The sequence below is a fragment of the Ictidomys tridecemlineatus genome, chromosome 8 (assembly GCF_052094955.1).
Source record: "Ictidomys tridecemlineatus isolate mIctTri1 chromosome 8, mIctTri1.hap1, whole genome shotgun sequence".
NCBI lineage: Eukaryota > Metazoa > Chordata > Mammalia > Rodentia > Sciuridae > Ictidomys > Ictidomys tridecemlineatus.
In genome coordinates, this window is record NC_135484.1 from 61,140,283 (window position 1) to 61,212,371 (window position 72,089).

General features: G+C 35.4%; 1 non-coding gene and 1 pseudogene across 1 annotated transcript; both read left to right on the forward strand.

Annotated features, from left to right (window-relative positions):
* Positions 1–19,089: 19,089 nt before the first annotated feature.
* Positions 19,090–21,747, forward strand: LOC101964321 (small ribosomal subunit protein uS2-like; annotated as a pseudogene).
* A 15,939-nt stretch (positions 21,748–37,686) lies between these two features.
* On the forward strand, positions 37,687–37,790 carry LOC120889345 (U6 spliceosomal RNA). Its single transcript, XR_005733258.1, has one exon. It is a non-coding gene; the product is annotated as a U6 spliceosomal RNA (small nuclear RNA).
* The last annotated feature ends 34,299 nt before the right edge of the window (positions 37,791–72,089 follow it).

The following is a 72,089-nucleotide window of genomic DNA, read 5'->3' on the forward strand; positions in this document are numbered from 1 at the left end:
GCTCTACTCTGCTTAATGAAAAAATATGTTCCAGTTCCCAGAAATGAACAAGAAAAAAAAAACCCTTAGAACTGGATCCAGCAAAAGGGTATATAAAGTAATTCAGTTTGAACTAAATTTAAAATTTGATCAAGACTGCGGAAGAACGGAGGCAATTTTATCTAGAAATGCCTCATTGTGTTCAGGCTTGGCCATTGGACATGAAATAGAGGAACTGGGCTAGATATTGCTTTGGCACAGAGCACTCTTCCTACCAGCAATCAGAGATTAGGAAAAGAGCAAGGACATCTATGTTCTCACCACTTTTATTTAACATAGTACTGGAGGTTCTAGAGAGTACAATTAGGCAAGAAACAAAAAATGTGGTATCCGGATAGGAAAGCAATAACTCAAACTGTCTTTATTTACCCGTAACATGACAACTATGAATAAAATTCTATAGAATCTTCGAGAAATATAATAGAACTAAGAAGTGAGTTTAGCAATTTACAGAATACAATGTAGTACATATAAGTACACTAGCAATGAACTATAACAAATTGGAAATTCTTAAAACACCATTCAACATTGCATCAGGAAAAAATGAGATACTCAGGGAAAAATTAGACAAAAGTTGCACATTCAAAACTACAAAACATCATTATTTAAATAAAGAAAATTTATATAAACAAAAGTAGTGTCCATGAATCGGGACCCTCAAAATTGTTACGATGCCATTTCCCACAAACTAAACTTACATATCAAACATAACCCTGTCAAAATTCTGGCAAATATTTTTTGTAAAATTTGACATGCTAAGTCTAAAATTCACATAAAATGCAAATGATGTAGAATAGCCAAAATAACTTTAAAAAATAAAAAGTTAGAAGATGTTTATTACCAGAGCTCCAGACTTAATATAAAACCATGTTAATCTCAAGTGCAATATTGGCATAAAAACATAGAAAAAGATAAATCAGAACAAATAAAGGGTCCAAAAATAGGCTCACACAAATGTAGTCAGTTAATTTTAAACAAAAATGCAACCCAGTTCAAGAATAAAAGGACAGTCTTTCAACAAATGGTCTTGGAATTTTGGGATGTTTGTATGTAAAATATAAACCTGCACCCATACCTCCCAACAGAAATAAAAATTAACTTCAAATGCCTAAATACACAGTCCAAAATGGTCAACCTTTACAAGAAAGCCAAAAAATAAAATTTTCATGGTGCTGAATTTAACAGATTTCTTAGACATACCAAAAACATGATCTATAAAAACACAAATTGATAACAGAACTTCATAAAAATTAAGAATCTTTGCTCTTTAAAACACTTTTTTAAGAGATGAAAGAGAAGATACAGACTAGGAGAAAATGTCTTAAAAGCAAAGATTTGATGAAGTACTTGTATCAGAGTATATTATTTAAATATATAAAACTAGTCAATAATAAAAAAGCAAACAAAAATAAAATATATAACCTATTTGAGCAGACATTCATCCAAAGAAGATATTCAGATGATAAATAAACTAGTTGTATATTAAAAACTTATCAATATCATTAATCATTGGGGAGCTACAAATTAAAATAATAATAGGAAATCTCTCTATACCCATGAAATGAGTTTAAAAATGTTTTAATAAATTGATAATACTTAATGCCAGCAAAGGTCTGCTCATGGGAACATAACATTGTACAATCTATTTGCAAAAGTTTGACAACTTCTTATCTAATTAAAAATGTACCAACCATATAGCCTAGCCATTTTTAGGTATTTATCCAAAGAAACTAAAAGCATATGTCCTTGAAAAACGTTGTACACTAATGTTCTTATCAGCTATGTCGTAAAAACAAAAACCTGACACAAGGTGAACATGTAAATTTTGGCATATCTACACAATGGAATACTAATAAGTAATAAAGTAGATAAACTACTAATATATACAGTAACATAGATGAATCTTACATATACTAAGGGAAATAATACAAACAGTATATTGTGTATAATTTCATTTATATAAAATTTTAGAAACTGTAAACTAATGTATTATGACAAATACCAGATCAGTGGTTGTCTGGATGTGGAGTAAGGAAATGGAAAGAAGGCCCAGGGAAGTGTAAGAGGGAAAAATTACAAGGAGAAAAATAAGGAAGCTTTGAGGAATTAATGAAAGATAGGTTTATTATTATGGATTTTGGTAATTGTTTCACAAATATAAACATATGTCAAAATTTATCAAATTATACACATTAACTATCATGTGTCAATTTTAAGTGATTTGGCTGTTTTTCTAAGGCTACATGAAACATTGCACTTAAAGATGAAAATTTACATGCATCTTCTTTAACACTCAAGGACAAAACAAGAATGCCTCGGGTCACTGCTGACACTATTAGAAGTCTTAAATAACTCTGTAAAGAATAAAAAGAAATAGAAAACACATGAAATGAATAAAAAAGACAAAAAATACATTTTCTGCATTTACCTCAGAGAAATAAAACATAATAGAATAAGCAGAGAAGGAAGATGACAAGGAAGGAAGGGAGGGAAGGAGGGAGAAACAGAGGGAAGGAGAGTTTTAGTCAGCTTTCTCACTGGTACGACTAAAGGACCCAACTAGAACAACTGTAGATGAGGAAAAGTTTATTTGAGGGCTCATAATTTCAGAGGTCTAAGTCCATAGAAGGCCAGCTCCACTCCTCAGGGCTTGAGGTGAGGAAAGAACAACATGGTGGAAGATTGTGGCAGAAGGAAACACTCAAAGGATGATCAGAAAGCAGAGAGTCAGTCTCCACTTGCCAGATACAAATATATATCCAAAGCCATGCCCCAATTCCCACCTCCTCCAGTCACACCCTATCACTTCAGTTACCTCTCCATTAATACCTCTCAGGGGATTAAATCACTGATTGGGTTAAGACTCTCACAACCCAATCATGTCTCCTCTGAACCTTCTTGTATTGTCTCACAGGTGAGCTTTTGGGGGACACCTAACATACAAACCATAACAGAGAGGGAGATAAAAGGAAGGAAGGAAGGAAGGAAGGAAGGAAGGAAGGAAGGAAGGAAGGAAGGAAGGAAGGAAGGAAGGAAGGAAGGAGAGAGAAAAACATGAAGGAAGGAAGGGAAAAAGAGAGAAAAGGATCCAGAACAAGTGGGTGTTGATTCCCATACACAAAATACACAAGCTTTGTATGAGAAACACTTAAAAATTCTGATAACATAGATGTTGTAAATAAAACTAGACTTTCTCTATGTATTAGAAGGCACTCAATAGTATAAAATGTTATTTCCCATATTAATCTATAAACCTATTGCAATTCCAATCAAAATTCCAGTTGGGTTTTAATTTAATCAATAAATATTATAGGGGCTGGGTTGTAGCTCAGTAGTACAGCACTCGTCCAGCAGGCGTGGTGACCTGGGTTCGATTCTCAGCACCACATAAAAAAAAAAAAATTAAAAAGGTGTTGTGTCCACCTACAACTAAAAAAAAAAAAATTTTTTTAAATAAATAAATAAATATTATAAAATTTTGTGGAATAAAATTCAATAAATGTATCAGGAATTTGAAAAATCTCCATGTGTCCCTTTGCAGGAGAGAGGATAAATGAGAGTGGATGCTCACCAGGGAGTACTACGTAGCCTTTTGAAACAAAGGATCTGATGTAAACATATAACAATACCATGAATCTTGAGTACATAGGTGCTGGAAGAAAAAGTAAGAAACAATGAGATCTATAATTTAATACATTATTAGAAAATTCTTGTTTTGGTGCATATATATGTGACCCCCTGCAAACACGTGGGTACATTTAAGTAGAGAGGGACTAGAAGTGGAAAGTGAAGGGGAGAGTGCAAAACAAATAAGAGGAAGATCATGTTCAAATCAAAAACAATAACCTGTCAATAACTGAATGGATGATTAACTCACCCTACTGCAATTGAGGGTCGACTAAATGTAAATAAAGTAGTCAATTAAGAAGGAAAAAGACTTTAATATTTGGAAAGTTCTGTCTTTGTTGTCGTGACTAAACCACTCAGGGTCATTCCAGGTGAACCGGGCTGCACAAAATAACCACACAAGAGACAGAGATATCTTTTTCTTTGGGTCCTGTGACGGCTCCTCTGACCTTAAGGGTCTGCAGAAAGAGAGAGAGAGTACGTGCTGAACCCTTTTATTGAGAAGCCATTCAAATGAGGCAAGAGGTCAGGTTTGGGGGGTTGAGTCTAGCTTCTTGATGTCTGCTGTCAGCAGGTTGATTGACATCTAGGAAGGCCACACTCACCCAACGGCAGAGCAAGAGGAGGGGACACACAAAGGGAGTTACCATGGAACATTCAATCCCAAACCAGGCAAAGGGACTAGTATTACAAGGGAATAGCTGAGTGTAGCTCAATCCATGGGTAGCGTGCCTACATCTGAAGACATGTCCTCAACTTCCTGGACCAGGACAACATGTAACCTATTAACTGGTCAAAGCTTCTCGCTTCAGGATGGAAGATGCGAATCATTCAGAGTGGCTCCCCACAGATTGTCACAAATTTAGTGCCATAAAATTACAACTCCTAGCCTGGGGTGTAGCTCAGTGGTAAAGGGCTTGCCTAACATGTTTGAGGCCCTGGGTTCATTACTCAGCATGGCGACATAAAAACTGTATCTAGTTCTCTAAAGATAAATTAATTCTTCTTGGATCTTTATTATATTAGTTTTCTATTGTTCCATGAGTTATGACAAACTCAGTGTCTTAAAACTGTACACATTTATTATATAACAGCTTCTGTGGATCAGGAGTTTTGGCAGAGCTTAGCTGATCCTCTGCTCAAGATCTTATAAGGCTATGATTCCAGTGTCAATCAGGCTGCATACTCATCTGGTGGCTGGACTTGGAAAGAATCTACTTATAAACTCATTCTGCTTGACAGAATTCATCTCTTTGTGGTAGTAAGACAGAGGTTTGTATTTTACATTTGGTTCTAGGAAGTGAACCTAGGGCCTTATGCATGTTGTGCATATGCTCTACCACTGAGTTACATGCCCAGCCCTTTTATTTTCTTGATGGTTTTCAGGAAAAGCCCACATAGCATGCATGTGTAAGTGCATACATGTGTGCACATGTACATGCACACACATACACACACACAGTAATGCAGTCATGGGAGTAACATCACATCTCTTTTGCATATTCTATTCATAAAAAGCAAAGTATAGGTCTCACACTCAAGGAAAGGACACGAACACGGAGTTCACTGTGAGCTCTGTCTGCTACATGCATGAACAATATTTATATAATAATATTACCATAAATACTGTTTATTAGATCTTCAATTTTAAAACAAACCTATGAAGTATAGAGTTAATAAGTTGATATATAGTTGGTAACAGCAGGAGAGATAGAAAATGTTAAAAGATGTATTTTAAAGTGGTTAACACATATAGTGTGTTATTTATGGTCATAAAAATAACCATTGGAAAATCTTTAAATAAAACATAACAATGGGAAAGAAGAGAATGCTTCTTCATGTTTTAATGACAATTCTTGAAAGAAGTGACAATCAGAAAATAAACTTTCTATGTGGCACAAAGCACTGGTGAGAGCAGGGGAGAAAAGGGCCTTTTAATTTTTCTTTAAACTCTTCTGTTATAATTAATTTCTTTTTACTATGGCATTGTTTTCATATTACTTTTAACATTGTATTAGAAACATGACATTTCAGGAATCAAGTGATGATAATATTTACATCATCAAATGTAAACACTAGGTGGAAACATAAAAGTCACAGACATCACCACTCACTTTTATAACCATGGAAACTAAGTCAGAGAAATTAAATTGTGTACTCTGAATCACTTGGCTGATTCTAGACATATCCTTTGGTAGAATCTTGATCTTTTGATTGTAAAACCATTCCCTATTCCTACATAACATATTCTCAAATATTTTTAATTGAAAGGCATGAAGCTGGTTTATGAGTTCCAGTTTGAGATCTAGCAACAATTTATTTGCAGCAAGTCATTCATTGATTTTCACTTTCCTGATGTTAAAATTCATGATCAGCTATAGTCTGTAATGTTCAACTTTTCCAAGTAGCAAAACTTATTTTTTGAATAAAATTCTGGAGTCTCATTTTTAGCAAAAGCTCAAAATGAAAGGAAAAACATCAAACCTGAATTTTTCTAGTTGAAGAGGGCAGGATGGTCACTTGAGGTTCTCCTCAGCCCTGACACACTCTCCTTGAGACGAGGAACTCTTTAGTCCATGTACATGCAAGCTGTTATCTAGGTTCTGATCTAGAGGTTCTGGGATGAGATTAAAATGTCTGCATTTCTAACAGGCCCCTAGAAGAGCTAATGTTGCTGGTCTAATCACTACCTTTTAATAAGTCACTTAATGATGTCAATTTCTCTTCTAATGCTTGTGTGGAATTATATCTTCCTTCCAGTATTTAACATCCTTTTTATGTGCCCCATTGACAACAGAGACCAATCACCAGGAGCACTGCAGGCTCCTGATTTACTACCCAAGTTGCTGACATAAACAGGCCAAATTTGTCGAAGTGCAAGAATGCAGTGATGGACACAGCCTCTGGGTATAATGAACAGGACTCCAGTCTCAATTTTCCTGCCTCATGGATGGGAGACTTTGGCAATTAACTTCATTTCTCTAAGTACCAGGTTCTCGTCTGTAAAATGGGGATAAGAAAAGCAACTGCCTTCTAGCTTGTTGTAAGGATTATAAGGGATATTATGCAGTAAGGCACTTAATAGTGCTTTGAATGTAAACAGCATCCAATGAAAGTCACGTAATAGAGGAACATGGAGACTATTTAAAGGATTTATTTATAAAATCTTAACTCTAATATACAATTACCTCTGCACAGAGAATCCTAATCTCTGGTTGGTAGACCCAAAAGCAAAGTTATAATGTACAAACCCAGAGCACACAAAGGACTAGGCAGCAGAAATAAACTGTTATGTGGAAACCAGGGCCTCACTATTTATAGTCTATCAGGAAGAAAGTATCATATCATTACAGCTACTCAATGTATTGCAGAAAGGATTGTTTCTTCAAATGTGTCTTTGTAAGAATGGGTGATAAACAAAATGCAGAGAAAGAGCAGGTTTTTAAATAAGGTATAACTAATTAAATCTTTCCTAAAACATTGATTGCATATCCTTAGATTTTCTGTCACTTTTTTCTGATAAAACTTATTAGTATAAGAATATATATGTATATATGTGTATATATACATATATATATAAAAAATATGTTTTACAATCATCCTCAAAAACCTTTTCTCCCTTACATCCAAAATTTTCCCTCTAATTTAATCTTTCCTCATTTTACCATATATACATTACTAAAAATAATGTTTTCCAAGATGCTTACTCTGTGCACAGAATTTTAGATGTGAGCAGAGTTATTTACAAATATAATAGAAATTCCCCTGGTTCTTTATGATTTCCTTTAAAGCTGCACTTCCGAGTGACACTGTGTCTAATTTATTGCATAAATCTATCACAAAGTATTTTCATATTAACCCGTAATAATTCTAGTGTTCCAGCCTCAGCCAAATGTGCTTTCAAAAAGCTTAGCTATGGATAGAGTTAATTCAGAAAACAATCAAAGACGTATTGTTAGTAGAATGTTAAACAACAAACAAACAAAAAAGCTTCACTGAATAACAACTAAAGACCATACATATGTTCAAAAATAATGGTCAGTTTATGAAAGGCATTATCTATAGCCGAAGAGCAACAAGGAAGGTAAGAAAGGAATTTGCTGAGCCTCACTGGATTTCTCAGACAATACTTAAGAAGGTGGGAGAAGAAGCTATGATGTTCCAATAAAATGTATTTTGTTTTCTTCTCATGTTTCTCATATTTCATTTTTATGAACTCCCAGACTGAAAGACATGAGAACTGATTTTTTTTTCCCTAATTTTACCTCTAATAGTTGTATGACCTTGGGCAAGACATCTAATTGCTCTCAACTTTGACCTATTCATTAAATAAAGCGATTGCCACAACAATTAATTCTTCTCCATGTATATAAAAGTTATGTCAATAAATTTTCTACATTTCTTTGGCACTTTTTGTAACTTTACCTTTCATAACTCCATAGTAACAATTTTAAATGAATAAATTGCATTTGAGAAGGAAGGATACATGTGTGAGGGAGAGCCTCAGGGTTCACGCTTGAGAGAATGCATTCATGTTTAAAATACAGTGAATATCCCTCTTGCTAAAACAAACCTAATGTTTGCCTTGATTCAAGTTGTGTATTTACTCTGTGACCTCCTGAAGGAGAAGGAACACAGCCTCAGGATGAAGCCGCACAGTGCGTGCTGTATTCTCACAGGCATTTAGGGTGTTATGGGGCATCATGCCCATTAGAATTGTTTCTTCCCTAAAGAATTACTCTTTCTTCTCTTCCATGACATTTTTTCTTATTTATTTCCCCAAAGGCACAGTCTTATATATGCCATGCACTCAATAAATGCTTATGGATCAAAATAGCCAAAGTGAAAATAGAGTGAAAGAAGCAGTTGCTCCTTCTAAAATTCTTCCTCTCCATTCAGTAACCTGCTCTCTTACACCAATGTTCCAGTGTCCATCATACCAATGAAGTCTGCACTTTCTCTGGTTCTCATCCTGGAAACCTCCTGCAGCTCCGCCACCTGCTTCCTGATAGAGTTAACCGACATGTCCCTCCCACACCAGATGGCTCCCTTCTCCTGCCTTTGCTTGGCAAGAATTTACAAACATATTTCCGTGTGTCCAATCTGGGACACATCCAAGGGTCGAGGCTGTGTGTGGGCATAAGAGGAGGCCCAAACAGTCTAACTGAACTTGGGAGATCTGTGTTTTAAGCCATTTTGCAGGTTTTTTTTTTTCTTTTTGCCTACAAATACTTTGTTCTAGAAACTTTCTTTCAAATTTTCTAATTCCACACAACAAGGCCAAGAGTTTCCTTGGCTCTAGATTTCATACTTGCCCTCACACATTTTTGCAACCGATCATCAATCCCAACCCCACTTTGATAATGAGACTAAGAGTGAAATATTTCCTTAGGGCAGCTGTAATTACAGGTTTGGTGGGGGAGTATGTGGAGAAGGTGAGCTTGCAAAGTGTTTGGAACCAAACTGGCAGATACTTTGTACAGGCTATGAAAGCAAGCATGACCACCCATATTCCAGAGATGCCTATCACCTCACTTCTTTTGATTTGAATTCTTCAAAAGTGAACAGTCTTCAAAATGAGGGAATAGACATTATAGGGTTGGAATGGAAGAGCTTTATTTCCTCTTGCTTCCTTTGTTATGAAAGAAGGAACCAAATCTTACTTCCACCTTAACTCTGCTGCTCACATTCTACAAACTAATGCACAAAATTAAGATTCTAAATGGAACATGGCACCCTCATAAAAATAGAAACAAGAATTCAATCTGTTACTCTTTGCTAGTCAACTTCATTCACAGAAAAATTAGTAATGTGGCTGGGCCAATAGGTTCAGTTTACTGGATCCATGGTCTAAGGGGGAAAAAAAAGCCCCAAAATAGTGAAACCTTACTTAGAGTATTTTCATAAACATGCCATGATGTTTATGCTTTTATAGGGTCTAATTTAACAACCTCAGAATAAACTGCTAATTTGTCTACAATCTTTGTGGAAGCCTTTCATAGCCAATACTTACATTCTGACAACTTTCCTCCTATGTCCAGTGAAGCTTCTTTGGTTGTTAAGTTGGTTAGGTAGTTGGTTATACTATATGGTTTTGATGGTCTTTGGATGCTTCTTGAAATTACCAGGGCTATTGCATATAAATTCAGCAAATATGAATTTATTTACCAGCATATTTTCCAATATAAAAAACAACCCTCCACCCACTTGAAGAAGGAAATGATAAAAATCAAGAAAGATGATGTCCTTGAATAATTTCCACTTCTATACACATTTTTCTCTCCTTGAAATAACAACCATGGAAAAGCGTTAAGCTCAATCAGTTTCTCAGGGCCAGAGGAAAGAAACCTTGAATAGCCATCATTTCCTTAAACATTCTCCTGATTCAAGGCAATCCTTCCATTGGAGTGAAGGACCATGTACCAGCACAGAGGGTTACGTCAGCACACTGCCAGGATGACTGACACTTGTAGCTGCATTGTTCTACCTACTTTTGCTGCTATCTGTCTCCACCATTCCTCAAAATGAACCAGCCCAGCATAGAGCTCTTCCTGGGGATCAAAAGTTGTGAAACTAAAGACCAAATGCTTGACGGAACAGAAAGTAATGAATATAAACATCACTTTCAATCACTTTGCCTGCTTTCAAAAGCACTGATGCATTCAATTTCATTATTTTCCTAAAGATACTTTCTCTGAATTGCTTTCAAGAAAACGGTTAAGAGAAGTCAGGGAAGGGTTGAAGAGAAGAGAGAAAGAGAAAACAGAGAACAAGGGTAAAGGCTGGTGTTCTGAATAGGCAGAGTGTTGGCTGTGTATAAAGTATGCTTTGAAAAAGTTTCCCCTGTCCCCCAAATGTTCTTATTCTACCAACTTACCAAACATTTAAAATGCCAAAACCAGAATTACATGAGTAAATTAAGATACTCCACTTTATTAAAATATAATTGCAAACCTATGGAACCTTAAATAGATGATTTAGAAAACTCATTCATAAAAATAGAGTTTAAAAAATGTTTTTAGTTGTAGATGGACACGATACCTTTATTTTATTTCTTTATTTTTAGGCAGTGCTTAGGATCAAACCCAATGAATTACATATGATAGACTACTGTTCTGCCACTGAGCTACAACCTCAGCCCCCATAAGAATAAATTTTGATAGAAGTAAAAGAAGAAGAACTGAGGATGGAAAGAAAAAAATAATTTTTCCTTAACATGCTACAAATAAATTGTTGCCATCTAACTCTGAGGATAGCATTAATTTTTTAGTTAACAAGAAATAAAATCACACATATTGTCAGCCATTCCCATTATTTTCCTTCTCTCATAGAGCAGTGGTAAAATGGGCAGACTCTGGCATCATGGTGCCTGCTTTGAAACCTAGCTCTATCATTTAAAATCTATGTAATTCTAGGCATTTCATGTAACACCTTCCAGTTTCAATTCCGTCATCTATAAAATGGGCATAATAACAATGCTCATGTATGTGAAGATTAAACACAGGCTGCACAAGTAAATGCTCAGTTCAGTGCCTGAAAAATTAGAAGTCTCCAAGAAGTATTTCTAATTATTATCAAATGAAATACTATGAAGAAATAGAGAAATTGCGTAAGTAAATTAGAAATTAAGAGGATTTTTTTAAAAAGATGTTGTTCTTCGGCACTAATACCCCCTAAAACTAAGCTTCAAGATACATTATGGTTTTCTAATCTAGACTAATAACCATTTATTGAGTAACTACTACATTTAAAACATTGTGCCATTTTCTACAGGCAATCACATTTAATCTAAGACAAAGTATCCTAGAGACAGGTTATTTCTTTCTAAGCAAGCAGATCATCATAATTTCTATTATTTATAAGTAAAAAGATTACTATTATTAACACAGTAATTTAACTTCCAGGAGTTTTCCTAAGGAAAAAAAATCAGACCTATACACAGAAATATATGTAGAATTTGTTTAGTGCATCATTACCAATAAGTGTCAAAACCATGAGAATAAAATCTGATTCCTAAGAATGTAGAATTGGCTGAAGAGACTGTTCACCCTTCTGATGAATTACCACTCAGGTATTTCATAAAACATGGCAGAGAAATATTTAAGGCTCTTAAAATTATTATAAACTATGAGTTAAAAAAGAAACTTACAAAGCATTACTTACAGAATTATTTCATTTGTATAAATAATCAAATGATACAAAGTACTAGCACAGAGCCTAAATCAAAACGTATTTGTTAAGCATATATAACTCTACAAATAAAGACAGCAAGGATGTTCAATACTGTCTTTGATTATAGAGGGGTAAAGAGACTTCGAGCATTTTTGACTGTTTTTATTTCTTTGAATTCCCAAACTTTATACAATGAACATTTATACTTTTGTGATTCAAAAGAAAGAAAAAAGACATCTTGGTCACCCCAGTAGATAAGCAATTCTAAAGAGTTCAACAATGGTGACAGCTTTTCTAGAAGACTCACCTACAAAACAGGTGAGTGGGGGCTTTAAAGTTGAGAGTAGAAGCAGAGCCTGAACAAACTAACGCCCTTCTCAGGACAGAGGGGCGCTACAGCTGTTATTACATAGTCAGACATGTTCCAGGAAGTAGCTGTACAAGTTCCAACCCATCTGGACACTCACTGATGTCAAAAAAATCAATGCTAATTCAGCTGCTTAAAGCAAATAGACATCCTCCATCATGTGGTTCCATGCCCCCTGTATGAGATCCCATATGACCAATTCCTTTCAGAATTTGGTACCAGAGGGAGCTTTGTCTTCCCTGAAGAAGCAGCATAATAAAGGCAGTGTAGCATAGCTCGGAGAGAGTGTGGGCTCTGAGTCAAAGTGCCCAGGCTTATCCTAAGCATTCTCAGCTGCTTGTTACCTTGGTGATCTTTGCGATTTACCCTCTTTAGCCTAGGTGTCCTCGTTTGGGAAATAAAAGTTATAGAAATAACTACTTTGTGGGCTTTAATAAGAACTAAATGAGATACAACATGTGTCATCGAAATCACTCATTGATATTAGCTATTTGTGTTATTGCTATAGGATAATGAGGCTTATATGACCCACAGTCTTTTCCTATTTGCATTGGCTTCCAGGGAGTCTTGAAAAAATTTAATCTTCAATTAGACTAACTTATCCCTCATGAATAGAGTATTTGCTTACTTTGCTTTTACAAGATTGTACTGTTCTATTTCTGTTTAGACCTTATAGTACATTTAACATTCATCACAAAGTGACTCAAATGATTTTCTGAAGGAGGTAACTCTTTTTAAAAAAATCTCGATTCCATTTCTTTTTCTAGCTACCACCCTATCTTGTCTCCTTCATACCTAAACCTCTTCTAAGTATTTCATCTGCTCACTGCTTACTTTCCTTTCTCTTCAACCCACATCCACTCACAGTTTGCCCTGTTTTGGCCCAATCATGCCAATTCAAGTGTTTCAGTAGGCATGATGGGCCACAACAGTGCACTCTGAGATCACTAATGACATCCAAGTAACTAGATGGGATAGATATTTCCAGTTCTCCTCCTAGATGACCACTCAGTACTTGGCCACCAACAGTACTTGTCATTTACCATGGATCATGCCTTCCTATTTGTACATCCTCTTTGCTTTGCTTCTATGATGCTCCTCAATTAGTTAAACTTCAGAAGTCCCTGGTTCTTCCTTCTCTCTTTACATACTCACTCCTCACTTTTCAGTCATTAAATATTGATATCTCTGAGTCTTGAACTTATTCCTTCTTCTCTTCATACCCTCTGCATCACACATTTTATAGATCTGCCTGGTGATTTTTATCTTTCCCATACTGTCACCCATCCAAAGATTCCCAACTGTTTACAGCTCCAGACCAATATATCCAGCTACTGAGCAGATTTCTCCACATAGGTGTCTCAAAGGCAATTTAAGTTGTATTCTCAAAAACCAAAGGATAATTCTTCCCCTAGTTCTTTGAATGGTTTCATGAATCAACAGAAGTGCCAAGGAATTCCTCTCTCCTACTCTACATCTTGGCTATAATAAGCCTTAAATAATTTACTTCTCTTTCCTCCCCTGCAAGGATCTGAGTAGAAGCAACTCTTGCTTAATACCTAGACCTAAACCTCTTACTCTTAGACATAGGCTTAATCTGAACCATGAGACCTTGATTTACCTTCCTCCACTTAAGGACTCCTTCTCATTTCACATTGCCCTCCCTCATATTTCATTTGCTTCAATTTCACTGGCCTCTTCCCACTTGCTTGGACTTAACACCAGATTCTTTCTCACCTCAAGGTTTTAAATATGCTGGTCCTTCTGGCTAGAACACAGTTGCACAATCTCCTCTTTTATGTTTTATTCTTCCCCATAATGATTTGATATGAAATGGTATTTCCTCAGGGAAATCTTCCCCATCTGCACAGGCCTGGGTCAGATCTTCAGCTACATATTCTTGTAGTCCTTCCAAGCACACTCCTTTCATAGCTCATTCTGTATTCGTGATTTTGTAAGCATGAAATTATTCTAAAAATGTCTTGGCTAAATACTATAACTTCATCAAGACAAGGACCATTTCTATTTTGCCTACTATTATTATTTCAAAGGCTCACAGAGTACAGGGTATCTAGGACATACTGAGTGAATGAACAGCATGCTTCACTCATCCACTTATCTCTAGTCCTGCCACTCTACTAAGTCAGACCTGCATTATCACATTTCTAGGATAACTGCAATAGCCTTTTAACTGTAATCCCCCTCCAAGTCTGTTCTCCCTTTAGCACACCTTACGGTTCACTTCCAGATTAATCTTTCAGACACACAGCTCTGATCATTTCATCCCCAGCTCAAGAACCTTCTCTGGTTTTCCACTGTCCACACAATAAAATCCATATTCCTCTTGGCCTCGACCTGACCTCTCCAATCTTACTTTCCTGCTAATCACAAAACCTGTTCTCTGGTCAAACTGAACTGTGTACAATACATGACACTTCTGTAATTATGTTGTTGTTTTTGTTTTGTTTTGTTTTTTTTGTCACAGGCTGGATTCTTTTCTCACAGCTTCCTCCACCTATAAGATTTTAATAATGCCTCCAACATTTCCACTTATTCAAACATATCCAAGATCTAATTCCTCTAAGAAGTTCTCCTGGATCTCTTCCAACTAGAAATCATCCCTCTTGCTTCTGATTTCCCATCCTTTCTTTAGTCTAAAAAAAGACTGTCATTTTCTACCAATTGTAAAGGTGTTTATTATGTGCATGCTCAACCAGCCTGCAAACTCTTTATAGAGATAAGACGGGAACACCCAATCAATGCCTTATACATTTGGAAGGACTGCAAGCAGATCCTCTGAATTTTTTACTTACGTGAATTATTTTAGTAAGATGCCCCATGGATTATTTCATAATTAGACTTCAGGAAAATCCATCAACATTGCCTCTCCTTTGAGGAAAAAAAGTTAGTTTTCATTGACCCAGTATGTAATTTTCTTTGTGCACTCACTTAAATTCTTCTAATCACTAAAGTGGCAAAAAAATAATACAAGAGAAAATTATACTTTTAGCCATTTCCTTCTCTTTTGATGGTAACTTCAGGAAAAGTCTGCTGCTACAGATCCTTTTGACAGAATATAATTATAGTCTATAGTTTTTATCTGTTTCTTGTTAATTCCATTTGGGGGCTCACGCTGGCAATTGAAATTCTCAGTCTTTCTTTTTGCCTGAGCTACAGCTTCCAGCTAGCTTGGACAGCTCACGCTGTGCAGCCAAGCCACCTCTCTCAATGGGCTGCTGCCTCCTCTTTTGAAGTAAGAAGGCACACCAGTGAGAGAAAGTGCCTTTCCTTGACAAATTTAAAGCATTTAAAGGCAGAAGGAGAGAAATACCCATCAGCATCACCATGTGGACTGTTGTCACAATTTTATCCTTAAAAACTCAGAATCAAGTGAACTCTAGGAAACTTCATTCAGATGAAGAGATCTCATAATTATGGCTTTAAATGTCTTTACCTTTAATGTATTTATACAAATATATTGTTAATTAGATATGATCCAAAAGTCCAATTTAGATGTCATATTGAATTATATATGAAGGATGTTTGAGAATATAGAATTCTGAGACAGAAAGTGATTTCATTTCCACCTCTCAGGGACCGGGGATGGTGTAAGGATAACAGAGTAGAAGCCAAAAACCTATGTTCTGGTTCCACCTGCTACTTATAGATCCTGAGCTCCTGATGTTCAAACTCAATGAGTTTCAGATTTATTTTTACTGGAAAAGAAAAACAATAATATCCAATCTACCTATCTCTAGATATGTGTGAGATTCAAATTAGAACAAATAAAATAATGTGCTTAAAAGGATGCTGTAAACTAAAAGCACATAATTTTAGTGAAATGTTTTCAGGTTGAGTCAATATATGACATGAAACTTAGATATTTCTAAAAATACTTACCAAAAGCCATATTTTACCTATTCCACCTTATAAAAGAAGAGTTTTGTTGTTGTTGTTTTGTTGTTTTGAAGTTTTATTCATCTAATTTGTTTTTTTTAATTTTCCTTTTTAGTTATATGTGACGATGGAGTATATTGTGACATGTTTATACAAACACAAGTACATGTTATTCTAATTAAGGTGCCAGTCTTTTGGTTGTACATGATGTATGTGTACACTGTGGTGTGCTCATATATATAGGAAAGTTACATCAGAGTCATTCCACTGTCTTTCCCCATTCCTCCATATATAACTGAGTATAGTTTCTCCTTCAATTTATTTATGTTTTCTTAGGTGAGTATGGCCACTACTTTGAGCCTTTCTCACAAGGACTAATCCTTCAAAGCTGAAGCAACATTTTTCCTTGACATGTTTTCCAAATTTTCAACATCTAATATAAACTGCTGAACATAGGAGTAGAGTAAGTCAACGGATTTCAGTGAGCTTAATGATAACAGTTCCTCTATCACACACCATCCCAACACCTACTTGCTTACCTTAGCATCATCAATTCAGCAGCAGTTATCTAGCATGAATATTGTGGGAGGTATTACATGTTCACTACAGAGAATACAAAGTTGTGTCTTATTCTGTTTTGGTTTTCCAGGAGTTTATACATATGGTAGAGGATATAACACATTCAGGCAATACTGGTCAATGTGAACAAAGAACAGAGAAACTTTCTGTACTATTCTATATTAAGAAAGTAACTTGACTTCATACTGTTTCAGAATTCTCACTTGGAAGAGTATTTTCACTTCTCTCAGGAATGGTCATGTACTTAAGTCTACAAGTCCTATACTATCAGTGTTTGTTCACTTTCTTCACATATTTAGCCAACATTATTCCATTCCAAGATCTGTATCTAATCAACACTCACCAGATTGTGAGTCTGATTCATAATCAAGCATGAGATGATGACGTTTATGTATTACCAAAATGTCCAACATCGCTAACTCTAAATGAAAATATAACCCAATATAGTATTCTGAAGTTTATTAGCATTTAAAAAATCTTACTTAAACTTCTATTTGGAAGATTATTTAGAAAAATTAAAGTCCAAAGAATTTCAGAGACTAGCTTGAGGTCCCACATTAATTAGTGTCTAATAAGTGACTCTCTCTCCTCCCAAGTTAGTATCTGTTCCAGCACATGTCAAAAGCAAATTTTATTCAAATAATATTCCAAATGTTTTTAAGTTTTTACAGATCATTTCTTTTATAATTCAAATCTCTTTTCTCTCAGAACTACACTAGACTACATCCTTTCCATAAATAATTGGTAGATTATTAGCCCATAGAAGTTAGTACCATGAATTGTATCCCAGTGTCTAATGAAATGACTGGACATAGAAGACATTTAGTTGTTTTTTAATATATCAAATAACAGTTGCAAGCAAATAGGCATTATTTCCAAATTATGCATGGCAGCTGAGAAAACTCATTCACTTTTTAATTAAATTTATTCGTCTTATAATGAGCTTAACATATCAAGAAGATGGAATTGATTACCTGGAGATAACAGTGATACCACTATGCTCAACTTATATTTTATTTTTTCACTTGTAGGATAGGAGTTTTATTTTGTTTGGATTTCACAGATTTCACAGCAACTTACTATCATGCCTGCGTTGATATCCTATGCTAATTAATAATAGATTCTAGAGATAAAATATCTTAATGTGATCTTTTAAAATGCTTTTTCCTGAGTAAATAAGTTGGTTGATTACATAAGTTATCTATATGAATAATCTAGAAGATCGTGAGTTCAGGAAAAAATAAGCATCATTTAATAAATTTTAAAACTTTTTAATTAGTATTGTTTATCAAGTTTGAGCCTGACTTCACAGTGAGATTTTAGGGTTTACTATGTTAATAAAGGAGAGGCAGAATTTTCTTCCTTCCTTGGTATTTTAATACTGCATTAAATTTGTCATAATTATTCAGACTCTCTTTATATATTTTCATCTTTCAATTACATATGACTATTACTGGTTTGAAAAATTAGCCTTCATTTAACTCCTGAAGTTTCCCTCAAAATCCATCATAATAGTTCTAAAGTATTATTGAATTCTTTTTTCCAGCAATATGCAAGAAGCACTTCACCTTTCGCCTGAATAAATTTCTTTGAAGTCAGTAAGAGAAATCAAATAGAAGTAACAAAAGAGAGTTAAAAGTTAAACTTTGAAAATGTCTGCAAATGAACATAAAAACAAAATTAGAACCAGTTGTGGTAGCAAACAGTCACAGTCCCAGCACTCAGGGGGCTGAGGCCTGGAGGATCACTTCACCCAGGAATTCAAGATTGGTCTAGGCAACATAGTGAGGCCCTGATTCAGAAGAAAAAAAAATGTTTTCAAAATTCTCTATGAACATTCATACACAAAAATGATTTTTAAAAACAATAAGATTAGAGACTAAGAAAACCTGACTTTTCACCTTCATAGCCACGTCAGTTTTAACACATGTATTAATGTACAATAATGTGGGTGTGGATATTATTTTATTTCTATTATGAAAGAACATAATGTTCTGAACACGGTCTGACTAATTGGTATATTCTAGAGCAACTGATCTCTTATTTGGATATAGGATTTCTCTATAACTTGTTAATTTCACATTTACCTCAAAGTTAAACCAATTAATATTTCTACATATCATTTTCTGATTGTGCAGTTGCTGTTAATTATGCACAATTTGTTCCAATAATCTAAAGGCAGCACTATGTAGGGCTATTCAGAACTCACAAAAAAGAAACAAAAACAGAGAAATGGGAAAAATGAGATAATGTGTAAACTGGCTGAATTATAAGTTTTAAAAAATGGTCAAGATGCTTATCTAAAGGTTTTTATAGTTTTAATGCAATTGATTAAAAAATCATATGAAATTATTACTAAATATTGTATGGTAGACAGATGATGTTCTCTAATGGTATAGCAAAAGTTCATGAATGGAAGGCTAAGTGTTATTTGTGTTGACAGGGATGATTAAAAAAAAGACACTTCCTAGTTAAAGCAAATATTAAAAGAACAGATCAAATTGATCAGTTTTATTTTTTCAAGCACAATGAAAATGAACAGTGAGCGTTTCTCTTTTCTTTTTTTTTTTTTTTTGGAGGATTACACTGGTCAGAGGGCTGCCATCAGTTCTTATTTACACAGGATTCTGCCATATCTTCTAGCATGAACGCTTTGATGTCAATGATTTCACAGCAACTTACTATGATCACATCATGAGTAATTGGCAATATCTTGATTTATATACTGTAAACTGAACAATGCTTATGGCACACCATAAAACATCTGGAACTGTATCATCCATTTTCTTGGGACAAAATCATTAAGGATGACACAATACGGACCATTTTATTCTTTAAAAAAAGATATATAATTTGACACCAATATTTGGATTAGTGAAAATATTCATGGTTCATCTGATATTTATACACAAACTTTCTTTAAGGGAAAGATTTTCATGACGTGATTGTTCTCAAAGCATATCAAACAAGTTATATTAACAGAGAGGCTGCATAGCATTTACTAGCAAGGCTAGCACTGGATTCCAGGTTGACTGTTTCTTATGCAGTATTCTATGCCACACTTCATGTATTTCTTCTTCAGTTATCTTATGAATAACTACCATATAAAAAATATAGCACTTCGTACTGTAAAGATAATGCAGAACTTGAACTCTGAACTTGAAGTTCTGTTTTTTTTAAAAAATAAGGCCATTCCTTATTAAATGTCCCAGTGTGGGCAAGACCCATGGCCCCTCTGAAACTTTCTTTCATTTACCATGAGGATAATGCCAATCTCACTGGGTTGTTTGGAGATATAAATTGGATGATGCAAGTTGGTAAGATGTCTGATATATGCTGGATGCCCAGTAATTGTGACAGATAAGGAGAAGAAACAGGAGAATAAAGAGAAAACAAGTAGAATAGTGAAGATATCATTATTTTGCTCCTCATTGCACCCCTCCACTATAACCACTGTCATTTTAGTCACTTTCCTATCTCCCTAATTCAAAATACAGCCACTATAGTATAGATGACATTGGCTGCTTATCCTGAATTACAGGGAGCTAGTGATTGTGTTTCTGTTCCAACCCTTTAATCTGTTTTTTTCATTGGGCTTCTTTACCTTGTTTATATACCTCCTCTCTCTGATACCAGCTCTTCCTGGATTCCATTAAGTTCTTTGACCCTGGTTTTGTTTTCTTCCATTCTTCCTTACCTTATGTGCTCTCTTCATTTTCCTATCTTCTATATGTAGTGTTTCCTTAAAGTTCTTTACTAGGAATTGATTTCTTCTTTCTTCCTATCCTCTTTCCCCATTATCTCATCCATTCTGGTAGTTTCAGCAGTTGAAACCTGTTCACATTATCCCAATAGCACCCTGTGCCCTAAGTCTGCATTTTTACCTGTTTAACATCTCACCCAAAGTTCCCTTCATTGGTCCGTGACTGGATAAGACAGCTCTCATTCATCCTTTACCCCGAGCTGTGCCCTTGGAGGCTGACTTGAGTGGATGACATTAACAGCTCTCTTGCTCTTTGTCTTTCAATTGTGGCTGGCCAATGGGGATTCCAAGCAAGAATGTTCCCATAGATTGTCTGCATCCCTCTACTAAACATTTATGCTTAAGCTTTCCATCCTCCCCCGGGGACAGGGCCCAAATGGCATTATTCTTGATTCCAAAATAACTCAAAAGGAAACTGATATATTGACCAAAGCCCCATGATGACCTGCAAATGAAGAAAGAAGCTGTCCTCAAATTCTCTGCAGTGGGAACCCACTTGGGTGGCAACAACCTTGATTTCCAGATGGAATAGTACATCTACCAAAGATAAAATGATACCATCTCACAAATCTGAAGAGGAACTGGGGTATGTTTCTGTGACAGCTTGTGCCATTGTTGCCATTGAAAAACCTGCTGATGCCAATATTATATTCATCAGGAATCCTAGCCTGTGGGTTATGTTGAAGTTTGATGCTGCCACCAGAGCCATTCCTTTTTCTGGCCATTTTACTCATGGAATCATTACTAACCAGATCCAGGCAGCCATTCTGGAAGTTGCAGCCTCTGGAGATTCTGATGCCAACACTAATCACCTGTCACTCACAGAGGCATCTTATGTCAACCTGCCTACCATTGCCCTATGTAGCAGATTCTCTTCTGTACTATGTGGATATTGCTATCCTGTGCAACAATGATGGGGCTCACTCCATGGTTCTGATGTGGTAGATACTGGCCTAAAAAAGTTTTGCACATGTGTGGCACCATCTCCCATGAACACTCATAGGGGGTCATGCCCCACCTATACTTCTACAGAGATGCTGAAGATATTGAAAAGGAAGAGCAGGCCACTTTTGAAAAAGCTGTGGCCAAGAAGGAATTCAGGGGTGAATGGACTTTGTCAGCTTGCTCCTGAGTTTATTGGTACTCAGTCTAAGATTACAGATGGTCTTCATGTGATCAAGTGTCCTTTTGTACACATTCAGCAGTTTCACTTTTGAGGACCCAAGTGGCCACTGAAGACTGGTCTGAAGCTCTCACTACTCAGGCCATTGAATGGGTAGGAACAACCACTAAGTGGTCTTAAGCTGTTCTTCTACAGATACACAAGCAAAATGGATATCACAGAGTCACAATAACAACAACAAAAAAACCAGCAGAATACTGGCATAAATACAGATACATGGACTAGTAGTATAAGAGGAAACATATAAAAATCCAAAAAGCTATCTGATACTTGGAAAAGGTGCCAAAAACATACCTTGGGAAAAAGACAGCCCCTTTAACAAATGGTTCTAGGAAAATTATATACATATGTAGAAGACTGAAATTAGATCCCTATCTCTCTACTTTTGTGGTTTGGATCTAGAATATTCCCCCAAATCTCTTTCAATGAAGACTTTTTATCTTTTTTTTCTTTTTTTTATTGGTTGTTCAAAACATTACAAAGATTGCAGAATCACATTGGTTACACATCCACATTTTTACATAATGCCATATTAGTAACTATTGTATTCTGTTACCTTTCCTGTCCTCTACTATCCCCCCTCCCCTCCCCTCCCATCTTCTCTCTCTACCCCATCTACTGTAATTCATTTCTCTCCTTGTTTTTTTTTCCCATTCCCCTCACAACCTCTTATATGTAATTTTGTATAACAATGAGGGTCTCCTTCCATTTCCATGCAATTTCCCTTTTCTCTCCCTTTCCCTCCCACCTCATGTCTGTTGAATGTTAATCTTTTCCTTCTGTTCTTCCTCCCTGCTCTGTTCTTAGTTGCTCTCATTATATCAAAGAAGATATTTGGCATTTGTTTTTTAGGGATTGGCTAGCTTCACTTAGCATAATCTGCTCTAATGCCATCCATTTCCCTGCAAATTCCATGATTTTGTCATTTTTTAGTGCTGCGTAGTACTCCATTGTGTATAAATGCCACATTTTCTTTATCCATTCATCTATTGAAGGGCATCTGGGTTGGTTCCACAGTCTAGCTATTGTTAATTGTGCTGCTATGAAGATCGATGTGGCAGTATCCCTGTAGTACGCTCTTTTAAGGTCTTCAGGGAATAGTTCGAGAAGGGCAATAGCTGGGTCAAATGGCGGTTCCATTCCCAGCTTTCCTAGAAATCTCCATACTGCTTTCCAAATTGGCCGCACCAATTTGCAGTCCCACCAGCAATGTACAAGAGTACCCTTTTCCCCACATCCTTGCCAGCACTTGTTGTTTGACTTCATAATGGCTGCCAATCTTTCTGGAGTGAGATGGTACCTTAGGGTGGTTTTGATTTGCATTTCTCTGACTGCTAGAGATGGTGAGCATTTTTTCATGTACTTGTTGATTGATTGTATGTCCTCCTCTGAGAAGTGTCTGTTCAGGTCTTTGGCCCATTTGTTGATTAGGTTATTTGTTTTCGTATTGTTTAATTTTTTGAGTTCTTTGTATACTCTGGATATTAGGGCTCTATCTGAAGTGTGAGGAATAAAAATTTGTTCCCATGATGTAGATTCCCTGTTTACCTCTCTTATTGTTTCTTTTGCTGAGAAAAAACTTTTTAGTTTAACTAAGTCCCATTTGTTGATTCTTGTTATTAACTCTCGTGCTACGGGTATCCTATTAAGGAATTTGGAGCCTGACCCCACAATATGTAGATCAGAGCCAACCTTTTCTTCTATCAGACGCATAGTCTCTGATTTGATATCAAGGTTCTTGATCCATTTTGAGTTAACTTTTGTGCATGGCTAGAGAATGGGATTCAGTTTCATTTTGTTGCATATGGATTTCCAGTTTTCCCAGCACCATTTGTTGAAGATGCTATCCTTCCTCCATTGCATGCTTTTAGCCCCTTTATCAAATATAAGATAATTGTAATTTTGTGGATTGGTTTCTGTGTCCTCTATTCTATATCATTAGTCTACCTGCCTGTTTTGGTACCAGTACCATGCTGTTTTTGTTACTATTGCTCTGTAGTACAGTTTGAAATCTGGTATCGCTACAGCTCCTGATTCACACTTCCTGCTTAGAATTGCTTTTGGTATTCTGGGTCTTTTATTTTTCCATATGAATTTCATGATTGCTTTATCTGTTTCTACAAGAAATGCCCTTGGGGTTTTGATTGGCATTGCATTGAACTTATAGAGAACTTTTGGTAATATCACCATTTTGATGATGTTAGTTCTGCCTATCCATGAACAGGGTATATTTTTCCATCTTCTAAGATCTTCTTCTATATCTCTCTTTAGGGTTCTGTAGTTTTCATTGTATAAATCTTTCACCTCTTTTGTTAGGTTGATTCCCAAGTATTTTTTTTTTTTTTTGAGGATATTGTGAATGGGGTAGTTTCCCTCATTTCCAGTTCGGAAGATTTGTCACTGATATACAGAAATGCCTTTGATTTATGCGTGTTGATTTTATATCCTGCCACTTTGCTGAATTCATTTATTAGCTCTAGTAGTTTCTTTGTAGACTCTTTTGTGTCTTCTAGATATGGGATCATATCACCCGCAAATAGTGATAATTTAAGTTCTTCTTTTCCTATCTTAATGCCTTTAATTTCTTTTGTCTGTCTAATTGCTCTGGCCAGTATTTCAAGAACTATATTGAATAGAAGTGGTGAGAGAGGGCATCCCTGTCTTGTTCCAGATTTTAGAGGGAATGCCTTCAGTTTTTTTCCAATTAGAATGATGCTAGCCTGAGGCTTAGCATATATAGCTTTTACAATGTTGAAGTAAGTTCCTGTTATCCCTAGTTTTTCTAATGTTTTGAACATAAAGGGATGCTGTACTTTGTCAAATACTTTTTCTGCATCTATCGAGATGATCATATGGTTCTTATCTTTAAGTCTATTGATTTGGTGAATAGCGTTTATTGATTTCTGTGTATTGAACCAGCCTTGCATCCCAGGGATGAATCCTACTTGATCATGGTGCACGATCTTTTTGATATGTTTTTGTATACAATTTGCCAGAATTTTATTGAGAATTTTTGCATCTAAATTCATTAGGGATATTGGTCTGTAGTTTTCTTTCTTTGAGGTGTCTTTATCTGGTTTGGGAATCAGGGTGATATTGGCCTCATAGAATGAATTTGGAAGTTCTCCCTCTTTTTCTATCTCCTGAAATAGATTCTGGAGTATTGGTATTAGTTCTTCTTTAAAGTTCTTGTAAAACTCTGCTGTATATCCATCCAGTCCTGGTCTTTTCTTGGTTGGTAGTCTTTGATGGCTTCTTCTATTTCCTCACTTGATATTGGTCTGTTTAGGTTGTTTATATCTTCCTGACTCAATCTGGGTAGTTCATATGTCTTAAGGAATTTATTGATGCCTTCACTATCTTTTATTTTATTAGAGTATAAGGTTTCAAAATAATTTCTAATTATCTTCTGTATTTCTGAATTGTCTGTTGTGATGTTGCCTTTTTCATCCCATAAGCTAGTAATTTGGGTTCTCTCTCTTCTTCTCTTTGTTAGCATGGCTAGTGGTCTATGAATCTTATTTTTTTTTCAAAGAACCAACTTTTAGTTTTGTCAATTTTTTCGATTGTTTTTTTTTTGTTTCAATTTCATTGATTGCAGCTCTAATTTTAATTATTTCTTGCCTTCTACTGTACTTGCTGCTGATTTGTTCTTCTTTTTCTAAGGCTTCGAGGTGTAGTGTGAGGTTATTTATTTGTTGGCTTTTCCTTCTTTTAAGGAATGAACTCCATGAAATGAATTTTCCTCTTAATACTGCTTTCATAGTGTCCCAGAGATCTCGATATGTTGTGTCTGAGTTTTCGTTTACCTCTAAGAATTTTTTAATTTCCTCTTTGATATCTTCTGTAACCCTTTGTTCATTCAGTAGCATATTGTTTAATCTCCATGTGATGTAGGATTTTTCCTTTCTCATTTTATTATTGATTTCCAATTTCATTCCATTATGATCAGATAAAATGCATGGTAGTATCTCAACTCCTTTGTAATTGCTAAGATTTGCCTTGTGACATAATATATGGTCTATTTTTGAGAAGGATCCATGTGCTGCAGAGAAGAAAGTGTATCTGCTTGATGTTGGGTGGTATATTCTGTATATATCAATTAAGTCTAAATTATTAATTGTATTATCGAGCTCTATGGTTTCTTTATTCAACTTTTGTTTGATCTGTCCAGTGGTGAGAGAGGTGTGTTAAAATCTCCCATGATTATTGTGTTGTGGTCTATTAGACTCTTGAACTTGAGAAGAGTTTGTTTGATGAACGTAGTTGCACCATTGTTTGGGGCATATATATTAATGATCATCAAGTCTTGTTGGTGTATAGTTCCCTTGAGCAGTATGTAGTGTCCTTGTTTATCCCTTTTGATTAACTTTGGCTTGAAGTCTATTTTATCTGATACAAGTATGGACACCCCTGCTTGCTTCCTGGGTCCGTATGAGTGATATGATTTTTCCCAACCTTTCACCTTCAGTCTGTGTATGTCTTTTCCTATGAGATGAGTCTCCTGTAGGCAGCATATTGTTGGATCTTTTTTTTAATCCATTCTACTAGCCTATATCTTTTGATTGGTGCATTTAAGCCATTAACATTTAGGGTTACTATTGAGAGATGGTTTGTATTTCCAGCCATATTTGGTTATGTATGTTACTTAACATGATTTGCTTTTCCTTTATGCTTAGCTTTTCCTTTACTGTACTACCTCCCGCTGTTGGTTTTCATTGTTATTTTTCATTTCCTCTTCCTGTAATGTTTTGCCAAGGATGTTTTGAAAAGCTGGTTTTCTAGCTGCAAATTCTTTTAACTTTTGTTTATTGTGGAAGATTTTTATTTCATCTTCAATCCTGAAGCTTAATTTTGCTGGATACATGATTCTTGGTTGGAACCCTTTTTCTTTCAGCATTTGAAATATGTTGTTCCAAGATCTTTTAGCTTTCAGAGTCTGTGTTAAAAGAACAGCAGTTATGCTGATTGGTTTACCCCTAAATGTAATCTGCTTCCTCTCTCTTGTGGCTTTTAAGATCCTCTCCTTATTTTGCATGTTGGGCATCTTCCTTATAGTGTGTCTTGGTGTGGATCTCTTATGATTTTGTACATTCGGTAGGCTTCTAGTATTTGGATTTCTTTTTCACTCTTTAAGTCTGGGAAGTTTTCTAGTATTATTTCATTGAATAGATTGCTCATTCCTTTGGTTTGGACCTCTATACCCTCTTGTATCCCAATAACTCTTAGGTTTGGTTTCTTGATGTTATCCCATAATTCTTGGATATTCTGCTCATGATTTCTTAAAATTCTCGCTGAGCTGTCTATGTTCTTTTCAAGTTGAAAAACTTTGTCTTCGTTGTCTGAAGTTCTTTCTTCTAAGTGTTCTACTCTGCTGGTTGTACTCTCATTTGAGTTTTTAATTTGGTTTATTGTTTCCTGCATTTCCAGGATTTCTGTTTGTTTGTTTTTTATATCCTCTATCTCCCTATAGAGTTGATCTTTTGCTTCTTGGATTTGTTTATGTAATTCATTGTCAAAGTGATTTTTCATTGTCTGAATTTGCTGTATGTTTTCCTTGAGACTCCAGATCATCTGAAGCATGTATATCCTGAACTCTTTGTCTGACATTCCATCAGCTGCAGATGTTACCTCATCTAATGTTGAATTGACCTGTATTGTTTTTGGTCCTTTCTTTCCTTGTCTTTTCATTCTGCTCATTATTCTTTCTAGCTTTGTGAAACTGTTGTGCTAATGTTTTACCCCTTATATATTTGTATTGTTCATGTATAGCTCCAAAATCCCTCTTTTTCGGAGAAAGACAATGTTAACAGTTCCCGATATCAACAGTACATTATCTAAGCATGTTTTCATTATTAATACATTTATAGTTAGATTCTAAGACTATAGATATTGGTTTTAATTATTACTTAAGAATATATTCATTAGTTTCATAAAAGGCATACCATATCTGGTGGCATATAGAAAACTTAATTTCAGACGAAGAATGTTATACTTAGAGGGAAAGGAGTGAGGGTATGAGGTTAAACTAACTTAGCACCTTTGGAGAACTCTAACTACTAGACTGGTAATTTAAGGAAGAATGATAGACTCAACCTCCTATCTGTATTTAGATAGTTACCCTATCTATAGATAGCAAAAGTTAGGAGATTGAAAGTGGGATAGAGAGAATACAAATGAAAAAAAGAAAAAAATAACAAGGAAGAAAAGAGAAATAAGAGAAGGAAAAGGAAAGTAAGATAGAAATAAAGAAAAAATGGGGAGAAGGTGGGGTATATGCAATTCCTCTATATTATATTACTTTGGTAATTCGGTTATTCATACACAGTTCTTGGTTTCACATATGCTGAAGTTGTGGAAGAGAGAGAAGAAAAGAGAGAAAGAAAGAGAAAAAAAAGTCTCTCAGAACACTGTTTTCCTTGCTTCTAGTAAGTAGGTGGCGTTGTCTATTACTAGCTTGAGCCTCTGTATTCAGGGTTGTGGGTATAACCAGTGTGAAAGGAAATGAGCTTCCACCCATATCTTCCCTACTCTAGTCTCTGAGGTAGAAACCAGGTGCCTGTACAGTTGTTGTTTTGCGTTGATAGCTACAACCCCCAAAAGCTTGTGGGAAATATTTTGAGTTATCACAGCTAAGGGTGGGGGAGTTGGAAACCGGGTACCTGCATCAGCCGTAGAACCGTGCTGGTAGCCACACCCCCTTTGATGGGTTTTAAGGATTGATGGGCTTCCTCCAGACTAGCACTCAGGGCAGGGCCGGACTTCCTCCTCCGGTCTGGCTTGGCGCCTGGCATCTTCCTCCTCTGGTCTGGCTTGGAGCCTGGCCTTCAATGAAGACTTGGTCCTCAATGCAGCAATGTCCAGAGGTGGAGATTTTGGGAAGTGACTGGATTATGGGAACTGTAAACTCATCAATGGATGACTGCATTTGACAGGTTAATAATCTAAATGGAGCACTGGGAGAAAGTGAAAACTGTAGGCGAGTGGGGCATGGGTAGAGGAAGTAAGTCACTGAGGACATGCATTTGTGGAACATGTCTTATCCCTGACGTGTGTGGTGCATGGTCGGTCTCAGTTTCTCTCTCTCTCTCTCTCTCTCTCTCTCTCTCTCTCTCTCTCTCTCTCTCTCACTTTCCTTGATTCCTGGCTGCCATGAGCTGAACAGCTATCTTTTACCAAGCCCTTCCACCATGATGTTCTGCCTCACCTCAGGGGCACAGCAGTGAAGCTGGCTGACCACGGACTGAAACCACAAGCCAAAATAAACTTTTCCTCCTCTGGGTAGTTCTTTGTCAGATATTTTGGTCACAGCAATAAAAAGCTAACACAGTCACCCTCTATAAAAATCAACTCAAAATTTAACAGAACAAATAAAGAAAGTGTGGCAGTTTTTATTTATTTTTTAAAGGAAATTCAAGTATTAATGTAGAACTAATCATTTCTGTAACTTAAGGGAAACACATGAAGCATATTTTGTATTATGTTGCTAGCTTAAAAATAAACTATAAAAATAAATGTAAGAACTGAAATTTTTAAATTGCTAAAAGAAGACACAAGGGACATAGTCACATGCAATAACTTACTGAATAGGCAAGTGGGACTGTATCAAATCAGAAAGCTTTTGCACAGCAAAGGAAACAATTCAGAGTGAAGAATACCCTATAGAATGGGAAAAAAAATCTTTGCCAGGTACTCTTCTGACAGAGTATTAACAGCTGGACTATATAAATAACTCAAGAAGCTTAACATCAAAACAAGAAAAAAAAACAACACCTATACAGCACAAATGTGCAAATAAAACAAAAAGACACTTCTCAAAAGAAGTATAAATGGTCAATAATTACATGAAAATATGTTCAACATTTTTAAGCATCAGAGAACAAATCCAAAGGAATTAAAGGTAGCACACTATCGAGATATCTGTATACCTATGGTTATTACCTCATGATTCATAATAACCAAGTAATCAAAGTGCCCTTTCATAGATAAATGGATAAAGAAAATATGATACACAGACCCACACACACTGGAGTATCATTCAGTCATAACTATAAAAGAAATCATGTGCTGTGAAGGAAAATAGAGCTATAGAACATAATGTTAGGTGAAAAAAAAGGCAAACATAGAAAAATAAGTATTGCAAGTTTTCTCTTATATGTAGAATCTAGGAGGAAGAAAAACAGCATGAATGTCATAGGGAGAAAAATAGAGAAGAGAAAGGGAGTGGAGAAAAGGGTAAAAGAGGGTAACAAAGGTGTTGATATGATCAAAGTATATTATTTTCATGTAAAACTATGCCACAAAGAAAACCATTATTCTGTATGATTAAAATGTGAAGAGGAAGAAGGAGAGGGAGGAGGAGGAAAAAAAGGAGTGAGGAAGGAGACAGAGATTATTCTGATTCATACAGGTATTTGATGGATTCAAGTCATACTTCTGCCCCAAACCATTAAAGACATAGGCATGGTGATGGTTCCTGTTCTTCCTAGTCCCACAGAGCTGCATTTTCTATTCCCTGTGGTTTTAACATCCTGTTTACACCTTTGAAAAGTAGTTCCTTTATTACTTTTCTCAATTACCATTGAGTATTCCACTTGCTTTCTGTCTGGGCCTTATGTGATGCTTCTTATATCTTTACTCTCCAATGAAACACGCTTTTTATTAATCCAGGCACTAGAGTACTAGAATAGTCTCACGATTCATCTTCTCCCTTCTCATCTCTCTCTAGACCAGTTTCTACTAGACCTCATTTTCTGAACCACAATACCAGATCTACTCTTCTTTCCTCAAACACTTTCAATGTTTTCCCATTTTCAAGTAAACGAAGTCTGAATATCAAATGTAATATTACAATCCTTCTGCACTAAAGTCATCATGTTATTCTAACTTTATTTCCCATCACTTTCCACAGTCCACCCTATGCTCCAGTTGAATAATCTTCCAAAACATATCTCACCTTCCCAGTCACAGCTTTGTTTATGCCCTGCTTCCTTTAGCACCATCACTCCCAACCAATCAACATCTCTCATGACCCCCTTAAATGCCATCTTTTCCATGAATTTTAATTACATTATCTAGGTTCTACTTTTCAAACTCTATATAAATTATTTTTACTTTTCTCATTTTTCAGTTGCCATTATTTGTTACCCTAGACCCAGTTTTGAATTACAAGCTTCTTGAAAATGAGACCTGTATCCTGTCCCATTTTTCAATTATATCCATCTTACACATTACTCATTAAATATATAATTTTCAGATGGAAAGTTAAAATTCTTATGATCTTATCACAGGTTATATACATATTTCTAAGCCTTTATGCTATTGGAAAAAAGTGATGGAAAATATTATCCTATACATTACATAAGTATGGCCTCTGGCATTTTTGACCCTGGATCTTGGTATCATATGTCTCTCTAGCAGTTGTATACACATGTCATCCTTTATGGTTATATTTGTAATCTTGCATTTTTGTATAGTCAAGGAGGGAATTTCTTCATTTATTTTATAACTTATGTTGTACATCCCATGCAGCAAAGAACCTGGTGACTTTGCTATGTTGGCTTTGGTCCTATGTGGATATCACATAGGACATTAAAGAAGGAGAGTTGTCACAAAGTCTAAACTAATGTCAGAAGTCCAAAGTGCCAACTGTAAAGATACAAAATGAAAAGGCAGGCTCTTCTGGCCTACTTGCTACTCTATGTATAGTAGGTCATTACAGCTCAGAATCCAGGACAGAGAAAGAATAGAACTTTCTGTCTTAAAAAAAAAAGAAAAAAAAGAAAAAGTTGTATACACAACTTAAATCTAGTATAGCTCTCTCATATTCATGTTAGCCTTGTTGCTCAAAGTCAGGTTTTTAGTGACTCATTTGCTATAACAAAACAGAATATTAAAAAGTGGTAAAGATAAAATAGTTTGTCTGCCTATTGGCATTCACATGTTTATTCAATTACTCATTAAGTAAGAATTTGAAGAATGCCTATAATATGCTAGGTATGAGAAAGTAGCAAATGATAAACAAATTAGGTAATAAAAATACAAAAGAAATGCTTCAGGGAATTTATAATCTAGTTCAGATCCTTCCTTAGGAAAAAAACTGGAAAGTCTATTTTCAACACTTTTATTCAACATAATATTAGAAGTCCTAGTCAAAGTAATCAGGCAATAGAAAGAAATAAAGGGCATTCATTGGGAAAAAAGGGAGTCAAATTTCCACTGTTTTCAGATGACATAATCTTATATATAAAACCCCCAAATAATTCAACAAAAAATAATATTAGAATAAATTATGTTAGCAAAATTGCAGAATACCAAATCAACATACAAAAAAATAAAAAAAAATCAACATCAATGCTATACACCAATAATAAATTATTTGAAATAGAAATCCCATTTACAATAAATATAATATACCTAGGAATAAATTCAGCCAAAGAGGTGAAAGATCTCTACAATGAAATCTATAAAAATGGAAAGACATCCTGTGTTGTTCATGGATTGGAAGACTTAACATTGATAAATGTCCATACTATATAAAATGATATACAGATTCAATGCAATCCCTATCAAAACAACAATGATATGATTCACAGAATTTGAAAAAAATCAACCTTAAAATCTATATTGAGCCACCAAAAAACACTGAATAATCAAACCAATCTCTGCAAAAATAACAAAGCAGGAGGCATTACATTATCTGACTTCAATATACATTACAAAGTTGTGATAATAAAAACATGGCATTAGCATAAAAACAGGTATATAGACCAATTAAACAGAATAGAGAACACAGAAGTAAACCAATGCTTCTATAACCAACTGATGTTATGGTTTAGAGGTGGTATCCCCCAAAGGTTAAGGTGTGAGACAATGAAAGAAGATTCAGAGGAGAAATGATTGGGTTATAGCCTTAACCTAATCAGTGAGCTAATCCCTGATGGGATTAACTAGCTGTTAACTGGAGGTAGGTGGGGTGTGGCTGGAGGAAGTGGTTCACTGTGGGGTGTAGCTATGGGGTATATATTTTGTATCTGGCAAGTGGAGTCTCTCTCTTTCTGCTTCTAATCATCATGTGAGCCACTTCCCTCTCCCATAGTCTTCCACCATTGTATTCTGCCTCACCTTAAGCCTCCTTTACGGTTGTTCTAGTTAGGTCTTGTATTAGTCAGTGTTCTCTAGAGGAACAGAATCAACAGGAAGAATAAATTATAAAAAGGGATTTATCACATTGGCTTACATGACCAGAACTTGGATAGTCCACAATGGCTGTCCGCAGGCTGGAGAACTAGAAGAACCAGTAGCTGCACAGTCCAAGGGCTAAAGCCCCAAGAGGGATCAATGGTGCTACCCTAGTATGAGACCGAAGGCTTGTGGACAATCACTGGCAGAGTCCACTTTGGAAGAGTGAAGAAGTGAAGAGTTGGATATCATGAACCAGTTCAAGAAGAAACAAGCTTGCAAGTGATCCTGCTTCCTTGTTCTTCCAACTTTTATTCCAACCAAGCCATCATCCTATTGGACAGTGCTGCCCACACTTAGGGAGGGTCTCCATTTCAGTTGGCTATCCCACATGCCAATCATTACTAGACACACTGTCATTGACACACATGTAAGCCTCTTAATCATTGGCTTCTCTTAATCCAATGAAGTTGACAATTCAAATTAACCACTATAGGTCCTTTACACTCAAGAGCAAGAAAGCTGACTAAAACACCTGGTTTTCAACAAAGACACTAAGAGCACACATTAAGAAAAGGACTGCCTTTGCAATAAATTGTACTGGGAATATAAGTATCTCCCAAAAGCTCATGTATATGAGACAATGCAAGAACATCCAGATGTGAAATGATTGGCTTATGAGAACCTAAACCTGATTAATGCATCAATCCACTGATAGGGATTAACCGTGTTACAGCTATAGGCAGATACAGTGTGGCTAGAGAAGCTGATTCTTTGGGGACATGCTTTTCGGGATTATATTTTGTCTCTGGTAAGTAGAGTTCTCTCTCTGCTTCCTTGTTACCATATTCTGAGCTGCTTTCCTCCACCACACCTTTCTGCCTTCATGCTCTCTGCCTTACCTTGGGCCCAGTCTATGGACTGAGACCTCTGAAACTGTGAGACCCATATAACTTCTCTTCCTCTAATCGTTCTTTTTACAAAAAATATTTTTATTAGCTATTGATGGATATTTATTTATTTATTCATTTATATGTGGTGCCGAGAATTGAACCCAGTGCCTCACACATGCTAGGCAAGTGTTCTACCACTGAGCTACAACCCCAGTCCCCTCTACTCATTCTTGTCAATATTTTGATTACAGTGACAAAAAAAGGTGACAGAACAAGTATATGAAAAATATTCAACATCACTATTCATTGGGAAAATGAAAATCAAAACCTAATGAGCTTTGATCTCATCCCACCAAGAATGGGTATTATTAAAAACAAAAAAAAAGATTAAAAAGTGTTGGTAAGGGTACAGAGAAAAGGGAACCCTTACACAGTTGGTGGGAATGTAAATTAGGACAGAGATTATGTAAAACATTATGTAGGTCCTCAAAAATTATAACAGAACTCCATATAATTTACCAATCCCATTAGTGTGTATATACTCAAAGGAAACAAAATCAGTGTGTCAGCAATATCTTCATTCCCATATTTATTGCAGACTATTCACAATAGCCAAGAAATGGAAATAGCCATAGTGTCTATCAACTGAAAAATTGGTAGAGAAAATGTGGTGCATATATACAATGAAATACTAGTCAGTCATTAAAATTAATGGAATCCTATCATTTGTGAAAGCATAGATAGAAATGGAGATTATTTATGTTAAGTAAAATAAGTAGGCACAAAAAGAAAGTGCCACATTATCTTATTTAAATGCAGAATCTAAAAATGTTGATCTCGTGGAAGTTAGAATAGAATGGTGATTATCAGAGGCAGGGGAAAGTAGGAGCAAGCATGGAGAAAGTTGATCAATGCTAAATTACAGTTAGGTAGGAGCAAAGTTCTGATGTGCTATAGAATAGTAGGGTAACTCTACATAGCAACAATGTACTCTATGTCTTACCAAAAAAAAAAAAAAAAAGCCTTACTAGAAGGAAGGATTTTGACATACAGAAATGATAAACATTTGAGGAGATAGATATATTTAACCTGATTTAAGCATTACAAAACATATATATGTATCAAAACAGCACTTAGTACCTCATAAATATGTACAATTTTTATTTTTTATGTATCAGTTAAAAATAAATTTTAAAAGTCTATGGAATTTCCAAGTATAGATAATAAAAAATGTGCATCAATTGGTGAAATGTTTCTGGAGATTAGAAAAAATAAATTTAAATTTTAAGAAAGAAAGAAGTCTAAAAAAGGGTTTTCCCTTATCTTTCCTTTGTTATAAAACCTAAATATTAAAGTATATGTGTAATATAAACATTTATAATATTACCTTTATAGCAGCTTCTTTATTCTATATAACTATTTGCCTCCATTACTCAGACCCATTTTGAACCTAACCTTTTAGTAATAAGAGATGACTGGACTTGCCTGAAATTGTTCACCTGGTGATGGAATGGCTGGAACCAGAACTTGCTGACATCATGCCTTTCCCTGTCTAATCAATTTGAGATATGCTCAGCAGTTATTTTTTTCTAATATCTTATATAGAATCCCACTGTACAAAATTAGACTCTAATTTCATATGATGATATAAAAACTATATCATCATATGAAATTAGAAAATGATGGATGAATTCCTTGGCAATTTCAATCTTAATTGTTAGGTGGGAAATACTTTGTTTTTCATCATCCTGAAACATCTCCATGGAGCCACTGTGCTCCCAGGAACTCCATTTGAAATCCTGTTCAATCACTAGTCCAGTTGCCCCTTTGATTGATTCAGTAATATTCTCCTGAATGGCAGTGCTCGCTCTTCTTCATGACTATAGAAAGTATTCATCAATACTTTCTTGGTGAAAAAAAAAATCACTATATATACCCTGGTAATGATATCAACTAAAGAATCCCACAGTGAATTTGTACGAAGCATCTTTAAAGGGGGAGTCCAGTGATTCAGAGGATGTGAATTCATATAACAGTAGTTGTTTGACCTGGTCCTCAGCAAGTATCCACAGTACATGGATTAGATGTCATAACAAAATTAATTACTTGGCTCTTATCCTCTAGGACACTAAAGAACAATTTAAAACCCAAGAATTTTCAAGTGGAGACCAGCTTTCCCTTACTTTTTCTGTTTTACACAGAAGCAATACAAAGCTTCCCTTTGCCAGGTGGACACCCGGAATGACTTAATTGAATATCAGGAGCAGTGACACCCCAGAGAGGGTTCTATTTCAGTTGAATGACCTTCAGTGACTTTCTGGCTACCTAAGGGCCAGACCTCAAACAGCAAAAGATTGTGTTTGTGCCTAGTTTCTGAGAATAACTTACATGAACTCTCAGTTTTGATCTAACCTAGAGAGTAATCATTCCTGTCTATGAAGTTTACAATGTCACCAAAAGCAGTTTAGTTTAAACTGCTGAGTTCAAAATTTCTGAAAGAAAGAAAGAAAGAAAGAAAGAAAGAAAGAAAGAAAGAAAGAAAGAAAGAAAGAAAGAAAGAAAGAAAGAAAGAAAAAGGAGAAATGATGTGCAGAAAAATAACTGCAATATACAAAATGAAAGAATTTTAAAAATAATTAACTGAGTTAAAAATGAATAGTGACACAATTCCATTTCTCAATATTACTTGGAAGGAGAATAATAAAATAATGTCTACTTGATATAAGAATAAATACAGCAAAGGAAACTTAATCAGTGAAATAAAGCACACTGCCTGAAAATGTCAACCAAAGCAGAAGAGCAGAAACTAGCTTGACATTTTATATCTAGCATGTGCTTTTTCCTAAATTCCTTTTCCTATGTGCTTTCATCAAACACTTGCAGAAAAGGACCAAGTCTACAACATGCTGTGCGAACAAGACAGAGAAAAGAATTAATAACCAGAAGCTAATAGTAATAACTGCATGGAAGGATAAGGGGTTTGGACAAAAAAATTATTTGACTACAGAAAACTTTTCCAAAGCTATTAATTCATTCTTTTTATCATTTTATAGGAACAAAGAACAAATTAAAACATAAGTATTGGTACTGATCTTTCATCATAAAGATCTGATCTAAGTCTGAAATTGCCTAAAGAACAGCTTAAGTCAAAATGAAATGAAAGAAGCAATATCATATCATTAGTGACAAAACTCAAAATGTCTTATTTGTTAAGTAGACGTGATCACAAATTAAGTTTGAAATTCTCTTCTAAACACTAAAGTCAGGATGGATGATGGTCTGCTTCCAATGTTCTTCTTATTTTTACGGTTGTATGAAGCCACGATTTAGAAATCATGTTAGCACATTTTTCAAACCTTGGCTAAAGTCTCTACTTTTGATATCAGACATGACTTCTGATGTGTGAATACAGGTTTTACAGATTGAACTTATTTATCACAAAAATTCTTGTTTAGATCTTAACCCCTATACCTTAAAATGTGTCCTTTAGAAATAGGGTTTTTGTAGATCTAATAATACAATAATACTGTATGTTATATTAATAGCATAGCAATAACATAATAATACTGTATTTGTACAATAATACAATAATATCAGACTAAGATGGTCCCCCAATTCAATATGATTAGTGTCCTTACAAAAAGAGGAAATTTGGGCACAGACATGAATAAGAGAAAACACCAGGTAAAGATGAGTTCTGTTGCCATAAGATTAGGGCCTAGGAAAAGGATCAACTTCAGATGGAAAGTAGCCTGCCAACACATCAGTCTTGAACTTCTAGACTCCAGAACTGTGATACAATGAATTTCCACTATTTAAGCCATTCACTTTGTGGCCCAAGAATACAGTGGTATTGTAAATACGTGATTAGATTAATAAATTAATATATTACTTGTTTACTGTTAGTCTCACTCCTCTGGTAGGAAAGTCATTAGAACTGGTAAGCTTATTTAAGAATATTAGTATCACTTTAAATTTGTAAGTGGTGCTTATTTTTGCAACACATGTAGAACAATTAGAACAATACAGAGATTAGTATAATTCTTGCACAAGGATGACATGCAAATTGGTGAAGCATTCTACATTTTTGGAACCACCAGATGACCCAGCTATTGTACTTTTTGATATTTATCCAAAAGAACTAAGCATACTATAGTAACTCATGCACACCTGAGTCTATAGCAGTGCAATTCACAAATAGCCAAGTTATGGGAACCAGACTTGATGCCTTTCAACAGATGAATGGATAAATAAAATGTGGTAAATACACACAACGGAATTTTATTCTGCCATAAAGAATAATGGAATGGTGTCATTTGCTGTAAATGGATGGAACTGGAGGGCTGGGGTTTTGGCTCAGTGGTAGAGTACTCACCTTGCACATACAAGACCCTGGGTTCGATTCTCAGAACCACATAAAAACGAATAAAATAAAGGCATTGTGTCCAACTACAACTAAAAAATAAATATTTTTAAAAAATAAATGGATGGAACTGGAGAACATAATGCTAAGTGAAATAAGCCAGACTCAGAAAGCCAAGGGTTGAATGTTTTTTTTCATAAGAAACACAGTGAGGAAAAATAGGAATTTAAAAAGAAAGGGTTCTCTGTGGAACCAACCCAGATGTCCTTCAATAGATGAATGGATAAAAAAAAATGTGGCATCTATACACAATGGAGTACGATGCAGCAATAAAAAATGACAAAATCATAGAATTTGCAGGGAAATGGATGGCACTAGAGCAGATTATGCTTAGTGAAGCTAGTCAATCCCTAAAAAACAAATACCAAATGTCTTCTTTGATATAATGAGAGCAACTATGAACAGAGCAAGGAGGAAGAGCAGGAAGAAAAGACTAACATTAAACAGAGTCATGAGATGGGAGGGAAAGGGAGAGAAAAGGGAAATTGCATGGAAATGAAGGGAGACCCTCATTGCTATACAAAATTACATATAAGAGGTTGTGAGGGGAATGGGAAAATAAACAAGGAGAGTAATGAATTACAGTAGATGGGGTAGAGAGAGAAGATGGGAGGGGAGGGGAGGGGGGATAGTAGGGGATAGGAAAGGTAGCACAATACAACAATTACTAATTGGGCATTATGTAAAATTGTGGATGTGTAACCGACGTGATTCTGCAATCTGCATTTGGGGTAAAATTGGGAGTTCATAATCCACTTCAATCTAATGTATGAAATATGATATGTCAAGAGCTTTGTAATGTTGTGAACAACCAATAAAAAAATAAAAAATTAAAAAAAAAGAAAGGGTTCTCATGAAAATAGAAGGTGATCAAGAGAGAAGGTGGAGGGAAGGTCATGGAGAAGAACTGGGGAACAAAATCTGCTAAATTATGCTATGTCCATGTATGAATATACCACTGTGTGTGTGTGTGTGTGTGTAATTATAAAGCACTAATTAAAACAATCAATTGGGAGTTCATAACCCACTTCAATCTAATGTATGAAATATGATATGTCAAGAGCTTTGTAATGTTGTGAACAACCAATAAAAAATAAAACAATCACAAAAATAATAACAATAAAAGAGAGATCTGTAGAGTGGACCAAGGATATCAAGCATGGAGGAAGAAAGGGAAAGGGAAGGTACTAGAGAATGACATTGATCAAATTATATGCATATATAGATATGACATAATGAGTTCCACTGTTATGTGTAATAATAATGTGCAAATTTAAAAAAAAAAACCTACAGGTGAAGAACAGCTCATGACTAAACCACTCAAGATCAAGTGAATTTTTGTTAGATTGGAATATTATTGGGAAATGGTTTTACACAACTCCTAAAATACTCTAAAATCAGAAAATATAAGCAACCAAGTCATTTTAACCCTTAACTACTAAGCAAACACATGCATTTTTCTTTTTGTAGAGAACGATACACCATTGGAGCACTGACTTTGCCACTTGAAGAATGAAATTTCAAAAGGAAAAACAGTTTCTGCAGTGCTTTTCCAGATCTTTGAGTAAAAATGGTGATTAAAAATTGTGCATACAAACCACTAAAGCTATGCTTCATAAATAAAATAGCAGAAGCAAAACAAATGGATGTAGATTCTCAGAATGGCAGATGGTGAGCATACAGAATAAAGCATGTCCAGTTTTATGGTCAACTTGAAATTATAAACCTTGAGAACCCTGTGGGTCTATAATTATATTGTTCAGATACAATAGATATAGCAGATAATATCCACTGAAAGAGATTTACTGAAAATCTGAACAAATAAGAAAATAACTTTACTTGCTTCTTATTAACAGTTCTTTAATAAATATTATTCCCTAAATATGAAATTCACTGGTATCATAAATGGAAGAAAAACTCTCATGAATTATATGTATGAAATATTTTGCTCTAAAAATGATACTTAGAACATTATGAAGATAAAAAGTAGGATAAGAAGTGTATTTTATGCTAAAATTTTTGCAACTTGATTTTTTATTTTATTGATCCATTTTTAATCTATAGATTTTATAATCTATTTACTTATTTTTTTAGTTTTATACAATTTACATATGTAATACAATTATGTACCAGTCTATAATCAGTTGAGTTCTAATAAATGCATAGAAATTTTAACCCTTACCAAAACAAACATGATAGATCCTTTCCCCATATAAACCCCTAGTGACTCTCCAAAGTATCACCCTCCCTCTCCTGTTACCTGGAAATCACTGATAGGATTCTGCCCTATTCTAGAATGTCATACAAATGAAATCATCCAATATATAACAATTTCAAACTGGCTTCTCTCACTTAACATAATTAATGTACTGGATCTATTCATGTCATTGCAAGTACCAATAGTCCATTTCATCTGATGTTTGAGTTGTATTCCATTTTCTGGATGCATAGCAACTTGTTTTTCTATCCACCAGCTGAAGGATACTTGGGTTGTTCCCAGTTTGGAAACAAATAAAACTGCTATAAACATTAGTGTACTTTTTTGCATTTTTCTCAAATAAAAATAACTAAGAATGAGAATGCTGAGCCTTATGGTAAACATATTTTGAACTTCATAATAAATCACTTACTGTCTTCCACAGAGGTTACCCTATTTTGAATTCCTAATCAGCAGTGCTCAAGAGTTCCAATTGCAGGATGGGGGTAGCTCAGTGATAGAATGTGCATGTGTTTAGCATGAAGGAGGCCCTGGATTCAATCCACATCACCAAAGAATAAAAAATTGCTCTGCATCCTTGATATCACTTAGTACTATCAGTTTTCATTCTGTATTTTAACCATTCTAGCAAGTGTGTACTGGTTACACATTAAAAATTTACTTTGCGTTAATAACAAATGATATTTCCAATTACCATATACGTTTATTTACCATTCAGATCTCTTTTTGGCAAAGTGTACATTCAAAGTTTTACTTGTTTTTTTTTTTCAGAGACACAAACAAAAGTTTGTGGACCATCTTCAGAGGGAGACACAGACTCTTTTAATCATTTTTAACATTAATTTGTATAATTTTGATCATTGTCTTTTGAGAATTCTTTTTACATTCAAGATACTAGCCTTTTATAAGGCATGTAAATACTGAAAATATTTCTCTGTGGCTTGTCTTTTGATTGAAAGTTGCCTGTGCCTAGAATGCAAATGAGGAAGTCTTGGGGATTACAGTTTTGGGAGCACTACCACCACCATCCTGAGTTTTACCTCCAGAAACCCCAGCAGATCCCCACAGTAACAAGACCCAGGATGGAAACAGGTACTAGCTCAGGAGGGCTTTATTGGACAGAGTAGCCTTTCATCTTTACATTGTCTAGGGTTTTTTTTTTCCATTTCTCAAATTTAGGATTATACTGTTTACTTTTGAATTTATAGTTTTTTCTTACATTTCAATGTACTAAATAATTGGAAAATTAACTATGTTAATTTGGTTGGCATTTATAAGCCAAACATCTATCATCAATTTTGATTAAAATATTTATGAGGTATAAAAAGAGAAATGGAAATATAAAGCACAATATGCATTAGAATTCATCAAACAACAAGACATTTTTAAGGGAGCTTATTAAATGTAAAATCAAAAATAACAACCTAATAATAATGATGGCTTATTAAAGAGTTGTTTGAATTCAATTGTTTGTCTCTGAAATGTTTTGTGTAGAGAAAAAGTAGAATTCAAAGTAGATTAGTTAAGATTAATATTAGATTCGGTAAATTCAAGAGCATATAAAAACTATATAAATAACAAATGAAAAACTAAAAGGGAAAATGCACTTTCACTGATAAAAGCATCTTTCAATAATGTAGCTTGAAAACATGGAAAGAGCTGGGACAAAAAGAATAGTACCACATGCTACAAAACTAATAAGGAAAACATATAAAAATGCACATCGAGTAGGTTGATTGATGGAAGAAATGCCTACATCTTTTCAAAGATGGAAAAAGGAACCAGGCAGAAAAATAACTTAAGTGCTGCTTGATTGTAGAATTCTTGAACAAGGTCGAGAAACACTGCAAAGAAGAATGTATAGGTCAAAATTGAGCAATGGGAAGTGAAAGAAAATAAGTATCAGGTATGATGAGCCCAGATTACAAATATAGAAATAAAATTAAAAATTTTAAACAAAAAAAAATGTAAAATATTTCAAAGGTAAGAAATATACCCAAAATGAGAATCTTAACCAACAATATGCTTTTAACACTGAAGACAAAATAAATTCCAATCATGCCAAGAAGATAAAATAGTGGGGTTTGAAGATATTACCATATCAATATAGTTGTAATTTAAGGGCTAGGAGTATAGCTCATTGGTAGAATACATGCCTACCATTTGCAAGGCCCTGAATTTGACCCCTAGCACACCCCCCTCCAAAAAAAATCCTAACTTGAAATGACACAGAAGGGATATAGCTCAATTGGTAGAAGCCTTGTCTCGAATGCACAAGGCCCTGGGTTCAATCCCCAGCACCACACACAAAATAAATAAATAAATAAATGAATAAATAAAAATAAAAAAAAGAAAAGAAAGAAAAAAATGACACAGAAAATCTCAAAAGCCAACTAAATACACAAATTAACCTACAATAGGTGACCACACATCTAGTTTCCAACATGGTTGTTTAAATCATGAGTTCTCTCATAATCTAACACGTCTGCTACCTCCCTGTGTTAATTTCTTTTATGGAAAATACCAAAGAAAGACCACAAAGTTAAAAGTTTAATTATTTCAAAACTGACTACAATAAACAAAAATGTAAAAAAAATTAAAAACAAAAAGAAAAGTAATATTTATCAAGTGCCTATTCTATATCTAAGCCATTGTCATTTAATCTTCACAGCAAAACTTCAAAGTCAATATTGTGGTTCATATTGTATAAATAAAGAAACTAAAGAAATTTGAGAAATCAACCCTTAGAATACCACTGTAAAAAGCCAGATAAATGAACTCAAATGTAGGTCTCTAAAAGCAAAGTACATGTTCTTTGCTTCCCTACTATCACTAAATCTAGTGATAACCTTAATGAAAATGTGGAAGTATAAATTCTAGGAATCTACATTATAAAATTAATTCAGCTTTGCAGAATGTTTGAAATTTTTAAAAATGATATGTTACAGTCTGTGAGTAAAGAAGATACCTGACTATTTAAGCAAGCTATTTAGGAACAAAATGCTAGACATTAGGTTTGAGGTAGACGCCTACCCTAAGTACCAAAGGACCCAAAGCTCCTCTAGGGTAGCAAAAAAAAAAAAAAAAACATATTAGCACCTGTTTTGCTTAACCAGCTCTATAAACCTCATGTTGAAATAGAGATTGGAATTCAATCTTTAATCATTTAAATCCATGAACATGTTATGGTGACTTCATTATCTTAATACTTTTAGAAATCATACAAAAGGGTTCTGGAATAATGGCACAAGGAACAGATATGCCTTGGTTTAGAAAACTAAAATAATAATAGCAGTTTTATACTTACACTGTGCTTACACTGTCACATGTACTGTTCTACACATATTACAAATAAAACTCATTTAATCTTCCCAACAATCGAATGAACAAGGTAATCTTATCAGTTATATTATATAACTGACATCCTGAGCCACTATATTGTACTGCCTTTCTGAGGTCCTTTGCTATCTTGGGCATACATGGGACCTCTGGATGCCTGGGAAATGCAGAAAGTTGAAAGTGATGGTCTAAAGGGTAAAGGAGTTGGGGAGAAGGGTCAGCAATGAGAGAGTGTGAAAAATAAACAAAACCTTCATGACTTTGCCTAGATCTTCACCAGTTCATTTTATATGATAGGAGAAGAAAAGAAAATGATACATACTTGATGTTTTATATAAGATCAATAGGGGAAAATAGGACATTTTAAAAAAGCTAAAAAGAAAAGGGGAAATTTCAGGGGAGAAAAGAATGATCATTCATCAGACAAAATAAACGTCGAACTAAAAAGGGAAGAAAAGAAATGGTGAGGAATGCATAAAAAATATTTTTATAAAAGAAAGAAGAAATTTGTATCTCTGTCAGCTTGGCTGCTATACAAACACTATAAACCAGGTAGCTGATAAGTAACAGAAATTTATTTCTCACAGTTCTAAAGGTTGGAAGACAGACTAGGGTACAGCATAGTCCCTTTCTGGTAAAGCTCTTCTTCCAGTTTGCAGGCTGCAACATGGTGGGAAAGGACTAGTGAGCTCTCAAGTTTCTCTTATATGGCACTAATTCCATTCAAAGAACTCAACCCTCATGACCTAATTGCCTCACAAAGGTCACACTTCCTAATACCATGACAAGGGAAGTTAGGATTTCAATATGTGAATTTCAAGAAGACAAAAATGTTCAGTTCACAGAATTTCTAAGTCAATAATAATGGCATTTAAAATAAAAAGGTATATGAGAAGAGATATACCTACCTACGTGTTTTGATTAAGAAACAAATAACTAGAGTCTTTCTGAAAATGCTAAAAAAAAATAATTCTTAAGATTTCATGGCTGGGCTGGGGATATGGCTCAAGCGGTAACGCGCTTGCCTGGCATGCGCGGGGTTTTGGGTTCGATCCTCAGCACCACATAAAATAAAATAAAGATGTTGTGTCCACCGAAAACTGAAAAATAAATATTAAAAACCCTCTCTCTCTCTCTCTCTCTCTCTCTCTCTCTCTCTCTCTCTCTCTCTCTCTCTCTCTTTTAAAAAAAAAAAAAAGATTTCAGGGCTAAGGTAGCCAAAAGTTGAACTTACAGTTTAAGCAAGTAATTTGTTAAGTTATATCCACTGAATTACAAGCTTCACTAGTTCCTTTTATTTAAACATCTTAATATTGATGAAGAAAGAGGACCTATACATTTGAATAGGTATAAATAAAAGGATTCATGGAACACAAAGCATCCTGAACCCCATCCTCGTCCTCATTCCTCTTGAGCTTCTCTCATAATCTGACACGTCTGTTCCCTCCTTGTCTGGTGGGCTTCTTCTCCGTTACTTAGAGCCATTCCCTACCTAGGAAGTGATCTTACAAATGGAGGTCAGTGTGGATAAAGTACCATCCCTCTCTGGCCCTTCTGCTTCAGTCCAGCCTGCCTGGAAGGTCAAATATATCATCAAATGATTCAGGGTTCTGCCTTGAAGAGCTGGGAGGAATTATGATTGTTTGCTCAGCCTATTATAAGAAACTTGGATGCAGGGATAGATAATACCAAAATGAAGTTGACATGCTAAAAAGTCCTTGTCAATTTCCAGTAAGAAATCCCACTGATCTTAGATTCAAAAATATATGCAGGATACAACACCTCTGACCATTTCCACTGTTAGCGTCCTGGTCTGAGTTACCATCATCACCTGATGGGATTACTGAAAAACCTCCTGATTTTTTTTTTATTTCTATCCTTAATTCCCTAACCCCACCCCGACAGATTACTGCCAATTTAGTAGCCAGATGGATTTTTAAAAAATATTATTCATACACTGCCACTTTCTTCCAAACCTTACAAAGCCTCTCAATTTCACATGGAGCAAAATACCTTAAAATAACCCATAAACCTCTATACAGCTCCCAGTTGGCCTCTGACCCTTTCTCCTACCACTCACCTTGTCAATTCATTCTCCACACTGGCCTCCCTGCTGGTATCTGAATTTGCCAAGCAAGGCAGAGCATTTGTGGTTACTCCTCCTTTTGTCTGGAGCTCTGTACCCTTGGATGTCAATATAATTGGTTTCCTTGCCTCTTTTAAGTCTTTGCTTGTCTTCTCCTTGAAGGCTGCTCTGATCAGACAGTTTAATTCTACAACCTATTTTTTTCTTCCCACCTGGCCCTCTGGACCCCTACTTACCTTTCTCTACTTATTTTGGCCATATCATATAATAATTTACTTAATATGCTTACTGTCCCTCATCTATGCAAGCCCCTAGGGATCTAGCCTCTTGTGCCAGCTATGAGTCCATCTATTTGCTCTCAGTTTTCTTGTGAACCTTCCTTTGCTCATTCTCTATCTAAGAGGCCCTGGTTCTTGCAGATGCATTCTCAGGTCAATCAAGAAGCCTTACTGAAATGGGCTGGTTGGTTAAGGATTATGTCTTTCAACCCCACTTTACATTGGCTCTCCAAAATCCTGATGTTTCCAGAAAGATCTTTAATACATTCAGTCTAGTAGGTTATCATTAATTGGAATAAAGAGGTTATTACTAATCTGAAGACTACCAAGAGTTAATGCCACTTTCATGCAGTTGAACATATCAGGCCATGTCTTTGGTATAGGGAAAAAAAACAAAGGTTTTGCTCAATTTGTGCTTAAATATTTGTTCTGCTTTGTATTGATTTTCTTGAAATTTTAACTATAATATTATATTCACTGGAAAGGACATACAAGTTGAAAATTATTGCAGTAAGTTACTAAAGCTAATTTATCTTCTCTTGATTATTTTCTATAACTATTCCCTGATGTTTCCTTCTGTCTTTTATGTTTTTTGGAGTAGGTCTGCAGTGTTTCAGAAACAGTCATGGTGAGCTAGCTGCATGCTAGCGTTCCAAAGTCTGTTTCCATATTTCCAACCGACAGTAGGCTATTTGTTCTTGGGTATATCCTGAGGCAATCTTGACACAGAAATGCAAAGTAATCACAGTTATCTGGAATCTTTGATTAAAATTTACAGTGATAGCCTTGGCAGCAGAAATATTCCTATACACCAACGTGTCATAAAATTTGTTTGGGGGACTGTGATTAGATAATGAATCTATAAAACCCTGCAAAAGTACCTTTAAATTTATTATAAAGGCTACCCTTCATTCAGTCTACCCATCAGTTGGGCAATTTATTAACATTATGCCTTTGATTTATCACTACTTCTGCTGATGCTATATTCTTATCATTCCCATTTTACAGAGAAAAAAGTGACACTCAGACTGAAATAGTTAAGATTGACAGAGGTGGGATGTCCATACATATCTTCTGATCCCCAAATTTATGTTGTTCCCATTAGAGTTCCTAATCTTGGGTTTTATAGAGAATAGAATGGAAAGAAATGGGAACACACAAATAACTAAAAATATTTATGATTCCCAGGTAAAATAACTTCATTTCAGAAGGGCATAAATATATTCATTTCAGGAGGATATTGAAGTATATTGAAGCCAATGATCCAGGTGGAGACTGGGTCAACTGAGAACACTGCCTGTTGTATTTTGTGCTGGTGGTGCCTACCTATAATATAATAATAATTTAATTATTTTTAAACTGGTAAGGATTAACTAATTTGACAGATATTTAGATGAAGAATGACTGATGAATCTAGGAAGAATACACAGGGAAAATTTTCCTATTATTAAGTAACAATAGGAGACTTCAGGATTTAATATGTGCCTCAGAGAAGCACATTCATGTAATATACATCACGACCTCCAAACTCTTCTCCAGCAACTATTTAGCTGAGGAAATTGAGACTTAAGTTTAAAATTTGCCCAAGATATAAAGTGTCAAGAGTTGAAAACTAAAATCCAAGTTTTCTTTTTTTGTTAACTAAAATTCACTATGTGCCTCCATCCTCATATACCGCTCAAGAAAATAACTGTAATTATTCAAATTATCATAGCACAAAATATTGTACACAGTTATACTGGAAGTCAGCTATAGAAAGTTGTAAAACACAGAACATTGATCTATTGGTTCTGTGATAATAATAATAATGTGTGTGTGTGTGTGTGTGTGTGTGTGTGTATCTCCACTTTGGAGAGAGATCTTATAACCATATCTCCAATGTAACACATCTTTTGGTGTACACAGCTTTAAGAAGTCTCCTCATATTGACTTATAGTGTGGCATATGACTGGCTTTGGCCAGTAGGACATGATCATATATGACACAGCATAAGCTTTGCATGTGAGGGCATATTGGAGCATGTTCTTTTGGAATACTTTTACCACCATAAAAGAAAACCAAGCTATCTTACTGGAGAAACTACATGGAGAAAAACCAAGACCCTTTGGGCAACAGCCCCAGATAACTCCCAGGCATTTAAATGGTACTGCTGTGTACCACCCAACTCCAGCTGAGCCACAAGTGACTGCAGATACAAGAGGGACTCCAGGAAAAGGCGACAGAAGAGCCAACAAGTACACACAGCCAAATCAAAGATTCTTCAGCACACAAATGGTTACTTTAATCCACTAGGTTTGGGGTAGCCTATTAATTAGCAAGAGATAATTGATACACTGACATTTTTCTACATACATACACGCACATGTGATGCATACATATACACACACACAATTCTCTGCCAACCTATTTTCACATATTACTTCTGTTCTTGGCACTGATAGAGAATGTTAAAATATGTACAGGCCATTATTTATCTGTTTTGTGTAGATTATTGATATTGCTGTCTTATTGTTTGCACTATTATTGAGCTTATGACAACTTCACCATGAATTTACTGCACTCTGGCATAAAACTACCTGAAAACTAAGATATAAACTAAGGTACTCCTTGACTTATGATGGGGTCATACCCCATCCCCTCATATTGAAGATATTATCAGTTGGAAAGCACTTAATATATTAGAAGTAGGACACACAGATGGGTGTTTTGTAGGCATGATGGTATGTGACAATACAAAACATGACAGCCAAAAACAAACCCCTTGGCAACACAGTATTTGTTGTTTCCCTCCATGATGACTCACCAGGAGCTGTGGTTGCTGCTGCCACCCAGCATCATGAAAGGGTCTTGCCCTGCATATCACTAGCCCAGGAAAAGAACACAATTCAAAATTCAAAGTATGAATCCTACCGAATGTGTATTACTTTTGCACCAAGATAAAATTAAAACATCCTAAGTCAAATCATATTATTCAGAGACAGTCTGTATTTCACTTAACTTTATACATACGAAAATTTGGCCCTTTTTTTTGCCTTTTTTACTAATTAAAAAATAAAAGCTACAGCAAGGTGGGGAATACTTTACCAGTGAACTGAGTAATATTTTATAATTCAAGAACATTGGCTTAAACTCAGCTTCAGGGACAGATAGAAAATATGGTAATATTCAAAAATATTCCCCTCACCTGCATTACTCATGGATGATTGAAAGAGCAACAAGATATTACATGTTTGGGTACAGTGCTTTACTCCCAGTGAAAATAAAAATTCTTGGGAAGGATAACTTAGCCTCATCATTCTTTAAGAACTCAATGTACCATATATTTCCTTGAGTATGGGTTTCCCAGGATATTAGGGAAAGTATGAGAAATATGTGAATTGAAAAGAAAATGATTAAGAAGAAAAAATGGGGTGGGAGACACATCTGATTCATCTCATCCTTCTTCTCAGGATCTAGGATCAAGCCGAGTTATGCTTTTGAAATCAGATGTGCTTTTAGGGAGGTAGGAGAGTACCGACCACATGATTCCCCACTACAAACAGCCATGTGGATGCTGTGAAACTTGGAAATCCTAACTCCCCCAATTTTTTATCTAACTACAGTTTTTGTTCCTGTCCCTCCTAGAAACCTGTACAACAGAAAAATGAAGAACTACATAAGCTCTTCTGAAGTACCGAGAATGCTGGAAATATGTTAAAGCTCTGCTATTTTGGACCAACTTCTCCTAGTCTCTTCCTTCTGAAAAATGAGAATAATAAATCACTTCTATGTGTTTGTTCTAAGGTAAGGCTGAACAAATTCTGGCCTCTGGGCCAAATCGAGCCTACTCCCTGTTTTCATACAACCTGTAAGCTATTTCTTGTATAGCCTACAAAGTACACAACATAACCAGCAATATGACAATTTTTATTTCTTATACTTACTAAAGATTCAATAAAATAATTCATGCCAAAGTTTAATAATAATAAAAACATTACCAACAAATATTGCTCTTTAAAAGCTCTTGAGAGTAAGAAATATGTTTTGGCTAGCTGCTATAAAGAAAAAAAATGGTGTTTAGTACTTAGAAGATGCTCATGAAAAACTTTTATAAGGATGAATCCATTTAAACATTTTTATCTATTACTAACAACTTAATTAGGATCTTATTTGCTTATGTACAGACAGCAAAATCCTAATAAATGCAGAGAATATTGGATAATTAGACTAATGTAGACAAGAAAACCAATTTACAAGATGGAATTATTCAGACTGGCTGCCTTTACTACTCTAATTACATATAATAGCTCTGTTCCTGTCTGCTTTGACTTGTTTGTGTGGACTTTGTCTTAAACGACAAAGTAGAGTACTTGCGGCTAAAGAAAGCAGAAGAGGGAATATTTCAAAGAGAAACAGAGGAATCCTGGGAGCAGATGGGCAGATTAGAGAAAGAACAGCAGAGCTGTGGCAATAGCTGCACCTGTCAAAATTTGGCTGGAAAGTATGTTCCCAGTTGATCTGATTTTAGAGTAACAGGATGGGCCCATGAAATACTGATCCTGACACTTTAAAATTGTGGATTTTACGGTTTGCTGCGGCTCCTGCTGAGCTGCCTGTTCTATTCAGCTATGCTGAATCCACATATCTGGAAATGGCATCTCTTGTCAGAGGGAAGTCTGCTTCCAAAAAGGCCAGTTTAGCCCAAAGAGACCCAAGACTGGCAGCAAGCTCACAAGATTTTATAAGGCTTGAAACATCATAAAGAATGGAGAATTGAGGGAAATATTAAAGCATTCCAGTGATCGGTGAAACTGAGAAGTCATAAAAATGTACTACTTGTCTTTGAACCTTGAACATAGTAAAATTTGGTTTCAATAGGCTCTATGGTGTCCATGGTTTTGAATCTATTATAAGACTAAGATTGTAGATACTGCAGCTCCCATCGTTGTGAAGTAGTGAGATGTGGACTCGGTGAACACAAGAAAGAAGGAAGGAGACTGTAATGGGATAGGAGAGCAGCTCTTGAGTATGGGTTTCCCAGGATTTTAGGAAAAGTATGAGAAATGTGTGAATTGAGGAGAACATGACTAAAAAGAAAAAATGGGGTGGGAGACTCATCTGATTCATTTCATCCTGCACATGCTGGACCCCCTTTCTTCACTGCCACCCAGTCTCACTTCCCATTCCCTCCTTAGCCTTCTCTACCCTCTGAATTAAACCACCTACTTACCCTCTGAAATGCTGGTATCAAGATTCCCCATTTGTCCTTTTATTGCCAACTCACTTTCTAGCAATATAGAAAACTAAATACCCTAACTGAAACTCCTAAAAAAAAAAAAAAGGAACAAAATGTTGGATCAAATGTCTTTTTAAAACCTTAAATTTATCTATGAGTTCACAAGAAAGTAAGAAATATTGAGTGAATGCAAAAACCCCAACAGACACAAGGGGAACATGAAAGTCAGCTTTCATTTTGTGAGCATTTTCCAAATGCTGATCCATTTTTACTTCTGTTTTTATGGCTGTGAAATCTTTAGTAATAGATGGGGGTGGATTTTCCTAACTTATGGAATGTAAAAAGAAATCCCCCATAAAGTTGGACTCCAAAGGCTTACAAGCTGAGTGGAAAGGTGAGAATGAGTGGGTTTGAAACTCTTCAACCCAACCAACCAACCATCAAAAATGGACTGCAAAGAGTGAATGACTGCTCTAGTGAACGAAGAATATTCTTGAGAATTTGTAACCATGATATAGTCCTCACACAGGCATTATCTGAGTTTATACTATCGATTTTATCTGAAAATCTAGAGTTAAGAATTTTAAATGTTTCTTGGCTGGAGGTAAAGCTCAATAGCGAAGTTCATGTTTGGTATGTATGAGGTCTTGAGTTTAATCCCTAGCATTCAAAAAAAGGAATGAAGGAAAAGAAGGAGAGGGGCAGGGGGAAGAAGGAAAGAGGGAGAGAGGGCAGGAAGAGGGAAGGAGAGAATAAGAAAGCATTTTAAGTGTATCTGGAATGGATTAGCAGAAGAAAATACAAATTATCTCCACACAAACTTGCTTTTCTCCTAGGTCTCCAATTATTCCTTCAAATTAACTTTAAGATTAAGCTCAATTCCTTTAGACAAATCACTTTAAAAGTGACAGAAGAATAAAGAGAATATCTTAAAACATAAGGAAAAGGTTTGCCTCTGAAGCAACTGCAAAAGAATTTTCAGTAGCCCAGTACAAGCCAGATGAAAGGAGAATATTTTCAATGCATTGGGAAAGAAAATTCATTAATTTAGAATTCTAGATCAAGTAAAAATATCCTTATAAGAAAAAGATTAAACAAGATACTAATATACAATAAAAAACCAAGTGTTCACTCACAAACAGAACACCACTAGAACGAATTCTGAGTGATACACATGAGGCAAAAGGAAAGTGATCCTGGTGGAAAATGTGAGAAGCAGAAGGAAACAGAGCAGAGACATTGGTAAGTAACTAGAAAAATACAAATATATGTTAACATAATTAAACAGTAATGGAATATTATGGGACTTTTAAAAGATGAAAATAAAATACATGACAATAATATGTAAAATTAGGACGGAGTAATTGAACTTGAAGAATTTAAGGTCCTTACATTGTTTTGGAGGAGAGTAAAAATACTGATTAAATTTAGACATTGAAAATGCACCTGCTGAATTTTTAGATAATCATTAAAATTTACAAAAGAAACTATACTTTTCAAACTGCTAGAATAAAAATAGTATTTGAGAAATTTAATCCAAAGATGGTGAAAAGGAATAAGATCATAAGAGAAGCAGAACAATCAAAAAGTACAAACTATGACAATAGAAATAAATCCAAATGTCCATGATTACAACAAATGTAAACAGGAAAAAATTTCCACTTTGAAACAACAAAGATTACTTAAAATTTCTCAGATATCTGCCATGGATTTTTTTTTTTTAGAAATACTATTTACAAAAGGTACATTTGAGATACAGAATTTGGTAATATTCAAAGTAAAATGGTAGAAAAAGAGACATTAATCAAACACTAATCAAAAGAAATTGGTATCATTTTCTTAGTATCAGATAAAAGAGACAAAGAGAAATAGATTATAGATTTTTAAAAAACACAGTTTAACAATAAAACCTTAAGATATATATAAAAACTTTAAACATTTACTCATATAATAGCCTATTTAAACCCCAAAAACAAAATTATAAGAAAAAATTAACCTAAGCAGACATTAGAAAGTAATATCAGTAAAAAGAGTAAAACCTCAACTGATAAAGTTAACAAGCTTTGTATACATAAACATATATAAATATATAGATTCAGGAATTGCAAACTATAGTCAGCCCTGCAAATCTATTGATTTTGTATGCATGGATTAAACCAATTACAGACTAAAAAATTTAGGAAGAAAAGTGCACATATGTTCAACATGTACAGACATTTTTCCTTTTTCCTTGTCATTTCTCCCTAAACAATTGAGTATAACAACTATTTAAAAGCATTTACATTATATTGGACATTCCAAGTAATCTAGAACTGATTTTATGCATATGATAAAATTTCATAGGTTAAATACAAATACTGCACCATTTGCAGAAGGGACTTGAGAATATGTAGACTTTGGTTATCTGCCGGGGATCCTGACACCCATGGATGCTGAAGGACAGGACAACCTACACACTATTTTGAATCTCACAGAAAACATTACAAATTCCACCAAATAAATATTCATAGAGCAAGTCTCAATGAATTTCAAAGGGCATGTGTAATAACCATCATATTATCTGATCCCAATAAATTTAGAGTAAATCAATAACAAAGCTGTAACTACTAAAAATCTCCATATTTGGAGATTAGGAAATATCCTTTTAAATGAAGAGATTAAGAAAAATCTATGAGGAAAATAAGTAAATTCTTTCAACCAAAAAAAAAAAAAAAGAAAAAGAAAAAGTGAAAAAAAACTGAACCTAAATTTGATATAATATATCTGAAACATTATTTACAATGTAAAACACATTTTTTAGTAAAGAAGAAAGAATAATAGCCAATGGAGCAACCCTGCAATTAGTTTCACCACTTATTATCTACATGATCACAAGAAAATAACCTAATCTTTATATGCCACATTTCTTCATTTATAACAGTAGGAATATGCCAATTGTCCAGAATTGCAAAGTATAAATGAGGGCTAGATATTTCATATTTCCTCCAAATCTATTCTCCTGCCCTCTCCAATCTATTGTATTCTATGGAGGCATATGGACTGCATCTACCAGGTTTTCATGCTGAATTTAAAGTGGGTTTCAAGCGCCAACAGAAAATTCATTGATTGAATGAGAAAAAATAAGGGTATTGGTTCAGATGCCTCCTCTACTGCAGGCCACAATTTGGTAATAACTACACTCCTAAGCCTGCAAGCCCTCTTTGGGCGCCTTCCCTCTCCAGTGTTGTCTGCACTTTTAAGAAGTGGTAAGACCTGTTACTGTTGGCCCCAGAGTGTTTCCTATTGTTGGTTTTCTTCAATTTTAATCAAAATGCCATAAAAATCTGTTTCAGTTACCCACATTGTGTTTGTTTGCCACCAGGTCTCTGACTGATAACAATGACTTTATACACAATGCTTGGTACTGTGTAAGTAACATGTCACTATTCTTATTTTTCTTGCTGTTATATTGTTGCTATTTCTAACATCTAAAAAAATCATTACATAATTCATTTCCCACTAATGGATTTAAAAGCTTACTTAAGAAATAAGAAAAGGGAACATACTTAAGTGCAATAGATAATTCTCAGCTCTTACCTTAGTTGGTCCTCTCAGAGTTCATTTCCCTGATCATATTCTATCTTGAAACACCTCCTATCCTTGGCTTCCATTTTGACCCAATCTTATCCCTACCTTTATGGCCAATCTTCTTACTTTTACAGGCTCCTTTTCCTTTACCTATTCCCAAAATGTTGGCATTCCCAAGGTTCTACTCTCCGTTCTCTTCCTTGTTTACTGTATATTTTTCTCATTAGTTAATTTAATCACAGACTTGAATGATAATCCTTCCCAGCTCTCTACTTCCAACCTGGAACTGTCCTGAGTTCTGACCCAGACACAGTTACTCAGGAATGACTCACAATTTCCTCAACCTCAATCTTTATGGAGAGCTCCCCATATGTTTTCTCAGACAGCAATACTTTTCCTTATCTCATGGTTAAATTTTAAAACTTTGGAATATGTGCCTTTTATCTTTTTATGTAACTTTTGTGGGAAAAATTTAAGCATATACAAAACTAGATCACTTACCCTATTTTTCATCTCTTAGCTTCAAATATTATTAACTTATACTTTTTGATACCTTAATCCACTTATTCCTGTCTATATTATCCACATGATTTTGGCATCATACAATTTCTTTCATTTTTTCTCCCCCCCCCCCCGCCCCCTGCATTTTTTTAAAGTACTGGGAATTAAACCCAGGCATACTTTACCTGTGAGTTATATCCTCACCCTTTTTCCAATTTGATTTTGAGACAGGTTTTCATTAAGTTGACCAGGTTGTCCTCTAACTTAGAATGCTCCCTCCTTGGCACACCAAGTGGTTATGATTACTGCAGGTGCCACCACACTGAGTGACAAAATCTTCAATAGTTATATCTCAATTATAAAAACATTTTCATTACTCTCTCATTACTATTTTCTTCTTTTAAAAATTATTTAAAATCATCAACAAGCAAGTAGTGCTTAAACATCCAACTGCCTCATAAATACCATTTGCACATAAATGAACAGATTTTTATCTATTATTTGTTTATGTGACCCAATACCCAAATCAGTTTAACACATTCTGATTAACTGACATAGCACATACGTCTTCTATAATTTTAGATTGTTCTTTGATCACTTGCAATTTTTTAATTAAAAAAAAATGTCCTGTGGTGTTCCCCCACATACTAGGTGATTCTGATTGCATCATGGTGAAATCATGTTGAACACTGTTGAATGTGTTCTTCTGGCCTTCTTAACTGTTGTAACTTTATTTGTTTTTTACTTTTGTTGAAAGTGGGGGAAAAAAGCTCTTTTTTGACCTTCAAGATGTCCAGGAAAACTGTCTGGGTCGTCAGATTGGACAGCAGTCTTGTTTTTCTATTCTGACAGCATCATGAGTATATAATAACAAATTCCTCAGTAAATGAAAATTTTGACAACTTCATTTGTATCTACAGATTTAATTAGAATCAAGTTTGATGTGGTTGGTTTTTGGTGCTGGAGATTAATGGCCTGCACATGCTAAGCAAGAATTCTACCACTGGGCCAAAACCCCAACCAAGTTCATTTTTTAAATTTTGGCAAGACTAGTATATCATCATTGTGTTGTATTCTCAAATTAAGAGACATATAACATTTTCTTGTCTCTCCTTACAATGTAAGGACAGAAAGAAGGGAAGGGAAGGAGGGGGCATGTTGATCAAAAGCTAAAATGTTTCAGCTAGACTGGAGGATTAAGTTTTAGTAACCTATTGCACTGACTGATGACCAGAGTTAATAATATCGTACATTTCAAAACTGCTAAAAGAATAGATTTTTATTGACCTTGCCACAAAAAAATAAGGTGAGTTAATAGATGTGTTAGTTAATTGGACTCAATTGTTCCAAATGTATATAGAGATCAAAACATCACACCGTAACTCCTAAAGACACACAAGTATTATCTGTTGGCTGAAAACAGAATTAATAAAAATCAAAACTAAAAATATCCTAAAGAAAAGGAGAGGGGCTGGGGATGTGGCTCAAGCGGTAGCACGCTCACCTAGCGTGCATGCGGCCCGGGTTCGATCCTCAGCACCACATACAAACGAAGATGTTGTGTCCGCTGAGAACTAAGAAAAAATAAATAAATGTTAAAATTCTCTCTCTCTCTTTGTCCCCCTCTCTCTCTCTCACTCTCTCTTAAAAAAAAAAAAAAGAAAAGGAGAGACACATTTTAAAAGGTCGGTGACAGGGATGCATTTTAAGCATGTAGATTATTGATGCAGATTTCAGTCATGCAGTGACATAATGGAAGTAGAAAAGAGGAACAAATACAGGATTGCCTAGGTTTATTTTGCTTGCTAGAATTAGGCCATTTAACAAGCAAGTCTCAGCAACTTTCAGACTTGGATGGATTTAAGGCTTTAAATTCCCTCAGATGAGATAAGAATAGTACAGAAAATAATGCATCCAAGAGAAGTTGAGATATTAAGAATACACTAGAAACCCCATAGTGATTGAACTTGATAAAAAAAAAATATAGGAATGGTATTGGGCAGAAATGTCAGAACTGTTTTAGCCAGTGCCCTTCCCACGTCCCCCATTCTTCCAGCTTCCTCTGTCTTTGATAACTATTTTCAATGTCAGTTTTAGAAAACAAAAAACTACTCTTATATTCCTTACCTTATGTTCTGAAACATAAAAGATATCCATACTAGTTCTGAAAATTGAACATAACTAGAAGTTACCAGTAGTTTGTGCTTCTGCAGATAAAAAACTAACTCAATTATTCTCAGGTAAAATGTTCTATTGAAAATATGAATGCAAGATTTGTAAATAAAAGAAATAAAATATCCATCCCCAATTTATACTAAAAATACCATACTGAAAGGCATGTAACCATAACAATTCTCTTTGTTGAAAAGAAAAAAAGCTCTTTTTTGACCTTTAAGACTTGGCTCAGATGTTCAGGGAAACTGTCTGGGTCATCATATTGGACAGCAGTCCTGTCTTTCTATTCTGGCAGTATCATGAGTATGTAATAACAAATTCCTTATTAAATGGAAATTTTTGACAAGTGCATTTTATGAGTAGTTTACTTGAGGGCAGTGGTAACATTTTTATCATTATAACCCTGCACTGTAGCTTGTGCATGCATAAACACATAATCTATGGCCAGTAAATATTTTTTCATTGGCATCAAGGTGGTACCCATATAAATGACAAGGTAACCCTCAGATATATGCTCCCCTTAATTTAAATATCATCAAAATAGTACTTCAATACAATAAGATGCAATAATTAATACACTGTTTTTTTTTAAAAAAAGGAACAGACCAACAGTGTTAACTAAACAAAAAATGTTCTTCAGGTAGGCTTTACCCAGCTTAAAATAAAATTTCAAATGATGTCACTGATATGTAATGCAGATACTGTATGCCAGGTGAAGCACTTCAAATAGGAAAATAGCAAATACAATTGTTCAGATTCAATTTTGAATATAGATATCTCCTCTAAGTGCTGTGCTTTTTCTTACAGTCTTTCTTTCTTGGCAAGATTATCTCATCTCCTCAAAACATTTTTAAACATTTAATTTAATAATGTAATATGATGTAATGTAATGTCCTCAAACAATACCAGAGTGTATGAAAGACAACATAATACAATAAAGGGATTCCTGTAGCAACTTCAGACCAGATTTCCTGATAGCTGAACTACAGATTTATATAGATATAAATATATATATGTATATACATATATATATTATACTTCTGCTTATTAAATTTTATGGGGAAAAGGTTTATAATGCCTCTATTAAAAACTTTTTTCTAATTAGGAATATTTTTAGTAGACAAATTAATAACACTTTCTGCCAAGTGAATTTTTGGACCTTTTCTTTCAAGCAAAAAGAACAAGAGAGCTTCATGGTGAGAATATGGATATTTCTTCATCAGTTCCAAGTACTTAAGATTGTATCCATGTCAAAACAAATGCAGCAACTCACTCCTTCTGTAAAGGAGAAGTATCAGATATAGACTAGAAAAGAAGGACTAACAGCTTCTAGGTCAAGGGTGAAATATATTGTTGGGGGGAAAAAGGAAAAAACAGAACTACCAGTTTAACATCCCTTTTTGTCCCATCCTGCAAACATCTCTTAATGGAGTCTCATTATGTGTGAGGCCCTATTATAGCCAGTTTTCACTGTTTTTAGCATTTTAATAAGCTATACAGCATGTCTAGTGGAAAATTCTCTTTATCCAATAAGGAAAAGTGTCAAGTATGGCCTCTTTGGCCTTTATTTTCTAGTTGTGGTTTCAAGAGAAGACCCTAACATCACGATCCTACTGAAGTGGCTTAAGCAGTTTCATTTCAAAGTTGAACCCCGCTTCTAAATTACAGAGAAAAAATACACACACACACACACACACACACACACACACATATGTGTATGTGCGTGTATACATATAAAATCTATTCTACACCTTTTCTTCTCAAATTTTATGGGAAAAAGGCTTATAATACCTCTTAAAAATTATTTTCTAATTAGGAATATGTTTAGTAGACAAATTAATAACACTTTCTGCCAAGTGAATTTTGGGACCTATTATGGATGCCTAAATATCATGATAGAGAAACTCTGGTGTTGATTCTTGGAGGTTTATTTTGAGGCTGGGAAAATCAAGAACTTTGTAATTTCTATGGATTTCTGAAGGTTCAGACATTGTCCTAAGTAAGCATGGTGTATAAAGGGTTGGAATAAACACAATAGCACATAGTAAGACAACTCTGGCTTTTCTCCATGATTAAAACAAGTGAGATATGAGATGAGAGGGCAGCAAGAATACAGAATACAGACACTGAAGTCAAGGTAAGATCCCAATACACCGTTGTTTCTCAGGCTTGGCTTTCTTAAATATACATTGCAGTTAATGACCACTACCACAAGACTATGAAAAGACTAAATTGAATGAAGGATGTAAAATGAAATTTTGCACTGTACTTGGCATATAAGAAATAGAAGAGGGGAGTTACTATTATGTTCAGAATCAATTTTAACTAGTGTGTCCAGAGAGTATAAAATATTTAACATGTGTTTAACTCTCTTTCAAAGGAGAATGTTTTCTTTAAAATATCATGTACAACCACAAGACTGGGATCCTAATTAGAAAAAAAATGCACTCCATGTTTTTTATAAATATGTCAAAATATACTGTCATATATAACTAAAAAATAAATAAATAAATAGATATTTATTTATTTAAATAAATAAATAAAAGTCTTGCACCTATTCTGTTAGAGTTATCCTTAGATCCTAAATAGTTTTTATTTTATAAATTTAAAGGTTGTTCAATAATTTATAATTCTCCTGAACAAAGCAAAATCTTTAAAGTGTTTGAACTATCCCTTACATAGATCACTATCTCATTATTTCTACATGTAGTTTACTCTCTATGATCTCTGTGTACACATCAAAATTAATTCCTTTGAATTGTCAATAGTTAATTAAATTACTGATATTCTAAAAATATAAATAAATAAACTATACACAGTTAAATGATACTCTGTTTGAATCTTTTATTCACTTTGTATATATTAATCCTGTAATATTTTTTCTAATATTTACTGTAATTTGATCCTTATTCAGAAAGTTTCTCTTCAAGGCTGACTTTTCGGGCTCTTTATATAAAGTAATTATAAACTATAAAAATGAGTTTTGGGTTGTCAAGTATGTTTGGTGAGAAGGAGGACCAAGGGATCTTGGATAATATGGATTTTTTTCTGGAATAAAGTTGATCAAATTTTGTTTCCAGAATTACATAAATTTCATGGATTTTGCAACTGAATGGGATATAAATGATTTGTGAATCATGTCTTACTATATGGACACTATATTGAGTGGTCTCTGTTAGGACAAGATTGATAGTTACATTAAGTAGATCTTTTAAAAATTCTATTAGAGTTCCTTTGTGCTTTATGCCGACAGTTGCCATTTCCATAACATTTAGCATTGTTAATTTTATTTTGGCTATATTTTCAATAATGCCATTTTATTCATTTTTAATAGACCCAATTTGACTAGTCCAGTTTGACTATCCTTCTATCATATGATCATAAAATCCCAGTATAATAAAAGTAAACATGCTACATTAAAGATCTCACATGGTCTTTTGCATGTCCTATGATCTCTATTTCTAAAGCTAGGAGGGTAAACACTAAAATTACTACATGAATTAAAACTTTGCCACATCAGTTTTATTGTGGTATTAATAGGTTGGCACAGTACTTTTCAGAATATGGGTGATACAAGTGCTTAATCTCTGTGCAGAACAATAAAATTCAAAAACATAACATTCCTTTGGGGGGAGGAGTTACTTTTGAATGAGCTCAATAAAAAAAAATGCAAACTGATTACTCCAAGGGCGTTGAAAATTAGACATCGCCAGAAGGAATGTGTAAAAGGCTTTCTGATGACTTGGATTAGAGACAACTATTCCCACAAAGCCTATCAGAGATAAATGAAATAAATGGAAGGAAGATGCAAACTCGGTCTTTGTTCCAATCACTGCAGAATGTCATATTGGAATTCTCAACGCAAAACCAAATGGCTGGCAAGATCATCTGTATGCAAATGGAGAGTAAGTGAACCCCTCCTTCCCTAGCTCAGTAGCTATTTTGAGATAATTGAAGCTTATGCTATAGAAAAGTAATTTCTTTCATTAACTATGTTGCTTTTTGAAGATACCTTAAAATTTTTATATGAATACTTAATGCCTAAGATATTTTGCTTTTTCAGTTCAGACTTTTGCCATCTCTTCAACCACACAGCATGTGAAACTCTTTTCAACTTGGTGAAGGCAAGCCTTCATCTCTCTGAAAATCTAAGAGAGTCAAAGGCAACCTCCGCCTGTCACTGCCACTTTGCCACTTTGAATTGTGTATGAGTGACAGGAAGAAGCAAGGACAGTTTGGAATGCACTCCAGGAGGCATCTACCAGTATGGAGGTGAAGTTGTGTGAATGGCCACAGAGCCTAGAGGGTGTCCTTACCAGCCTGTTCCTGCAGCACGACCTTCACTATGTTTCTTGCTGCTGAACCTTCCTGCACTCCTGCCAGTCTACAGGGAGTCTCAGCTTCTCAGCAAACAAGGGAGCTTCCTGATACACTGCCAGCAAATCTATCTTTTTCTGAAGTTAATGAGAGTCAGCGTCTGATATTTGCAATGAAGAACACTGACTTGTATGTGAAGGATTTTCTTATAGAGAAAGTGTCAGCCCTGCACCAATGTGTTTTGTTCTATGTGTAAAAAATGAATACTTGATAGGAAGATGTTCCCTCTCTCATATGTCTATTCATATTGTGATCTGTGTTCCAATTCAGATTCGTCACTGACCCCCATGTGTTTTTAACCACTCTATAGCTCATCTTCATCCTCTGTAAAATGTGTCTACTGATGTCACTTTGTTCACAGGACTATGTGACAATGGATTGAGCATGGATATAAATCTGTGAGCACTGCACTAACACAAGAGGAAGTTATACATGACAGAGACCCTTTGCCAGTTAAGTTCATTATGGTGATGACACATAGTGGGCATGCTTTCACACATATGCACTCCAACAGCCCTCCCATTCCTTCCTAGATTTCCACACGGGGTTGTTGGAATTTATGGTGGGAAGGTTAATGTAGCTTAAATGAGCATCCTCTCTCTTCCCTGGCCCCTGAGCGATTTCACTAGTGGAGTCCATCCTTGCCCCAACCCTGAAGGAACATCAGTGCTGCACGTCTGGCAGTGTTGTTTTCTAGCCTCTCATGTTTAGTGACACAAAAAACAAAAACAAAAATCCCCAACCTTTATTCTGAGGATAATAATAGCCAGTTTACTCTAGAATAAAAAAGGCTTTATGATGTAGACAATGAATACAGCAGTTAGAGAAATACTGTTGAATCCTCCTCTGTCCCTTAAGACTAGGTGATCAAGCCCTTTCTCTACCTACTGCCAGCTGCCCACCTTTCTCACCTCAGACTAATTATTAACTGGAAAAAAAAAACATTCTGAAACTTCAAACTACAGACTATAAGATGATGCCCATTGTTAAGAAATTATCTCAAATCTTCACCCATGGATCCAGCCCATCATCACCCGCTAACCCATTATTCATGCCTCCTAACAAGTCACCCTGCTGTCCACTTGGGTCACCATTTTCTAGTAACATTCTAAGCAACCTGTTTAAAACATAAATCAAATCACCTCACCACTCCTCAAAAAAGTCAGCCACCTGCCTCTGCAACTCAGAATAGAAATCTAAGCCCTGAAGATGTGACCCACAAAGTCCCTCATACTCTACTCCAACCTCCACCTTATTATCCTAACTTCAAGCCCCTCTTCCCTTGCCAATGTGTGTGGTCCTTTTCAGCCTTTCTTCCCTTCTGTGGACAAGCCAAAGAGTTTCTGATGTGCGACCTCTGTCAAGTTTCCCTTGCACAAATCCTCTTCAAATCCCATTTAGAGGTCTCCAGAACCCAAATGATCTCCATCTTTTTATTCTGTGTTATGGTCTGCATAAATGGTTTTTGGGAAAATCTTTCATGTTTATTTCTGTCTCTCACCTCCCCCAATGGTATTCAGCTCCATATAAGCAGGAACCAATGCAGTTGTTTCCCCCGTGTGTTCCCAAGGACCTCAAGAGATGCTTGACACACGGTGGTTACCCAATAAATGGTTGTTACCTGACTTCTTGACTGAATGAATGAAGGATCATCTTTCAAAATCCCCAAAGGTAACGATTTCTACTACCTACCCCTTCAATTCCTTTTCTGAAAGTCCTTCTCCTTGGCTGAATAGGAGTCTGACAGGAAGAAAGAAAAAATGGCTCCAAAGCCAACAACAACTCCCGTGCTGCTAGCTAGTAAAAGGGACTTCAATATTTGCAGCCTCTGCTAGTTTCTCAAGTAACCACTCAGGCTCTCCTTTGTCAGCAGGGTCTCTCTCATGCTGCCTGGGCTAAGCAACCACCATCCTGGGCTATTCCCCTAGATCAGACCATAAAAGACAACCTCCTGTGGTAACACCACACCTCTCTTAGACCAAAGATTCACTCACCACACATCAAGGTGATGGAGGCAACTAAGTGTAATTTCACATCAGGTTTCCCACTCCCCATGACAGAGGGTGAGGAGGCAGCTCATTAACCAAGTGCGAATTTAAGTGTAAAATGCCATATTTTCACAGGAGGAAGTAGATGTGTTTTCTACAAAGAATTTCAGTCTGAGTTCTCTGAGTCTTTTAATTCCTAAATGCAAAAGAAAAAAAAAAGCTAAATAATCAGCTTCTTAGAATACATACATAAGAAGCTCTGTTTAACCCTAAGCTATTTAACACCTCAGTGGTTTTATAAGCACCAGAGTCTCATTAAATCCTGTGTGTGTGTGTGTGTGTGTGTATTTGTGTGTAAGGCAAAGGGTGGCCCAGGGTGATCACTGCCACACTGAACAATCACATCGAATATAAACGGTAGGACTGAATTAGGAGGCAAGCAACAGTGACATCTAGTGTGGGTAAGAAATGCCAATGTGGACAACTTGCTCTTCCTAAAACAAAAGGGAGGATGTGACAGAGATATAGATGGAAAACGGGGATCAGAAAAGTAATGATGAAGGCAGTTGTGAAGCCAGAATGGAGGTGTCATAAATGATTACTGGAAATTATTCTATTCAAATGCCTTTACCTTAAAATTTCCCAATTATACATTATCATGGACTTTATCACCCCACAAAGTCCCTGAACTGATCCAATCTCCTGCCTCTGCTCTCCACAGTTCCTCAAACCCTCTCACTGTGTCCTCTGCAACTCCTCTAGAACCAGCAAACACTTCTTAACCTCTTCTTGGAAGGTTTAAAGGGAGCCTGGTTACCACCTGCCCTGGAGCCCTCTTGAAAACTCTTGTTTCACCCTCCATTCCCACCTGATGCTCCTTTAGGCAGGAGAATCGGTGGTTGCTCTTCTTGCTCCCCTCCCAACTTTTTCTTCCTCTTATAAGTACTTGTTTTCCTTTGAGCTCCTGCTAACCAGTTATACCATTCTATGCCCACACTGGTTGCAATCATCTGTCAAATACTCGCTCATTCAAATTTATTTGTCGAATGCTTTAACTCCTAGTTCACAGTTTTCCTCAGACCACACCCACATCATCATCTTCAGGATCATCAACAACCGCTTGATGGGCCACAGCTGCTCACATCTTCAACCGCCTCATCTCCAACCACCAACTCCCATTGCTCCAGTTCATAAAGAGAAGCCTCAATACTCAGAAAACTCAGTCTAAAACCTCCCACTTCTCCAATTCAGTCTCTGAAGTTCCCCCACAAGTCGAGTCCTTCAGCCACAATGCAAACTCAGATTCTTTAACCCTTTTCCTTAATTCACCTTCTGTCAATTCCCACCTGGATTCACTGCCCTCCTTTTCCAGCCCATATACTCAAGGCTCAGTATTTAATCACTGCCCTATAAGTGCACTCAAGTTCCTTACTCCTTTCTCCCTCCACCAATCTTATGAATAACATGGTGATCCATGCTATGCTTGAGCAGTTTCACATTCCTATAGAAAAATTACTCAACTTATCTGACTGGTTTCCCCTGAAATTCATAACTATAAACCTCGAGTGACTGCTCTCTACTGACTGGCACTTCTGTGTTTCTCAAGTTGTATTACTTTCTAATTCACCAGAAACTATTTTATACATACTTGATTCTCACTCTATAATAAAGGCCTCACCTCATTACTCTGAAAATAATAAAGTCAATGATCTGCTTTATATTCTCAGTCCTAAACTTACAAATCTACAAGTATCTGCACCCATTTTCCCTCCTTCCGTCCTATCAAAGTCTAAGTCTTCCTGTGTTCACAGATGCCATCCTTCTCTCTCACCTTCTCAAAGACTTCACTATTTTGATCATTTCCTCACCCCTCACCCTTCTGCATCAGCAATTTTCTCCTTGCTATTGCATTGATTCCACCTTTACTCAAACATGCTGCAGTATCATGGATCAAAAAACAAACAAAAAACTTCTCAACCCTAAAATTTTCCATTCACTCCTTTGTAGCCAAATTTCTCAAAAGAGGCATTTACTGGTGCTGCCTCCAATTTCTCACCTCCTTCAATTCACTTCAACCTGGTTTATTCCCCTACCTCTCTGGAGAACACTTTACCCTTAACCTCTCAGAAGCTTTAAAAAGAGTTAACAACTCTGTTCCTCCACTGAGTGCAGGACTCTACAAATGCCTGAGTTTTTCTTCTACTTTTCTATTGATTACTTGTCAGTCTCCTTTGTAGGCTCTTACTCCTCTATAATAAATCTATAGATGTTGGTATTCTTGACCCTCAATCCTGGTCCAACTTCCTTTCCTTTCTTATAGGACTGCAGGCACTCTGACTGAAAATATTGTTTATATGTTTATCTTCTAGAGACTTAAATTTTCAGCACTAATCTTGAATTTTACCTGATAGTTACATGTCCATATTCCTACTTAACAAATTTAATTGTATATTTCACATACATCTTGATTTTGTTAGCTCTTGCATCATTATTACCAAAATAACTGAAAAGAACAGCTAAAAAGAGGAAAATCAACTTGTGACTCACAGTTTCAGAGGTCTCAATCCATAGTTAGCCAACTCCATTGCATTAGGCCCAGGGTGAAGCAGCACATCACCAGGAAAGGAAAGCTGTTCAGCTGAAGTGGGGTCAGGAAGCAGAGAGAGACAGAGGGAAGGAACTACAGGAAGAACAACCCTTCCGGTGTAGACCCCAGTGGCCCACCTCCTCGAGCCTTGCCCTGTCTCTCTATAATTACCACCCAATCCATGCCAATTAGGATGAACTGATTAGGTTACAGCTCTCATAATTCAATCATTTCACCTCTGAATATAGCTGCATTAATAGCAACTTTTGGCTGACACCTCTGATCCAAACTATAACACATTCCAATATCTTTTTGTCCAAAGCTAAACATTTTCTGTCCCTTCTCCTTTGTTCTGCCCCATCTCAAAACATATCACCCTGTGCAACTTGACATTCATTCTTGATTCTTCCTTTCCCTCCCCACCTACATCCAAGTATTCAGCATTCCTATATTGTTTATCCTTTCTTGAATTTCTCCTTTACTTACTGCATTATCTTTCCACTAGTTCTCTGCAACAACCTATGAAATCAGTCAAGATAGATTAAGTAATGCTGCAACATCAATCATGAAATCTGAATCACCAAGAAAGGAAAACTAGAAATTCACATTTGCCATAATGACAACTAAAGTCTGTTTCGATGGAAATCAAATATTTCATTCACCACTTTTCCCACAGGTCCAATACTTACCCACCTCCCAATCCATGGAGGAAGCCCAATGTTATATCTGGCCATGATATCAAGCTCGAAGTCCAGGATCTCTTGATATTATGTTATAGACTCTCACCCAAGTGTGGCTTTTTAGCACATCTAGGTGTTTGGGGACCCAATGATTACTTTATATCTAAAACATGTTTAGTTTGTACTGGTTTCTTTGGTACACAACTCTCTCAAAAAGTTCATCGCTCCTCTACTTAATTCCAACTAGTTCCTTTTGTCATTTACCACACCCACAACTCTTTCAAGACACCTTTCTTCTCCCTTTCACCTTTTTCCTCATCTTACCTCTTCCCTCTCCTCTCTCTCTCTCTCTCTCTCTCTCTCTCTCTCTCACACACTCACACACACACACACACACACACACACACACACACAAGAAATTCTTAGCTCTATGAGATCAGCAACCATAATTTCATTACTTTCTTTTTTACTGCTGCATCTATAATGCAAAGCTCAGTCCTGAGGTTACAGCAAGTACTCAGGAAGTAGTTCTTAAATGAGTAAATAAATGACACTTACCTGAGATTTCAATGGCGATTCTGCTTTCAGTTATACTTTCTGCTTCCTTTAACTATTCTATTCTTCTTTCTTCTCATCTTTTTCTTTTAAAAAGAATATCAACTGCTGACCCAAGTTTAAGTGACTTCTAGTCCTAGTTTTCCACTTCCTTCCCCATAAAGTCTCACTTTCCTCACTAAAGTACATAACCCTGACAAAGTGTCCAGAATTATAACTATATTTTTCAGCTGTATTCCTAAAACATTATTGGCCTGCTGTAATTCTAGAGCAATGGCTTTCATTCTTGGCTGCACACTAGAATAAACTGGAGAGTTTTTTAAAATTGGTGCATTATAATTATAAACAATAGTGAGATTCATTATGCCACATTCATAAGGCACATAACATAATTTGATCCACCTCATTCCCTGAAACCTTTCCTTCCCTTCTTTCTTCCCTCTGATCTGCTTGCTCTATTCTACTGATCTCTCTTCTATTATTATTATTTTGTTTAGTGTATTATAATAATTTATATATAAATAATTGTTTTATTTTAGTGTAAAAGCTAGCAAGGGGTGTGTGTGAGAGTGTGTGTGTGTGTGTGTGTGTGTGTGAGAGAGAGAGAGAGAGAGAGAGAGAGAGAGAGAGAGAGAGAGAGGAGAGAGAGAGAGAGATTCATTATAGCATAGTCATATGTGGACCACATAATTTAGTAGATTCATTCCCCAGTATTTACCCATGTTCTCTTTTCCTCCTTCCCTGTCAATTCCCTTTCACTGCTATATCAGTCTCATATTTTCATGTAATGCCTTTTTATTCCTTTCTTTTTTCTTTCTCTTTAGCTTCCATGTATGAAAGAAAACATTCAACCCATGTCTTTTTGAATCTTGCTTCTTTCACTTAACATGATATTCTCCAATTTCATCCACTTACTAGCTAATGATATAATTTCATTCTTCTTTATGGCTGAGTAAGACTCCATTGTGTGTGTGTGTGTGTGTGTGTGTGTGTGTGTGTGTGTGTGTATAAAACACATTTTCTTTATCCACTCATGTGTTGGTGGATGCCTGGGCTGGTTCCATAACTTGGCCATTGTGAATTATATTGCTAAAAGCATTACTATGCATTTACCACTGTAGTACACTGATTTTAATTCTTTTGTATAAATAGAAAGGAGTGGGATACCTGGGTCATATGGTGATTCTATTCCCAGTCTTTTGAGGAATCTCCATACTGCTTTCCATAGTGGTTGTACTAATTCACAGGCCCACCAACAATGTAAATGTACCTTTTCCCCTACATTCAGCCACACAGCTTTTGAATCTCCACATACTAGTTACATACCAAGTCAATTACATTACAGACTCTGGGGGTGGGGCCCAGGCACATTATAGAGCTACTCTGGTGATCCTAGTGTGTGACCTAAGCTGAGAACCACTGTTCCATACTAAGCTTTTTCTCCAATTTTGTCATTCTTCCATGATTCTGAGTCCTAATAAAGATTGCTCAACCTGTGGATCTACAATCATCCAAAGAGCAAATCAACAAGTATTGAATTCCCTAAGTACTCACATCTGTGACTAATTCTACTTCCTCCTCATTGCTCTCCCCCTCCCAGCTGCATCTTCCTCTATTCATGGCACTAAATTCTCGGTTTTAACAATCACACTTTAAACTACTTTTCAGAATTGATCCTATGTTTTCTCTTCTTCCTCAATTCCAAAATTCTACTTAAGATCTCAACTAAATCTTCTATATTTTCTCATCCAGCACATGTGCTTATTCTTCCTTGCTTTCATTCATTCTTACACCTGCCTTTATTTTTGTTTTAATCATAAAATGGGGTATATATAGACTTGGTAACTCAGCTTGTCACCATTATGTGCTCTGTCTTCCAATCTGTCCTGACTCTTGATTACTGAGTACAATTACTGAGTAGCACATCCTCCTGCAAATATCTTCCTGGATTTGACAAGAAGCATATATTGTTGCTTGTCACTTCAATATCGGAAAAAATTCTATAAAATACAGATCATTGTTTCATATGTTTTGGTACAGACCTAGTGATTAATAAATAGAGGGTATTTTAAAAGAAAAATGAATATTTTCAGATCCATAATTTTAAAACACATACATATAAGCATAAAAACATGTCATGTATATCTAAAAATCAAATAAAAAATATATAGTGAAATAAAAAATATATAGAAATATGTCATGAAATTTCATAAACATTCATTTACATGTCACTTGGCCCTGATCACATGTCTATGGAATATGAACTTTTTTCAGGGCCTGAAACTGGGGTCAGAAGGTAACATCTTCAGTCAGGTGGCATTTAAACTTTCTGTTTAAATTCAAACACTATAAATGGAACAGAGCAAGCCACTGGAAACCTGGTTGGAGAAATAAGTTTCCAGCAATAGAGCAGAGTTTGGGCAGGTCAGTTTCATGTAATAGTTGAATTCAATGCAGATCTAGTGGGATGCAAGAAGCCTGCAGTAGAAATAATTATTATCAGATAGATAAAAGATATTCATTAATCTCTTCAACAAATGCTTGCTGATTTCCTAAGCTATTCTAGTCATGGTGCAGGGCACTGGGATTAAGAAAATGAGGGACAAGTGAAGAAGAGAAATCCATTAAATTTGAGATGCACACTGGACCAAACAGGACATGAAGGACAGAGTGTTTGAATAGGGCCTAAATTCACTGAGAACCAGGAGACAGGAATTGCAGGACTAAATATATAGAATGTTGCATCTATTAATTGATTTAAAAAATATGATGGGCTGTTTTGAAAAGTAATAATTTTTTTCCCTGTCAGAAGGAAGCTGGTCACATGTGACAGAAATATTTAAAATTTCTTCACCAGGAATAAAAGACAAAACTTCATAACATATTACCCTCTAGCAGCAATCCTGAAGTACAGGATGGAAAGTTAAAAGCATAATCGGGTAGCTAAACAAAGATATTGCATGCACATATATTACATCTATATGCAGAGAAAGACAGATCGGACAAACTCTATAAAATACATAGACTTGGAAATTTTAAAAGGAGAATCACTATTAGTGAAATCAATGAAGTCAAACGTGACAATTTCACTCATGATGTCTTTCGAAATGCACTGTCTTAAAATAATTTGAAGACTGTCATGATGAGACTGGTGGCTGCCATATTAACGCACATGAGCATTTTGGACATTTTCAATCATTCTGTGTCAACCAGACTTACACAGCGACCCAGCTGGCTCCACAGATTCCTTTGTCTAAGTGCCTTTGTTATGCTATTATTCTAGCCATTTTTCTAAATGTCTTTTTCAGGCTATTTCCCATTGTATTTTTATTATTATTATTATTCTGGCTTCCACATTATATAGACCTCCCAAAAGTTCTTCATCATTTTAGAGATTGCATTTCTAATAATGTCTTTAATTATATCTTAAACTCCTTAATCTATTCTACATGGTATCATGTTGGTCAGGTGAGGAAAATGGGATAAGAAGGTACAAATCCCTGTAACATTCTGTGAACATCAATGAAAAAGGGGTTAATGATTTTTCAGCTGCATTTCTTGCTGGTGAATATGCCGCAGATGAGTATTTTCAAAATGAATATGAACGGTTTTAGATGAGTGCTCCTTAAATGTCACTGCATATTAGTCATGCAAGGATCATTAAGGGGTATGAGAGGTATACTTGCACATTTCATCCAAGACATAGATCCTCACTGAAGACTGTTACTGTCAGAGTTGCCAGGTTGGGCTCTGCTGGTAATGATTATTAATGTAACTGAAGCATTAAATGGTTCATTTTTCTCCATTTTTCTCTATATACAACAATATTTCCAAAATACTCAGAAAAATGTATTTTTCAACATAAGTCCTTGGGGGTGGCAAAGAATACAAGGTAAATAAAACATTGCAAATTTCAAAATAAATGCATGCAAAGGGAATTGTCTTCTACTAAAATTTAACAATAAATTGGTACTCCTATTAATAAGAAGAAAATACATTTTGCTAATGAACCACTTTAGTTCTTTAGGGAAACATGAATCATTAGATATCCCTAATGTTTAAATGCCAGTAGATAACTACAGGTTTCCTTCCTTTCCAACACTTATGTCAGACAGTAATCACTAGTTTGAAAGTATATAAGTGTAGTTAACCTTGAGATGATATCTACTGCCTCCCAAATGTTTATATGACAAACAGGAGACATGTCACAATCTCTTCTAAAAACACGGAGTGGCCAGTCATTTAGAATTTGTCACAATATCAGATTGCTTGAAAGAATCTTGAGTGATCAACAAAAACAGGTCCTTTGAAATTAGCCTGATTGTCCCAGACGGTCCATCTGTGCTATGGCACACTCGCACTGCAGGAACAGTGGGTGGGTGTGGACCAGTGGTCTGAG